The 72,089-nt window shown below is 36.4% G+C and overlaps 5 protein-coding genes across 6 annotated transcripts in view; 3 read left to right on the top strand and 2 right to left on the bottom strand.

The window, feature by feature from the left end:
- Positions 1-15,723: 15,723 nt before the first annotated feature.
- On the top strand, positions 15,724-19,462 carry LOC132186622 (ethylene-responsive transcription factor RAP2-12). 2 transcript variants are annotated; one of them, XM_059600608.2, is made up of 3 exons: positions 15,724-16,138; positions 18,049-18,986; positions 19,100-19,462. In XM_059600608.2, exons 1-2 carry the CDS (start codon positions 15,883-15,885, stop codon positions 18,936-18,938), a joined length of 1,146 nt encoding a protein of 381 aa, XP_059456591.2. In that variant the 5' UTR covers positions 15,724-15,882; the 3' UTR covers positions 18,939-18,986; positions 19,100-19,462. The 2 variants fall into 2 exon arrangements, with proteins under 2 accessions (XP_059456591.2, XP_059456590.2); XM_059600607.2 differs by having other exon boundaries at positions 15,725-16,138; positions 18,049-18,982.
- Positions 19,463-21,805: 2,343 nt separating this feature from the next.
- On the top strand, positions 21,806-23,524 carry LOC148584871 (uncharacterized). Its single transcript, XM_088517954.1, has 3 exons — positions 21,806-22,354; positions 23,131-23,220; positions 23,303-23,524. The coding sequence occupies exons 1-3, from the start codon at positions 21,809-21,811 to the stop codon at positions 23,363-23,365; spliced, it is 699 nt and encodes a 232-aa protein (XP_088374080.1). The 5' UTR covers positions 21,806-21,808; the 3' UTR covers positions 23,366-23,524.
- Positions 23,525-25,496: 1,972 nt separating this feature from the next.
- LOC132187871 (uncharacterized) lies at positions 25,497-26,809 on the bottom strand. Its single transcript, XM_088517545.1, has 6 exons — positions 26,689-26,809; positions 26,320-26,558; positions 25,953-26,183; positions 25,781-25,852; positions 25,571-25,663; positions 25,497-25,502 (listed from the first exon to the last, which is right to left on the bottom strand). Exons 1-6 carry the CDS (start codon positions 26,807-26,809, stop codon positions 25,497-25,499), a joined length of 762 nt encoding a protein of 253 aa, XP_088373671.1.
- Positions 26,810-27,589: 780 nt separating this feature from the next.
- LOC148584870 (uncharacterized) lies at positions 27,590-30,670 on the bottom strand. Its single transcript, XM_088517544.1, has 8 exons — positions 30,447-30,670; positions 30,169-30,311; positions 29,902-30,063; positions 29,732-29,811; positions 29,390-29,534; positions 28,662-28,827; positions 28,453-28,567; positions 27,590-28,012 (listed from the first exon to the last, which is right to left on the bottom strand). Exons 1-8 carry the CDS (start codon positions 30,668-30,670, stop codon positions 27,590-27,592), a joined length of 1,458 nt encoding a protein of 485 aa, XP_088373670.1.
- Positions 30,671-71,462: 40,792 nt separating this feature from the next.
- The window catches only part of LOC132186946 (GDSL esterase/lipase 5), a 4,996-nt gene continuing 4,369 nt past the window's right edge, over positions 71,463-72,089 (top strand). The window contains exon 1 of the mRNA XM_059601072.2: positions 71,463-72,070. Within this exon, the coding sequence (XP_059457055.2) occupies positions 71,782-72,070 (289 nt within the window). The 5' untranslated portion in view covers positions 71,463-71,781. The remainder of the gene's footprint in view (positions 72,071-72,089) is intronic.

Here is a 72,089-nt window from a genome sequence, read left to right as displayed (position 1 = left end):
CGAACGCTACCCCCAAACTTACATATTAGTAGTCCCTTAGCAATACGAAACTAAAAACTAAATGGAAAAAAAAAAAATCTATATTTCGTGGGATGTAAGATTACATTTAACGTATACAACACGCCTTTTAAACCTCTAGGCGTTCCCTAGAGGACGAGTGAAGTCTCGTGAGGGTTTTCAAGAAATGTTACCCACAAACATTATGCAAAAGTCATGTTATCCAAAATTCAAGTGTCACAAAAAACCATGATTTTCATTCATTGACAAGTTTAAAAAGGCAAACTCTATCTTCACAATGAATTAGAATTTTTTCAAAAAAAAGGCAGGCTAAGCCATCACAAATTTGAAATAATGTAAAGTGAACTAGCACAAAAATATGAAACTTCCAAGTAATTCCAAGGTGCAATGTCTCAATATCTAAAAGTTCATTGAAATTCCCATCAGAATGAACAGCAATGGCATTTTTTTTTTTTTTTGTCAGGCTGTGCAATATTTGGTTCCCTTAAGCTTTCTAATTGATCCATGTAGCGAGTATTAGGCCAATGACTCCTAAACCAAATGGTTTTAGGGCATTAGGTGTAAAGATACCCCTAAGGACTTACTAACTCGAGTTAAAAAATCTACGAAACCAAACTAACCATGATATTAACCAAATCAAAATTCTTCACCTTTTGATGTGAACACTTAATGTTTAATGAGGCAAGATGTCCAATTACTTAGTGAAAAGCTTATCAATGATCATTTTTCTTCTTCTTTTATTAATGAGGCAAGAGGTCCAAGAACTCCTAGAATGATTCGATGGGAAGAGATTGATCTTCCCAACGATTGGCTCTTGGATCAAAACAGTAGAGCTACCAGAATTCTTAATAATAGCCTGAGGATTTAGATTGGTTTTCAACAATTTATAATAAAATCGGTAGATGATAGCAAGAGGTCTGCTACCTTCTTCCATATCATAACCAGAGGTTAGTACATTCAAAGTTAGTGCTTTAAGAATATGAATATCATTCAAAGCAAGAGTTAAGTTACTCAAGTCTCTCGATGACAGCTCCAGTTCTGATGAAGATAAAAAATCTGATGAAGACAAAAATCTGATGCATCTTCTAAGGCTACATTTAACCCCATGCGAGAATGGTATGGGAATTCTGGTTTTCCCCATGACAGTCCCAATAATTATTATCCAGGAATTGAAGATTTATAGTTCATTTGCCCTCCTCAATGGCACCGTTTACAGTTCATTTGCCCTCCGTAGCACCGTTCGTTCAAATCATTTGCCCTCTGTGGTACTGTTCAAATCATTTGCCCTCCGTGACACCGTTGACATTTGCCAGTTATAGTTCATTTGCCCTCCGTGGCACCATTTACAATTCATTTGCCCTTCGTGGCACCGTTTATCGTTCATTACAGTGATTGCTACAGTTACACTACAGTGCATGCCGACACTACAGTATTTACTTTTACTGTTAAATTTTTTGATGTAATTTTATTTACCCGTTGGACTCTGTCTATAAAAGGACAAGTCCCCTTCATTGTAAGGCAGAAGCTTTCAGCCTAAACACCTGAAATCCCTCTGCAACCATCCTACTGCTTGTAATCTTTTCTGCTTTTGAGTAACCTCACTACTTCCAGTTATTAGATGATATATATATATATATATATATATATATATATATATATATATATATATCATCTAATAAGTCATCCAATTTTTACCCAAGACATCAAAACATACATATCAGACTTTCATATCATACCCCACAAATTATGTGCTAAAGTGCTTGTGTAAGATCAGATCAAACATGTGAATTCTCAACTGCTTAAAGCAAATAACCAAACTGAAAAACTCTATCAACAGATCATGTGTTCAAAATTTTAAGCTCACTAATGAAATTAAATCATAATTTTTCCGGATCAATCAAAATTTTAAGACAAACATGAACATGAACATTTTTCAAAAATGGGATAAAATGTGTGTAAAGTGTCTCCCATATCCCCAAACTTAAATTATACATTGTCTCCAATGTGTGTATAAAATGGAAATATCTTACCTGGGAGATGGATGAACTGTTTGGAATAGCTTGGCTCATATCACACCCCCAAACTTGAACTAAAGCACACTTGTCCCTGCAAAACAAAACACTAAAGTAACAAAGGAAAACAAAAAGAAAATAACAGTAAAAGTAAAATAAAAATGAAATAAAAACAAACAAAGAAATAAAAAGGATATGCTTTGGGGTGTCTCTCATGAGCGCTAAGTTTAACATTTTTAGCCAGACTGTTGCCTTCCTCTTAAACTTGAAGCACCAATCTTTTCTTCTCTTGCACCACAGAGAATGAATTTTTCCTCTAGCAGGGGGATCCCAATTGTCTGTAGATCGGAGTGGACCACTCTGAGTTTTCTTAAATAGTTTCTCATCCGGTGGGGAATCATGAGTTGGAATAAAATAAGAAGAAAGCTCAAGGAGCTTTTCTATCTTGATGTCCTCAATTTGCTCACTTGGCAGCTCTGACAGACTTCTCTCATGGCCTCTTGGTGTTTCAGGGAGAAGAGCTAATGTTGAAGAATATTCAGTGCTCTCTTCTTTTTCCCGATGTGGTTCTTGTGGAACCTCAAATTGCTCCTCCTTCCCGTCTTGCTCTTTACTTTCAACCATTTTTCGCTCCTCAATGTGACAGCTTGCTCTTGATAGTAGGTGCACTCATCCTCCATGTAGTTTCCACTATAATTGGCCACCAATTGATTTTGGAGCGCTTTTTCTTTGAGGATTTTTGATATTTGCTTGAAGTGAACCTCTGTCTTGGCCATTGTGGATTGCAGCAGCTGAATCTAGGCCTTACTGTGGCAATGAAAAGCTGACATCTCTTCTTTATAGGCAGTATGCTCCTTTTTTAAGGCAGCATACACTTTTCTAAGGCAAAACTCTTTAAAGGAGGTGGTTATTTTTGGTATTGCTGATGTGGAGAGGAATATGAATAATCATATATGGGAGATGACACCTCTTCTTGAGCTTCTATCTTAAAAATGGATTGCTTCAGACTAGGGCTAAGACCAGAATATGATTGACCATAGAACTGTGGAGATGGCTCCTCTTCTTGGTAGTGTGGAGGCCAATAGGTGGAAGATGGCTCCTCTTGGTATGCTTATTCTTCTTCTTTGAGAATATCACCTTTCTGTTTGCGATGGGCCTTTATCTCCTCAATGTCTTGTCGTGTTCTCTTAGTCATTTGTTCTGTACTTTTGATCAACACTCTAATATTCTCTAGCAACTCTTCAAAGACCTAGGAGGAGGTGGTTTAGCCTGATATTGCTATTGTGGCTAATATAGACGAATATGAATGATCATAGAACTGCGAATATGATTGATGTTGCAGTCCATGAAATTGTGAAGCATGAATTCCAGGAGCTTGAGCTTGTCACGAGAGATTGAACTATTGGCTCCATGACGGGTTACAGGAATCAAAATAGCTGCCATTCCCCGGTCTAGAGAATGATGTGTTCATATGCCCATAAGAATAGTTAGAAAATTGTCTTGTTGAAGGACATTCTCTAACATGGTGATAAGGATCATGGCAAAATGAACATAGTCCATGGGGTGTCGAAATGTCTCCCTACATGCGTGAAAACAAAAATAAAACAAAAAGAAGTTAAAATTAAAAGGGAAATAAAAACAAAATTAAAAATAAAAGTTATGAAGATGCAGACTCTAATGACCTTGCATGAAAGGAAATGAAAAAAAAAAATCAGATGGGTAATTAAAACAGTTGAAGTGCTGCTATCCGGATGTGCGATCGATCGCACTTGTTAATGCCCTCGATTGCACTGGTGCGCTCGATCGCCCTGGAATGGGAGCTCGAGTTTACCTCCGTAAGTAGAACAGGAACTATGGAAAAACAAAAAAAATAGAAAACTAAATTAAAACAAAAATAGACTAAGGAAAAAAAAAATTCCATTCCTCGGCAATGACGCCAAAAACTACTTGTGTCAAATCTTACCTAAATTAATAGATAATATTTGCTACGTTTTAACTCGCAAGTGCACACGGTCAAAATAGTAGTATAGGGTTCAAGTACGAGATCGTTCTCATGAGGATTGTTGATTTTGCTTAGAATTTATTAAAATATCAACTTTGTCATGAAATTAATATTGATATATTGAAAGGAAATAAAGATAAATAAAAGGTGGGGCTTTGATATCCACCACTAATCATGCTCAAATAATATAACAATATGTTAGTACTTTAATCATATTATGAATACTTAAAGTTTGCCAACTTATAGGTATGCGTGTCTACTTCTTAAGCTATTGATTTTTCTAAGTAACAAATTAGGCATGTGTGTCTACTTTAATTCCTTTTTTTTTTTTTTTCTTAAAGGATTTAGCATGGGTGTCTAATAAGTTATTCTTTAAGAAAGCATAAATCTGTGAAAATCGACAAACACATGAGACCTAGGGCATAGGTGTCTACTCCCGGTTCCCCATGTTGATTAATCTAAGAACCCGTGAGGAATTCTCTTATCACTCTATTAAGCTCAGGACTCGATCATCCAAATTGACTTAAATAACTAATCCATACCATATGCATATAATGGCCAATCACACACATACGAGGAATTCAATAAAACATGATTTAATCAAGTTAAGCATCACAATATGATTATCACAAATGCGCCAATACTGAAATATTAAATAAAAATAATTAGGGCTTCAATCTAACCCTACTAAAGTATTAGTTACACAAAATTAAAAGAAAACTAAAAAGAAAAGGAAAAGAAGAAACCGAAAACGAGCCTCCAATTCCTCTCCCCAAGGTTGTATATGGAATTGTGTCTCCTAAATTGTATATTAAATTGTGAGGCTTAGAGGTCTATTTATAGGGCTTAGAGGTCTATTTATAGGGCTTAGGAGAACCCGTGACGAATTCTCTTATCACTCTATTAAGCTCAGGACTCGATCATCCAAATTGACTTAAATAACTAATCCATACCATATGCATATAATGGCCAATCACACACATACGAGGAATTCAATAAAACATGAATTAATCAAGTTAAGCATCACAATATGATTATCACAAATGCGCCAATACTGAAATATTAAATAAACATAATTAGGGCTTCAATCTAACCCTACTAAAGTATTAGTTACACAAAATTAAAAGAAAACTAAAAAGAAAAGGAAAAGAAGAAACCGAAAACGAGCCTCCAATTCCTCTCCCCAAGGTTGTATATGGAATTGTGTCTCCTAAATTGTATATTAAATTGTGAGGCTTAGAGGTCTATTTATAGGGCTTAGGAGAGTTCTAGAAGCCCTAGTAATCCTAGAAAATTCGGAGTCCAGCCTCCTAGTCCAATTAGGAAGTAATCCTAGTACAAATCGGAATAGGATTTGTCCAGATTTGTGTTCTTTTATTGCGGGATGATTTTGGCATAGCAGAAGTTCGAATTAGGAAAATGCTATTTCACAATGATTTGTATAATTTTGAGTTATCTTTCCATTGCCTCTAGATTCATCTCAATCAGATACTTGAGTTGGAAGTTATAATCAAAATACCAAGACATATGCAGAATCCAAATTTGACTCAAATTAGAGAAATTTCGATTTAATCATTTCCTTTATTTGATTAAACTTAACCACATCATATATGTCCTCTATTATGATTGGTTAAGCTTAACTATATCTTCTAGGTCTTCTCAATTTGCCTTTTAAGCTCGGAACTTTTCCGAAAACGCTTTATTTTCTTCCAGACCTACAAAAACACAGAAAACACAAAAATGAAATAAAATAGCACAACATAACAAGGCTAAGAAATTAAAAAGTGTAAATTAAGGGATAAAATATGAATATTTTGGTACTTAACAATAGCCATAAGCTAGAACACTTGAAAAGTATCCAGAATGGGTGAAGTAAGGGTTTTTGTGATCTTAAGCTAGTTTGTTGTTTGATAGGGCCTTATATAACTACTCTGATGGGAATACCAATTAACTGGTAATTGACCCCATGGCTCGTCTCCTAACCCTATCCCTTGCGGGATAGAACTCAGAGTTCTTAACCTTTCCTAAACGAGAGAATTTAGTGGAAGACTTTGTTACTTTAGGGAAAAGGAAAGCAGTAACTAAACAACCACAAAATTCATACACCAGAATAATTATAACACCTCATAATATAAATAAGTCACCAAATGTATCGGTCAACAGACACTTCATCAGAATAAACATATTTCAGAACCATAATATAATTGTCTTGCAACAAGATAAAATATCAAATCCTAAGTTTGAGTATTGCCCGAAAGATGATAATCTCTATCATGTCTGTCCGTGTGGTTCATCCATCATCCCACATCGATTTCAGCCATACCAGGTCCAGATCTTGAAACACAATCCTAATCAAATCCTGCACCACCACGCAGGTCCGGTCCGTAGGCATCCTTCTCTAGATTAGCTAGACCGTGCAATTGTATATAATGGAGGGGGAAGACATAAAAATAAAGGGGGTAAGTCCAAGGACTTAGTGAAAGTTAATGCACATAATACCCACGCCATTTTAGTGATGAAATCTGTTTGGTAAAGAATGGGACAGTTTAGTCATGACAGTTATCCAAGTATGATATAAATATAATACATGCTTATAATCATGAGTAACAGTGATAGTTCAATAGTATGGTCTACCCGAGATATTACCCATTCTCAACAGGGTTGGCGCTGTTCCGAGGGACCTGTAATATAATATCGGTGCCCCAGATATTGTATGCTACTGTCCATAACACTAGTAGCCTGACCGAGTCTGACCTCGGGTGGCCCACGCTACTAATGATGTACTTCATGTAATGACCCCCCGTTAAAGCTGTGCTGGTTACGAACAACTATTAGATCCAAGGCCTATATTTCACACACACATTTGACCATGAAGTTAACATGTATAGTAAGTCCATGACCATTATTCTGAACGTACCGGTGTAACATATCATATGATGTAGTTAATCTTGTTTGTATTTTACATGCATGTTTTTACAAGTCTCAATGTCATTACCTTTGTTAAGCAGCATATTTTTGACAAAAAGTTAGAGTTCATGTGCAGCAATGAATATTCTGTGAGAGTTGTAAATATGCATGTTTTGGTACACAAAAATAGTCGTGCAATGCAGGAAAATAAATGGCAAGCATTATATGAGTTAAAACTCACCTGGGTCGTAAAGATTCTCTGAATAATCCTCCAAAAAGTCTCGGGCTCTCCAAATCTGTGAAAAATCCTCTATTAGTCCTAAGTCCAACTAACACGAACCTCAAACACGAAAACAAAGGTTGTTGGGTGCACGGCCAAAAGGGCCTTTTCCTGAACGACCTTGGTTCAGCACTCGATCCTAGGGACGAGCGTTTGGCCAGTGAGGTTCAAGTGAAACCTCATTTGGTCCAAATGCTTCCCGAGCCTTCTAACAGTCTCTTATGCGACGCAAAGGCTTTCTAACACTATTCTAAGCAAAACAACGTTTCTAAATAGCAAGATTAAACCTAAGCAAGAGGAAATGCTAAACAAAATTAAAGCTTACAACTACCTAAAAACGACTAAGCAAAAACCAAGCTAACAACTTAACAAATCTCAAATGTAAAGGGGCAGAGGTTACCTCAACACGCAAGCTCCTTTAAGAAGCAGACCAAAAGAATCTCCCCAAGGGTTCGAAGGCTGAAAAACTCGTATGGGGAATGGGGTATTTATACGAGAAACAGGCTGAGGGCAGAATGAAAATTTTTGGAAAGGTGTGAGTGCTCATGTATTATAGTGTTGAGCGCTCGTGCATTGTAGCTCAAAGGGGTCAGAGTTGCAGGTGGCATGCGCGGGTAAAAATCAGCGGTCTAAAACAGTCAAAGAGCGCTCGTCCTGGTCCCTACACGATCGCTCGTGTATGGCTGCCAGGCGAGCGCTCTTGTATGGTCCCTACACGAGCGTTCGTCTACTATAGCTCCAAAATTTTGAAATACCCAAAATGCCCTTCCAGATGTTCCTAGTGACCCAAAGTCCAATGAATCCCCTAATTAAGCTGTCCTAAGCCTAATTAATAATTTGGGTCACTACACCTTATGTGTTTAAAATAGGTGCCCAAGTGTTGGGCATAACGATAATCTATGTTTCGTTATAGCAGGAGTTTGAAATGTCGTGGGAATCAAGCGAGCATACGAGATAAGTAAATACTTACGATTGCTTTCCTTAAAAACGTGTGATATGTTAGTTGACTGAACATGCCTATGTCATGAACATAATTACTTTTTATGCAACTTAGTAAATGCCCTAATATCTGATTAATGAGATGCATTATATGTCATGGTACATTGGTACGTTCGATATAATGGCCCTAGGCTTACTATATACATGATTCTATGGTCAAATATGTGTGTTATATGGACATTGGATCTAATGGTTGTTTTGTGATCAGTGCAATCATGTTTGATTGGCGGGTCACTACATGACGTACATCATTAGTAGTGTGGGCCACCCGAGGTCGAACTTAGTCGGGCTGCTAGTGTTATGGACGGCAACGTATAATAACCGGACACTGGTAATATATTACAGGTCCCTCAGGATAGCACCAAACTTGCTGAAAATTGATAATATCTTGGGTATGCCACATACGAGGGTTATAACCTAACAAAGCATTAGTTTTTTGCATTAAAACTTAAGGCGATTATCGCTGGGATTACACCTACACATCTTTGAAACCAAAATTATACTTCTATAGTATAATGGTAGATGCAATGTCCCAATTGCTCACCAAAACAAATATTGCACATAAACCAGAGCTCATTTTAGACTCAATTGTGGGATTTATTTACTCTTAGGCTTACATAGTATTTGTGGCTTGTTAGGTTATCTATTTTAAGAGGATTTTTAAAGGAAAGAAGCCTGAAAACTTTGGTAGGTTTGATTAGAATAACTGTATTTCGATTAGTAACTCACAGTCTGTGATTAATGATAGTTCATGCATGCCTTGTGATTTATTTTAGATATATTAGATTTTTCAATTTCACCTTCTGCTACATTTACTCTGAGTATGCTAGACGGACGATCCCTTTAATTAGTTACCAGTTAACTTAATTAGAGGAATTGCCAGTAACCCTACTAGAATGGTCAATGCCAATTTTGGGGGTGTTACAGGTACGACCGAATTTGACCTCATATGACCCACGCTACTAGTAAAGTCGTACAATCTAAGATATTTTATTATTAGTTTCTATACTACTGGAAGAGTACAATCCAACTAAATGCTATTACTAGAAGCTCGCGACCTAGCTAGTGTTCCAATGTTGAAGGCCTAAGAAACAACTGATATGTTATAGGCACAGTGATGCATCTTAGGGAAAATTGATGGTAGAGGTGGGCGTAACAGAGCATCTAGCTACTCATTATCTTAAGTTTGATTAATCTGTCTCTCTCTCTCTCTTTGGTATTTTAGTCCATTAATGCTCACTATCAAGTCTAAATTACCATTTCAATCCATTATTAGAAAGTAAGACCAAAAGGGAGTAGCCACACGGTATTATCACTTTAAGCAAACATGTCTTTTCTCACCTACGTATTGTGCGGTTCACTACCCAAGAGTGGGAGGTGATGTCACATAATCTTATTTGCCCTATTGCTAGAAGAGCAATTGACTTGCCTATACCCCAAAAATAAATTAGGGTTAAGTACACTCTAATTATGATGCTAGGGTTGGTTCTTATTTGGTAAAGTGTAAGACCTTGGACTTTTTAAGAATTTACTGTTGCACCGAACATTCAGCAGAGGTACCGAATGTTCGATGCCTATAGTACTAAAGAATCAGCTTATACATGATAACAATGGGTATGTGATTAATTACGGTATGAAGGTTAAGGAATAATTCCTAAAGGACGAGAAAGCATTGGAAACACCATCGTAAGAGGGAAATCATAGATTTTTGAATCCCAAGAAGGCACTCAAAAATATTTAAATAAATACCACGACGTTCGTCTTCGAAAGAGCTTCCAAAATGGGGTCGCACGTACAATTCCGAGACTCGTAACAAAAGTTATGATCGTTTATTGAACATTGCACTTGGACCAAACATTCACTGAAGTACCAAACGGTTGCTAACAGTCTGTCAGTAAGGTACATACAAGATTTGCAGGCGTAAGTCCAAAAGTACACCGAACTTTCGATGGGGTACCACTTGAACATTCGTTGAACAGTTTTTAGACCATTGGATATTGACTGAACGCCCGACAAAAGTTGTGCACCGTACCCGAACGTTTGCCCATATGTATCAAATGTTTGGTGACGTGCTGAACTATCACAATAGCGCACACAGCTTTTTCAGCTCTATAAATACCCCTCTCCACTCAACCCTCAAGCCTCATTCCGCCCCTGTTGCCCTCTAAAACCTCTGTTTGAGTGATTTTGTGAGTTGTGTGAGTTCTTGAAGGAGAATGACAGATTTCTTGGTGGTTTTGGTTTAAGGAGGTAATCTTCTAAGCCTAACTTGTTTCTTAGTTAGGGTTAGTTTGGTTCGCAAAATGCGTATTCCATTAGAAAATGGAATCGTTATTACTGGGAATAAAAGAGAATGGTTACCAATCTGGGGGTGGTTGCACCACCCCCAGATGCTTCGAGGCGTCTGGGGGTGGTGCGACCACCCACTTTATTTTCATTTTTTATTTTTTGTTTTTTGTTTTTAAGTTTAAAATAAAATAAAAATATAATATGAGTGTTTCTGGAAAATCTATTCAATTCCTTAAGGAATAACTACTCATCTCATTTTTTAGAGGAACAACTATTCCTATGTAGATGGAATTAGTCATTCCCACGGGAATAACTATTCCCAAGAATAGACCCTACCAAACAAGAGAATAATTCTTTCATACGAATAGCTATTCCATTCTAGTGATCTAGTCCGCAAACCAAATGGGCCCTTAGTTGTTATGTTGTTTAAATGTTTTTCATAGTTAGCTTAGTTGATAGTTTTGAGCTTCTAGTTATGTTATTGCCCTTAATCTTAGTTTAAGCTTGAGTTGGCGTTTCATTCTTATTAGACGTATATTTTATTATACACAGAGATATTATTTTGGGCTAGGAATATATTAGAAACCTTATGACTCATTTGGTTCGTGGATTGAATATTTAGTTAGGAAAATGAATAGCTATTACAAGGAATAGAGGAAAGTGGAATGAAATAATTATTCATATTTCTTAGTTTGGTAACAATATATGTATTGTAATTGGAGTTAAACCAAAATTACCAAAAACCCCACAATTCTTTTTTTAAAAAAAGGGAAAATCTAGAATTGCATGGGTGGCCGACAACCCCATTGGTGTGGCTGGCCACCCCTAGCAGAACCTGGGGGTGGTCGCACCACCCCTGGATCACCCTGGGGTGGACCCCTGAGGTGCCCCAATGGTGGCGCAACCACTGGGGGGGTCCACCCGAAGGTGGTGCGACCACCCCCAGGTCTTGCTAGTGGGTGCTCGGCGACCCAATGTGGTCGCTGGCCACGCCTTAAATTCTAGGTTTTCCTCTTCTTTTTTTTTTTTTTTTTAAATAAAAAACAAATTTTAGGGTTAAAATAAACATTTTGAAAAAAATTAGTTTTTTTTTTTTTTTTTTTTTGGGTAAAATGTTGTCAATTCCTTCAAGAATAGTTATTCCTCTAATTTTTTTAAAGGAATAGTTATTCTTGTGTGTATGAGATTAATGATTTCCACGGGTATAAATATTTCTAGGAATATGCCCTTACTAAATAAAAAAATGTATTACATAGGAATAGCCAATTTATTTTAGAGGTCTATTTTGCAAACCAAACGAACCCTTATTGTGTCCTTATAACTTGTTTAGAAATGATTAAAAAACTATTTAGTTCGAAATGAGTTTACTGCCTCAGTAAAAAATGTTCACATTGAAATCATTATCCCTGCATCATAATCTCTCTAATACATGGCTTTGTTTATGAAAATGTTGTCATTAGTTGTGTCATTGCTATTGTTACTGCTTAAGTCGTCATTTATATCCTTACCGAACCCTTTAGTAAATTGTCATTACCTGCGGCGCTTTCTTGTCGGCTTTGCAAGATTAACTGCATCAAAGACTTTTCCCAGTTCTACGTGCACGTTGAATGCTTTGCTAAATGTTTGAAATGTGGTCCATTTGACACATCTTTGCTTTCGTCAGCAATTCAGAACCAGCATTTCCAGAAGGTTAATTATTATGCAGAGGGAAGACTTTTGTGCCCAAGCGTGCAAAAATAGAGTCCACAACTCTTACTTTGCTTTGTACCCGACGTGTATTTTCTGTGCATTTCTAATTAAAAATTTATTTTCATTCCCATGTAAAATTAGTTCCCATGAGGTGAAATGGAAATTCGTGTCGAATTCAAATTGTAAAAAGATATATGTATAAGATTAAAAGGGTTAACTATAACTCGATCAATTTAAATAAACGGGTCAAATTAGGGACGAAAATACGATTTGAAGTGTGGGTGGATAACATTTTTTTTTTATTTGCTGTGGAGATGGACCGACTTATATAAATACAAAATCATATAGATACATATAATCCTTTTATATATGTTTGTGCGTGTTTATATAAAATAAAGCATAGAAGTCTTATGTTTAATCTTATGTTATCGCAAATACACAATAGTATAAACAACTAACAAATTAATAGTTTTTTTTTTTAAAAAAAAAAGTACAGCAAAATAGACTAAACACAATCTATAGGGTTTAAGAAAAATGTATCTTTGAGTGTGAACTTTTTTTCATAATAATTACCCGGAGCCCCAAATAGCAACAATCACCCGGAGCCCCAAACAATTTTGCAATTATAAAATTATTAAACCATTTAACTTGTGATGTTCAAACAAACATTGTAAACCTAAATGACTCAAAATAACCACTCAAAAAATTGATTGAGGTTAGAAGCCACTCAAAGAACCAAAAACCAATTAACTTTTTCTTTCACATATTCAATGAGAGCCCAAACCCAAATTAAGTTTTTGATTAGAAGTGAATTACAATATAAAGGAAAACTAAATGAATTGGTTATTTTATGTGTTTTTATGTTGAAAGAGGGGGCAAAATTAAAATAATAATAATAATGATAATAAATTAAAAAATTTAAAAGGGGACACAAGCAATTATTTTTTTCCGGGGGTGGGGGGGCAAAAAAGAATTAAAAAGGGACACAATATTTTGGGGGGACAAATTTATAATATTGATATATTTGAAGGACATTTATGAAAATTTGTAAAATTTTGGGGCGACATTCGTCCCCCCAACCCCAAGCATGGGTCAGCTCCTGGGTCAAACCCCTCAAACCTAATCTTCTAATTTTGTATTGAGTTTGTGTTGAGTTCGCGTGTTATGTAAAAAATTGTCAGCTATTATGTCGTGTATTAGGTTTGGGTCGTGTCAAGGCTATACAAGTTAACCTTATCTCGACCCATTTAATTAAACGGGTCAGACTCCTCAACCCTAACTCTTTAATTTCATATTGGGTTTGTGTCGAGTTAACGCGTTGTCTAAAAAATTGTGAGTCCTAATAAGATGACAGCGTTCTATGTTTCGCAATCATTTTCCCTTTTTTCTTCCCTTATTTCACTTATTTCATAAAAAAAAAAAAAAACTTTTAAAATTACTTTTCTCACTTTTCTCCCACAAGTCATTTATTCTGCCCCCCCCCCCCCCCCCCCCCTCATATATATATTCGTAAGTCTATCAAAACTCAACCTAATAGTATCATCTAAGTATTGTTGTAAACAATTTAAATCAAATGCTGTATTTTTTGTTTTTGTTGGAATGTTTTCATTTCCTAATAATCATTCTGATGGAAGTTCTACTTCAGACCAAACTACTGATTTTTGTACTCTTAACATTTGTATCACTAGAATGTGTCTGTATAAGTAAAGTTTTATCTTTGAGACTTTTAATAAGAGCATGCACATTAAGATTTGTTTTCATTGATTTATAATAAAATCTGTAAATTAATGCTAAAGATTGGCTTTCTTCTAACATATATATATATATATATATATATTACATTAATAATTTTTTATTACTATTAAAAAAAACTTAAAAAAAAAAAAAAAAAAACCAAACACTAGTAGTTTTGAGCTGCTGCAAAACCAGTTAGGGAAACCGCAGTTTGAAATGGTAAGAAATGAGGCATTGACTGTGTGGGCCTTGTGAATTCAAAGGGAGTTAGGTGATTCAACACACTTTTCTTTGGTCGAATCAAATGAAACAAGTCCTCTAAAATTAGGTATGCCAGTTTTGAAGAGTGTTTGGGGAACATCAAGGGTCACATGCGAAACATTTTAAGAAAAAAAAAAATAATAAAAAAATTCCAGCCCTAATTAAATAATTAAAAATTTCATTAGTTAGGTTTGGCCTTCAATTAAATAATTAAAAATTTCAAAAGTGTTTTAAACTTTTCATGAACCCTATAGCTAATTTGCCAAATAAATACCCCAAAAGTCAACAAAATTTGATTGGGCATAATTCGATAACCAATGGCAATGGCTCTGCTTTTCATCCAATTTTGATAATATAATATCCTGGCTCTGATAGTGCTTGGATTGCTACTGCACGAGCAGTCAAATACTTTTCATAATCCGGGTGTTACTGTGTTATTTGAAGATACAATTATTTTTTTATTTTTAATTAAAAACCGAGTTGGTTCTAGGTTCTTGATATATTATTTTAATGAGAAATATTGGTAGGTTTTTGAAGATTTATTTATTTATTTAAATTTTAGTTTCTTACCATCTCATGTGATCTATTGTTTTTTGTAAATAAATACATACAGTAAAGAGATAGTGACACATCAATTTATAACTAAAATTTTGAAAAAAATATTGAAAAGCCTAGCATTTTTCTTATTTTCTGCTCCCAAAAAAAATTATTGTACAATTCTTTGAATAAATTATTAAATTTACCTCTTTATATCAGTTTAAACTTTTAGGACAAATGATGATTTAATATGATATGAGAGTATTGATCATTTAGAATAAGTTATGGTCTAACATGGTATCAGAACCAGAAATTCTGAGTTTGAATTCAGTTTCAGTCAATATTTTTTTTTGATATGTACGCACAAGGGGATGGATATGGGAGATGGGATTCGAACGGGTGACTTTCGCATCATGAGGTGTGATTCCTAACCGATTGAATTACTCCTTGAGGATCTATGTTAGTCAATTCACCCATAATTTAAGTTAAATATTTTAATATCAGAGTGAATTTTTGAGTTCAATTCTTATCATTATTTATTTTTTATTTAAATTAAATATTTCATGTGTTGGGTTAAATGGTTAAATTTTGTGAGAGAAGTTAAAAATGTTGTTTGGCATTATGTAATTTCAAATAAATGTATCCCTAGAAGCACCATTGGTAACAGTAATGCACGTATAATAAACGTATCTCATCAATCTTTTTTAAGGAAAAAAACAAAAACAAAAAGCAAAATTTAGTCAAATACAGCAATACTTGATGAATAATTCTCTGACGCATGATTGTTACGTGTTTCCCAAACGCACTTCTTCACAGTACAAGGCTACAACTGTAAAATTTAACTCCCAAACAAGGCTACTTTCGTGAATCAATATCCTAACTAAGGGCATTGACGTCAAATGACCCTCCAATCGCCTACCCTCACCCATTTGCTACCAAATTTTATAAAAGGATCCCCTCCAATTTATATAAACCTCTCTCAGTTCGTCTTCTACGCCTTTCAACTCTCGCAAATATAATTTCTCTCTCTCTCTCTCTCTCTCTCAAACAAAACTCCAAACCCAAAAAACCTACAAATCCTACCTTTCCCCACATTTGCCAAAAACCTTTTCACTTTCGCCCTTCTGAGAACAAAGGAAGAAAGAAACACCACCATGTGTGGAGGAGCTATAATCTCCGACTTTATCCCGCCGAGCAGGTCGGGAAGGGTCACTGCAGATTACTTGTGGCCCAATCTCAAGAAATCCATCTCCGGGAGGCGATTCTCGAAGCCTCTGGTCGACGACAACATCGACGAATTCGAGGCCGATTTTCAGGATTTCAAGGACGATGTATCAGATGTCGAGGACGAGGAGGAGGTCGTCGTGGCCGATGTCAAGCCCTACGCTTTCTCTGCTACTCGCATCCCTGGTACCATCCTTACACTGCTTGTTTACTGGTTTGTGATTTAACTGATCAAGTGTGATTTAATTCTTTATTCAATTTGTAATTTCTTTCTTATAGTTGTTGATTTGTTTTATACGTTATTTGGAAGTTACTATTTTGGTTATTTTTGTTTGATATCAGTTTTTGGTTTATGATCAAATTTTGAACTTGTTTAGTGTTTTGTTTTTTTTCTTGTGTTAACATTATATGTGGATGAAGTAAAATTTTCTGGATGAATATTGGATTTGATATTCTGCTGGTCATCTTTTAGCATATATATATATATATATATTAACCATAGGTTTTAGTATATTGCTTGTGTCATTTGTCGATTTAGGTTTATAGATTCGGTGATTGAAGTATATTTTCTGGGTATTTTTGATTGATGTAGAAGGGTTCATGTTTACATATTGTTTTCCAGACCATTTTTCAATTCCCTTTTTGATAAATATTTTGATGCTTTATCTTGGTGGGATAGAGAATTTCTGATCTATAAATCTTTGGTATTTTTTCTTAATAACACAATTGAGTATCAAATATGTGATTTTTATTTTTTTATATTGGGAATCAGTGCTCAACTGTACAGAAAGTTTTATCCTTTTGAGTTGTCAATTATTCTCTCCGCCCCCACTCTCTGAGCTGCTATATTTTGTCTCGGCTGTGGAAATTAACCTCGATTTTTGTCAGTGATAATTTACATTTTACGCTCGAAAGTCTTGCAGATTTTAGTTATATGAAAGTATATTGTGCTCTTGGTTGCTAAGAAACTCAGGGAGAACCAAAATAAGTTGCAAAATATAAGATCTTTTTATATTTAAACATTTGGAGTTGAAAACCTTACAACTTTTATTCAAAGGAGTTGAATTCTTCTATTTGCTTTGTTGATCCTATCAGAGATGATCTGTTGGATTCTGTTTAGTGTCATTTCTTTTTTTTCTTTTGGGATATGGCGATTTTTATTTCATGAGACGTTTTGTATCAAGTCTCAAATACTCAATTTTGTAGAAAGTTAATGCTCTTTATAGTTTTATGATTATCAATCAATGAATCAAGTTCATATGCATTCTAAAATTTTATTCAATAGTTACCAATTTCCCTTGCTCCTGTTTTGGCTGCTTACTGTGAATCATGTTTATTTTATTTTTAGAAGAGTGAAACCTTTTTACCTTTTTTGATAATTTATTTAAATCGGAGAAATGGAAATTGAGGCTTTATTATCTAATTGGATCACAACTTATCAACTATTGAATCATGGATGGTTGTCTCTCAATTTATTTTTCTCTTAGCCTCTGACTGCTTAAAATGATTTAGGATCTATTGGTGATTAGGAAATTGAACGAAAACGGAAGTTTTGAAAATATCGATTCAAATTCCACTGATCGGTTAATTTTCCTTTTGCATGTTGGTTTTTTTTCTACTAATGCTTGATTATCTTTGTTGAATTGCTTTATATTTGTTAGTGAAGTTAAAAAGCTGTTGAGCTTCTCTCTCTGAATGATATGAGTAGATTTTTTCTGATTTGTACTTATTCAATTTGATGACGTCTTCCTTGGTTGGTCCATGCTTTTGTACACTTATTAAATCTGTGGAAGTCTCTGGGCAATCTGAACGATCATCCTTGCATGTCTGTCTATTATCTCAATCGAGCAATGCTACACCCCCATCCCCGCCAATGCTTATGTGGTGTGGTCCCCCATAACATTTGGTGCATGGGGTTTGGTTTTTTGGTTGGGGGATAGAAGGGATATGGGGGGTGATAAATAGAATCACTCTATCTCAATCTGTAGTAGTGAATTATAGAATTGTTCCTGCCTGGCTTTTTAATTTTTACCATGTTGTCTTTATATTCTGATTTTGACTGGATTTTGCATCTGTTTCTTCTGTTGTTATGAAAGGATCTAAGGCAGTAAAATCTGTGGAATTCAATGGGCAAGCTGAGAAATCTGCTAAGAGAAAAAGGAAGAATCAGTATCGGGGAATCCGGCAGCGCCCATGGGGTAAGTGGGCTGCTGAGATTCGAGATCCAAGGAAAGGTGTTCGTGTCTGGCTTGGAACTTTTAACACTGCAGAAGAAGCTGCAAGAGCTTATGATGCTGAGGCACGGAGAATTCGTGGAAAGAAAGCTAAGGTGAATTTCCCTGATGAGACTCCCTGTGCTTCTCCAAAGCGCTCAGTTAGGGTAAATCTGCAGAAGCCACTTCCCAAGGCAAAACTAAATTCTGTCCAGCCCAACCTGAACCAAAATTTCAATTTCATGAACAACTCTGATCAGGAGTATTCCATGGGTTTGATGGACGAGAAACCTTTTACCAATGAGTACGGCTATATGGACTCCATCCCTGTCAATGGAAATGTTGGACTCAATTCCTTTGTTTCCTCTGATGCTACCCCCATGTACTTTAATTCCGATCAGGGTAGTAATTCATTTGATTGTTCTGACTTTGGATGGGGAGAACAGGGCCCTAAGACCCCGGAAATCTCGTCTGTTCTTTCAGCTACTCTAGAAGGGGATGAATCTAAGTTTTTGGAGGATGCTAACCCAAAGAAGAAACTGAAGTCTGAGTCTGGGAATGCAGTGCCTGTTGAAAATAACACTGCAAATACACTGTCTGAGGAGCTCTCTGCTTTTGAGTCCCAGATGAACTTTCAGATGCCATATCTCGACGGAAGTTGGGATGCTTCAATTGAGACATTGTTTAGTGGACAGACAACTCAGGATGGTGGAAACCCAATGGATCTTTGGAGCTTTGATGACCTACCTTCCATGGTTGGGGGAGTTTACTGAGCAAACTTTTCCCATGCTTGCTAGTTATGTAAATAAGGCTACATGTTAGTGAGTTTCACCCTTTTGTCAGCTTCTTTATTGTCTTGATTTCTTGTTTCCTCTTAATTTTTTTTTCCTGGCCTCTGAAAAGAAATATTACACCTCATTTTTACTGCTTACAGGAATGGTTGTCGTATGTGATGGAGATTGACAAATTGAGCATGCGTTGAGGCTTTTCATGGATGATGTGTTGAAGTAGCTACTGTTGTATGAGGAGTATATAGGTATTTAGGTTACCTTTTTACCTTGAAGACCTTGAATTTGAAATTATGGATTTAATCTTTGTACTGATGATGGTGTGTGATCTGTGATAAAAATACTAGAACCTGATGAATGTAAACTTTGGTATTTGTTTGCATCTTGGTTCTTTCACAAGAGGCCATCCATTTTTGGATTGTTCATTTGTTCTGATTGGTATATGCTGTAGATTTCCTACTGCTTTGAATGGTCCACAGCAATACAACAATTTCTTTGCTTCTGCTCTAGATAGTCTTTTAAAACTCTTTCCTGCTATCCTTCCCAATTTTCTCTTGTTTGTTCGGCTGCCATGAAAAGTACCTTCGGTTTATCTAGTGTCTACAACAACAATACCGTTCTTTCGTGCTTGACTTGAACAAATTTATAAAAGGAGTATTTTTTTTTTCCCGTGAAAAAGACTTGTAAAAGAGACAACCTGGTATTGGATCTTGATTTTCTTTCTTCCCCATTTATTACTAATTTTATCTTCTTGCACATGAGACAAACCTCGCCATCATCATTTTGCATGCAGCATTAACATACCTACAGCCGTCTGCTGTACGTCATCCTACATTTACTAAGCAAAACGGAAGGTCGGACGTGGCGGACACTGAGGGGTTGGTATCGAAAATCTTCTCCAATGGTGTGTTATTCCCTCCCCCATCTTCCCCCAAGCTCCAAAATTGAGATGGTGGGGCCATATATATATAATATATACAGAGGGATCTTTGGGGATCACAAATTGATGATACCTAGGAAGATGGACCCCTACGCCCTCCCTGTAGACCAGTGGTTGGCACCACGGGTGGCGACCTCGGGGTTTACCCAATTCCCAATCACATGTATTCTGTGCAAAAAGTTTAAAGCTACTGACCCAGGAGGGGGACCAAATAGAGTCTACCCATGCTGTCGACATGTTGTGCTTTCCGACCCTAATAATTTGGCACGAAGACCTTTTGTAACTTTGTTGATGTCCCAGAAACAAAAAGAAAAAAGAAAAAAAAGAAAAAAAAAAGGGAGGTTTTGTTGATGGAGTGCATGTGAGAAATATCTTCACCTAATCAACCTATTGCCGATGTGGACCATTAAGTACTTGAAGCAGCATGACGTTGAGTTTTACCTAACTCTCTGCCTTTGCTTTCAGCGTTGATAAAGGAATAAATGGATAGACACTTGATACCTCAAGATGTTGGTGGGTTTGGTGGCCAAAAGGGTAAAGGCTACCGGAAATGATGGTTTATATGAAGTACCTCATTACCATGGAAATTAGAACCTGCCTACTCCACATCTTTTGCGATCCTCGACTTAACCCGAGGATGCAATTTTGACACATATACATGCAATGAATGAGCGCATATATGTGAAATCAGATTTATCATTGTTCAATTTTTGGTAGGGAAAGAATGTTCAATTTTGGCTGTTTGCGAATTCCAACCCAGGTTGGTCGGAATCGGAAAGCCGTCACAAACCCCAAAGGTGGAATTCTCTGAATTTTTGTTCGGGATCAAAAATCTAAGTTAACTCAGAATCCGGTTTACTGTTGAGCTGAGCTCGATCTATTACCTTGCAATGAGGGGCTTCATGCGGCGGAGTTGATGAGCCCCAACTCTATTGGTCTAGGCCGATCTAAGTTCTCTATGTGCACAACAACCATTAGAAGTGGTAGATGTACAACCTCTATAGCAAGGAGGGGGTTTAAGCGGCGTAGTTCGTGAATGCTAACTCTGCTGAGGGGTCGTCAAGGTTTAAGTACAATTATCGGGATGCCGACAACATCTTCGTAGAGTTCTTCAGTAGGAGTGACAACAGTAGTTGGTTTAGGAATGAGTATGATGTAAAGAAGATTGACTTAAGGTTTTTATTTTTTTATTTTATTTTATTTTAAAAGTATGTGTATATATATGAAGTATTTTTATTAGCTTATTATTATTTTTTTTTTTAAAAAAAGAATTTTAAATTCCAATCCAACCTGATAGAAATTCAAAAACCGTAACCGATTTCAAGTCAAAGCTTGTAAATATATAGTGGACCAGGTGGCTCTGTGCATTTAAATTAATATTTTAACATTTTTTCTCACATGTACGAACAAAACTTGACAAAAAACAAAAAACAAAAAAAAAAATAAAAAGAAAAAAACGATGACCACATATTATAAAATAATCAGTTACAACTTGCTTCTTCATCTGATTGCACGAAATTTCCTTGCTATGGAAAAAAAAGAGCGTTTATTTTACTACTAACCAAAGTTGGCAAATTGGCAATGACGTAGGAGCTATGAGAGAATGCGTAAGAGAACTATTATTCTCTTTACAAGATTGATTCAACAAACAAGCAAGAGATGCCAGTCTAAGTTATGTTTGGCTGATCCCATATTTCATACCACAAATACATTTGCTTCCAGCAAAAGTTGCTGTTCAAAGGGTTTTGGAATCACTCTAGAAACGAATAATACAATTCTAGCCAAAAGAAAGACATCATATTCCTCCTTCTTGTTGAAGCATTACCACTTAAACAATTAGAAATTAATTCACATTGCTGTTTAAGTTAATTAATCACCCAAAACTCCCTCATGATGACCTGCCAATGTGCCATGCATGGATGGTCCAAGCCAAAATTCTGATTATTGCTTCTGTTATCAACAACTCTGGCATGGATGTTCTTTCAAGAGATGCAGCTTCTTTCTTCTCATCTTCCTTCTCTTCATACTTCTGGCTTTATTGATTGTCATCTTCCTTTTGAAGCCTGAAAAACCCTTTTTCTCCTTCCAAACAATCAGGTTGGATTGGTACAAGATAGATGTTTATTCTGGCTCATTCCTGTTTGTTTCATCTGTTATCACACTGACCCTGAATGCACAAAACCCTAACAAGGTTGGCCTAAGGTATAGTCCTTCAAGGCTTAATGTGTATTATGAAGGTGTGCCAATAGGGGAGATTCAAGTTCCAGGCTTCTTTCAGCCTGCTCACAGCAACAATGTCAGCGTGAGAGCCAGAGTTTTGTTTCATTGTGTTAATGTCAGCCAACTTGTTGAAGGGGCTTCATTGCAAGATGGGTCAAGGAAAGACATAATTCAGATGAATATTTTAGGTGATGTTAGAGCTCAGCTGTGGGTGTTTCATATGACTCTGTTAAAAATCAAGGTTTGTATAGTAGGGCATCTCATTTTGCCAAAATATATAAAGCTTTATTAATTTTTATCATTCTGGCAATCATATTAACTCCAACAATCATTCATGTTGCCAAGCTAGATGATGTCTTAAATCATTTTTGTAAGGATGGACTTTTGAAGGAGTTGATATTCTTTTTAGGACTCCCATACAAACAAGCGTAGCAGGGATTTTATTTTAGAGAAATACTATACGAACTCCCTCTTTTATACTTCCAAGGTTTCTAACGCGATAGTTGCGGAAAGAGAGCGAGTAAATGAGACTAAAAATACATTGTAGTGGAAAGCTAGCATGATAACTGCCACATTAGAGAGTAAGCACTTTAGAATGTAAAAGAGGAAGTTCGTGTAGCATTTCTCTTTATTTTATGATTTTTCGTTAGGCATCATTTATTTATTAGAGGAAAATGCAGATACTGTTTCAAAATAGAAGAAAGTTCTTCGCCATATTAGTCGAACGAGAAATATTAGGGGTACTAAATTTTTTTACTAAAAGATGAGTACTAAGATGATTTGAAGCTTATTCATTGGAGATGATCAAAACAGTTAAAAAAAAAAGTTACGGGTACCAATGAATAAACTCCACATCATCTTAGTACCAACCTCTTAGTAAAATATTTAGTACCTCTAGCATTCTTTAGTCGAATATATGGGGTCATAAGAAGAATATGCTTTGCATAATAACATTCCTTTCTGGACCTCAAATTATTTTACCTTTCTCTTTGATATAGTTACTGCTATTTCTGGTAGGTTGCCCTAGATTGTGACATAAATATTGACTACAGAGAAATTGGTCTTGAAAATGAAGTTCATATCACAAGGGTTGTTCAAAAACACTTGGTACGTATTACTTTCCTCATATCTCTCTTTCCTTCCATTTTAGGCAGATGCATGAACTTCAACATAAACGTTTACTTTTCAGGCTTCTTTCCCAGCCAACTCAAAATTTATCTTCATCAAGTGCGCCTTGGCTTTCTACGCATAAAGATATCCCTAAGTGAGTTGAGGGGTCACTTTTGATACACAATGTAATCATGGTTCCTAAAGTTTTCAATTGTCAAATCCAACTATGGACATTACAAAAAACTTACGAATTTGTAATGACACTTTAGTAACGTGTCAATAGGGTTGACACGTTACTAAATGTTAGTAACGTGTATTTAGTAACATGTGCGGCGTGTTAATAATTTGGGTATTACTAGTAACATGTCAATTTTGACACGTTACTAAAGTTTAGTAACGTGTTAAGATTGACACGTTAGGAAAATCTTAGTAATATGTCAATTTTGGCACGTTACTAAACTTTAGTAACGTGTCAATTTTGGCACGTTACTAAACTTTAGTAACGTGCCAAAATTGACACGTTAAGAAAATCTTAGTAACGTGTCCATTTTGGCACGTTACTAAACTTTAGTAATGTGTCACTTTTGGCACGTTACTAATCCATGCAGATTTAATTTTTTTAATTTTTAAATTTCTCCGAAATTTATTTTTGCGTACACCTGATAACAATAGCTATCAATTGTTATTGTTATCAACATCAACATACATCATTTCTCAACATACATCCATATCCGAGACATCCATTTCTCAACATCAATAACTATCAACATACATCATTTCTTAAGTCGTATCCGAATTATCAATCAAGATGATGTCCACAAAACATACATATATACATCATTATACATCAACAAATAAATCCAACTATATATATATATATATATATATATATATATATATATATATATATATATATATATATAAACAAAACATAAGAAATACAATTTAAGTGATTCGTAAATACATTACGTACAAACACCCCAACAAAAAACCGAGTGAACACCATCATGATGGGTCGACTTCTTCGCACTCATTGCAAATGATTAAACAACAATCAATCAGCAAACAAACACTCGAACAATCAATCAGGAATCATCAAGTCCTAAGCGATAAGCAACGTCAAAGTATACGAAGGTCATACTCAACAGTATTCAGGTTTAGTGACATGTATAAATGTTAGATAAACAATTTCAACGTTATATCTACACTGCCAACACACACCTCAGAGGGTATATACATAGTTTCAATGATAATCCATTCAAAATGTGAAAATGATCTGAAATTACGAAGCATATATATGATCTACGTGTATCCAGCATTTCTACAATTACAACACATATTAATTAGTATTCCTAATTTTCAAGTATTTTGAGTTAAGTATATAAGCTATTTATCAATATTCGATAATAACTTCTTATTAAGTCATATGTATGCGTATGGGCTTGCTAAACCAGTGGTACATTGTCTTGATAAGCGAGACTTTTGTCTAGTCGGGGTCTGTTGTGGGTTTTCATTTTGATCACCGTCCTCAGCGTCTATCCTTATGTCATCTACACATATTACGGTGTAAATGTGTTATACGCATGCATGTGTTCAAAAAACATACGAACAAAGTTTGATTACCAAACAAAATTACTAACTGTTAAAATGATAGTCATTTTAGAAGACGATCGTATTACTTAAAGAGGAACAAAAACTAATATAGGTTTACTTGATCGGCTATCTACTGAGGACCTCACAATGTGTCGGACTGGGGACTCTACGTCGTGTGGAGCCCTAACATTAGTCACCTTCGGCTCGGAGTTGACATGTCTCGAGCCCTCAAGCACATGAACTCGGGCCTCATACGCCGCCATCTGCTCAGCAATCTGTGCAGCCATCTGTGCGGTAACCAGCTGGGTCACCTCTGCAATAATCTCAGCCCTTTGCTGGGCCAACTTTGCAGCCATATGTATCCTGTGCTACTCCCTTTCAGCTTCGAGTGCTCTTTCAATCATTTGCGAGACATTCGAGCTACCGGGGTTCTGTGAACGTGATTGGGATGGTGTATAATAAGAGTGGATGTAGCCGTGTGCAGGGAGAATATTCTTACCAAGCCCCCGAACACGACCCGCATATTTAGGCTTAGAGCCGTGCACCTGGGCGTATGCATCGTTCGATGCCCACTGAATAGTCTCAGGGGGCCTGTCTACCATGGCCGCAGGATCGTTTTCCAATAGCTCCTCCATCCTTACTCGTATGTTACATTACACCCAATCATTGTCATTTATGTGTTAATCCTAAATAAGTTTAAATATACGCAAATAAAAATGAAAGATAAAGGGTGTAAACAACATACAACTCTCACCTGGACCTTCCGATTTGGGTAGCTACCATCTTTCTTTCGGTGGGTCTTGATGTATGCCTGCGCTCGTATAGGAGCCCTGCCCACAGTAATTAGCTGCAATTAAAAACCGACAACACAAACATATGTTAGTATGTATATTAAATTAATGATGACATATATATTTATATAAATGGTAAATGACAAACATATCTCCTCATTTGATAATCTTGCCAAGCTCTTCGAGCCAGTGCAGTGTGGTGTGTTATTCAATGCTTGTATTTCTCTCATATGCTGAGCATAGTCCTACACGTATACAACATATATATGTTATTAATATGTGAGCCATCTTCATAATATTTACAATTACTGAAACTGCACAATTGAAATTAACTTAGTGACCTACTTGATAGGATGGATCGCACCACTTCTCCAACAATATATCCACGTCTGCGTTGTTGTACCCTCCAAGGAACTCGCACATCCTCCGCTTCACTGTCGCAAGAGTCTCACCGCGCTGAATACGAAGTTTCTTTTTCAAGTCATGTCTCCAACATCTCAGCTTCTCGCCCATGTCATGTAATGTGTCATTCTTGATTGCCTCAATGTCCAAGCCAGGCGGGATATAGAACCGCGTCTGCATAAGCTAAAAATTGAGAAATTATGAACCCTACATTATACTTTCAGCATCAAATAATTGTTTCACAAAATTAGTAAAATAGTTGCTATGTACATATGATTGTAAATTAAGAATATCGTAACATTTTACATACCATCAATGAGCTCCATAAATCGTCCTTTGTGTTGACGGGTACCTTCGTCCAGTCATCGGATATCCTGAGGAAAGCCTCGCTCCTAACAGTCTTGCCCATTACCTGTCTAAATTTCGACCCGCTTTGACCTATTTGCTGCCACGATCCATTATACTCCATCACGATCCTTTTCCCAAGGGGGATGTCCCACAACTTGCACAACTCATTTATGTACAACATTTCAATTTTTTCTTGTGAAGCTGCATTGATATTGAACACACACAAAAATGAGTACCAACATTAATTGGAAGTGAATGCTTACAACTACATATATAGAAGAATATGCATAAACAAATACATATATATTTCAACCTTGACTAGCATACATACATATCGTCCGAACCTCTTTGACACCCAACACTTGCCCAACAAGTCCAGTGAGTTGGTGGTCCAATGGGTCATCTACCTCATCCTCCATGTCGTCATCAGCCTGCTTATCACTATCATTCATGTGTGGGTTGTTGTGTGGCGACCGATCAAAATAGCTGTGCGGCAACACACCCAGCTGGGTCAATGACGGCGGCGGGGATGGCAAACGCGGGGATTTGCCCGAGTTGCGAGGACTAGGCTCATATCAATATCTGAATTGGGTAAGGCCTATCGAACGGGATGGGTCAAGCATAGCCGGGTCTATTTGACTCAAGGAGCTGGGAATATCTTCAATGTTGAAGACATAATTATGTGTTGTAGAGGTCTGCCCTTCCACATGCTCTAGAAGTATCGGTCGATACCCTAACTGTTGCCTCAGGAGCATAGCAACGTCCTGTGCCTCACTATCATCAGGGTCGTACAGTCTCGACCCATGTCCACTTGTAGTCTATCGTGTAGAAGACTATGTCCTCCATCCTCTTGTCGTCCTCCCTCGAGTACTCATATTACCCTGCGAAATAAAGCACGTTACAAATTAGTTATCTGTACAATGTAGCAAATATGCAATCAATGTTTAAATATATGCCATCAAACCAATGAATGACAATCAAAGTATAAATAGATAACAAAGCTTTACATGTACACAATATTCAAATATAATATGATCACACGTTTCGATTGGTGCTAAATCTGGTCAAATGTATTTGACGTCATCATGCGGATCATTTGGATTTCTGTTTAATAGTTGTGGCTCACTCTCGTGGTAGTTGACATGATCATCATGAGGCCTTTGACCCTAACCAATGTCGTATACGTTTCTAGGTTTAGTTCTTACCGCGCAAGCCCAATCTGGGTTCCTTTCTTATTCAACGTAAAAAACTTGTTCCACTTGGGAAGTCAGCACATACGACTCATCAGTAATCAACTGTCCCCTATGGACAAGGTTTTTGAAGTTCACAAATGTTAAGCCATACTCATCCACCTTGTATCTCCTGTCCAATGTGTTGTCTGCCCAATCACACTTTAACAGAACATACTTCGTCCTGTCGTAATACTCTATCTCAAGTATTTGGGTTAGCTTCCTGAAGTATATTTCGCCATCAACAGTCGGCACACACACGCCACTGTTCTGCGATTTCTTTCCCACATCATGTGCAAAAGTGCAAAACAACTTGCCGTTGACAACATAGCCATTATATTGGACTGTTGAGATCATCGGCCTTCTACAATGCATTACTAGTTTGTGCCCCATTTCATTCCCGTGTCGATTGTCTAAACAATCGACCTGTGAGTATAATACAATGAAAGATGCATTATTAGTGTGGTGAGGGAATAGAAGTAAGAAGCAAATGCTTTGAAGTTAGTAGGTACACATGACATTAATCTTACGTAGTCACGGTACCAGTGGCAAAATTGCTCAACATGTTAGGTTTCCAACTGATCGTCCATTAGTCGCCCCCTAGTTCTTGGTTCCCTAAGCGTATCCATGTGCATCCTACAATTTCAAATTAAATCAAGAAATTATAATCCACAACTAAGGGTGTAAGAAAAATGAACATGATATGCTATTAACCTGACTCACATACATAATTGGAGAAACTCGTCCGACTTAAACATAATATAACAGTGGATCTGAGTCAATGTGCGTTTGTCGAGGTCGACTCGTGTCCTTGCCCCTTTAAACCCATCCGGGTTTATTTGCAGCCTATTGTGAAATGTCGGTACCTTATCTAAATAATGAGGGAAAAACGTCACCAACTCTATTGCAGTGTAGCCCTCCGCAATGCAGCCCTCTAGAGCAGCTTTATTGCGCACATTAGATTTGAAACCCCCAAGGCTCCTACATATCAAATCTGTCAATCATTGCATTTAGTCATTGTTTTTAAATAAATGAAGGGCAAAAAAATGTAAGTTTTATGTCAAATTCACTTTACCTCTCTCCCGAATATATCCACCTATATTGTACAAGTTCACTGAGGCGGCATTCACGGACAAGATGCACGACAAGATAAACCATGCACGTGAAAAACTCGAGTGGGAATACCTGTTCCATCTTGCACAAAGTGATACAGACATCACCCTCAACATGGTTCATATCCTCTGCATTCAATGCAGTCGAACAAATGCCTCTAAAGATTGCAGACATCTTAACAAGAGGTCTAACCACTTTATCTTGCAGTGACGCGCAATGCAATAGGGAGAAGCTGTTGCATCAGTACGTGACTGTCATGGCTCTTCATACTTGAAATCGACCGGTTGTCAAGTCGTATAGACTTGGAAATGTTCGAGGCATATCCGTCAGGCACCCTTACATTTCGAAAAACTTTTAGGAAACTAGTTTTATCTTCATTAGACATTGTGTGACAAGTTGGGGGCATATAGATTATTCCATCTTTTGTGAACGGATGAAGTGTAGGTCTCAAACCCATTTCTTGCAAGTCTTTACGTGCTTCGAGGTTGTCTTTCATTTTTCCTTTGATGCCCAGTAATGTACCTATTATGTTGTCGATCATATTTTTCTCTATGTGCATAACATCAAGATTGTGCCGTACTAAATTATCTTTCCAGTATGGCAACCTTAAGAAAATACTTTTCTTCTTCCACACTACATTATCATTAGGAGTCCTCTTCCTCTTTGATTTATCAGTGGGCTTTGACTTACCGGCACTTTCATCCCCAAATACCATCAATTCTAACTGTTTCAGGATATCATCTACACCTGGCATATCGGGGGTACATTCTAGTTCTTGGTTACTATCAAATGTTCTTTTGTTCCGCCTCCACAAATGACCTTGGGCAAGTATAGCCTATGGCCCATTAAGTAAAATTTATTCCTGTGTTTTAACCGTCTAGACTTTGTTGCATGCATACAGCAAGGGCATGCCTTTCCACCCCCAGTAGGCCACCCGGACAAGTCTCCGTATACGGGGAAGTCATTAATTGTCCACATCAACTGTGCTCTGAGCATAAAATTCTTTTTCAGGTAGACATCAAATGTTCTCACCCCTACATTCAATGGTTCCTGTAATTCATCAATTAAAGGTTGTAGGTAAACATCTATATCCATTCTAGGAGAACTTGAACCTGGAATAATCAAGGATAATATAAAAGAAGTTTATTTCATTCACATCCAAGGAGGCAGGTTGTATGGTACTAGCATTATAGGCTAAGTACTGTGGGATGTGCTCATGTTCCCAGAAGGATTTAACCCATCTGAGGTGAGGCCAAGCCTTACATTCCTGTTGTCCATTGAAAAACCTGGATATAAATTATCAAACGACTTCCATGCTTCACCGTCGGCTGGATGCCTCAATACACCATCTTTTGTGCGGCCGTCTGCATGTCATCTCATATAGGGCGCGATATACTGCGACATAAACAGCCTCTATAGCTGTGGTATGATTGGAAACCACCGCAACACCTTCACCGGACGTCGCTTACTCGACGTTATGGGGTGGCCATCCTCGTCTAAATGGATTTCATCCTTCCATTTAGATTCTCCACATTTAACACATAAATCTAAGTGCTTATTGCCTTTCCAAAACAACATACAGTTATTACGACAAGCCGATATCTTCTCATACCTGAGTCACATGTCCCCTAAAAACCTTTTGGCCTCATATGTATTAACTAGCAAAGCCCCATCATCTATAGGTAGCAACTGATTGATGAACTCTGGGAAAGCCGAAAATATCGTATTACTAACTCAACCCACACACTTCAAGTTATACAAATGTACAGTAGCACTCAGTTTGCTGTGTTTGGTCATCTCATGAAGCAGCTTGTCTGCCTTTTTAAGTAAGTATTCGTACTTTCGTACATCACATTCATCGGCTTCATCATGCACAATGTGTTCTTCCTCACCCTGCACCTCAACCTTACGCTCACAATTGTCTTCCCAGACTTTGTGCATGCCAAATAAATCACGCAATAGGTTGTACATATTTCCACCTTGTTCTGCGCTTTCACCTGCATCTGCGGTCAGACGGTTCAAATGAATGCCTTCACCTAGAGCTCGTACAGGCCTCTCGTCGTGATAAATTCATTGTTCGTATTGTGGCCACATTCCTTTCCCCTCTGTCAAGTGCTCATATACCAACCCTGGCGAGTGTTTTCTATTCGTCCAACACGTCTTACAAGGGCACACAATAAGTCCATCTGGAGTTCTATAATTCCAAACTGTGAAGCTTACAAATGATCTACACCCGTCTCTGTATTTCTTTGTACCCCTAGACTTCGTCATCCAACTCTTGTCCATAGCATTACTACGTACATTAATTAAGTCAAGGTTAGTTTTGGAATAACCATATCAAAATTATTGGCCACTAATTAATTTAACTACATTTGTTATGGGGACCCTAAACAAAAGTAATAAATTAAAAATAAAAAAATGAATAGACGTGGAAGGAAATACACTAGCCTCAACCATTCAAGTAACTTTTATTGAAAGCAATTGAAGGTATAGCCTATAGGTCTACATCCACCACGGGTCGGTGGAAGAGAGGAAAAAAAATTAATGGATCACATGCATGTTATGAAAATTAGATTTGACCCATTAGTGTGTTTTGTTTTGTTTTTAATAAAAATTACACAAATTAATATAATGTTAATAACCTAAGCAAAATTATTGGTAACCAATCAATTTAACTACATTTGTTATAGGGACTCTAAACAAAATAAATCTAGGCTAGTTTGTTTGTTTGTTTGTTTGCTTTTTTTTTTTTTTTTTTAATTTAATTTAATTTTTTTATTATTAAAAATTACACAAATTAATCTATTATTAATAAGCTAAGCAAAGTTATTGGCCACTAATTAATTTACATACATTTGTTATGGGGACCCTAAACAAAATTAATCTAAGTAATTATTTCTTTTCTTTTTAACATTTACACAATATTAGACTTCTAGTTTGTCTTTCGTTTTTAAAATCAATTAATCATATTCACAATAATCATATATACCCTCTACAAAACTTAAGCAAAATCTCTTTTAATCATTCACCATAAAAATTTATCTCACAATTAATATAAAAACACAACATTAAAGCCTCCAATCGGTAGTCACCCAAAATCCAAACACCATACATGGATTTTCAATCAACCCTCTAAAAAAAATGTAAATCATCTCAAAGCTCAAACCAGAATTTGTCAAAAACACAACTACAAACAGAAATTTCTCAACATCAAAATCATCTGTAATGAAATACCCACAACCATATGACAATAAATTGTAAACATATAAAAAAATTGAAAAAAACGTAATTACAATTTTTACAATATATATAAATAATTATATATATATATATATATATATATATATATATATATATATATATATATATATCCCTCCCGGTGGCGGTCTCTGTCACTCTGGCGGCGTCGACCCGGGCTCATTCTCTGACACACTCTCTCTCTCCAACAACGTACTGCAGGTATATATATATATATTTATAAATATATATATATATACCTGCAGTACGTTGTTGGAGAGAGAGAGTGTGTCAGAGAATGAGCCCGGGTCGACGCCGCCAGAGTGACAGAGACCGCCACCGGGAGGGAGATAAGGCCGGCCGGAGTAGAAGAGAGAAAAACGAGAAAGGGAGAAAGGACTGGGCGTACGTGCATGCGGGATGAGCTAGAAGAAAGATTTTGTGCCGGAGAGTGAGGAACGCCGAAGAGTGAGGTGTTGCTGGCCAGACTAGAAGAGAGAAAACGGAGAGAGGGAGAGTGGCAAGCGGGTGGAGAAGAAAAAGAAGGAAGGGGAAAAAGAAGAAGGAAACACGCGTGATCCCGATGCGTTTTAGTAACGTGTCCAAACGTGGCACGTTACTAATTAGTAACGTGCCACACGCGGCACGTTACCAATTAGTAACGTGCCACATGTTTACCAATTTTTGTAAATTGAATTTTTACTATATATATATATAGTTTTCTCTTTTTGGACAAGGATTTTTTTTTTTAAAACAAAATTGGGTCGGAAAAACTTCTTCCAACTAGATATATAAAATTGTCATATACTTGTGAGAAACATGCCCTCTTTTAATAGCACGTGAGAATCACATTTTTTTTCAAATAAAATTTTCTCCACATATATATATGCCTCTTACAAACTAATTGGTTTTTTTATTTTTTATTTTTTTATTTTTTTTATTTTTTATTTTTAAATATATACTTATGATTAGGAAAACACAATGTTATTTTTTAATAAAATTGGGAGTAAGTCGATCGATCGCTAGCTAGTTCAGAATTGTTATATTAATTTGAATAGTTTAACTATCAATACAATATGATAAATATATCAACTGGTTTACCATTAATTAAAAAATTTATAACGCTAATCATCATTTCATCAGAGATATATATGATTCAAGCCACAACGTCGTGCATTGTATATATATATCTGATAGCCATTATATGAATTGGTATGATTTATAGGATTAAATCATATTAAACTAATATATTTTTTATTAGATTATATATATGTACGTTTTTCCTTCGATAATGTTAAATATTGTTTTTTGTAAGGTCAAAGTAATTACCAGTATGTCCAGTGTAGCAATGTGTGATGAAATTTGCTATACTGGCTGCCATATTTATAGTAGTCTTACGTTGTAGTATAGTAGTCACATATAAATTCGACAGATATGCGAGATGCTCATACAAGCCTAAGCAGATCCTCTCACGGTGGAAGGATTTGATTTGTGAGTTACGTACGTACTTAATTATTTAATTAAAAATGAATAAAACTCAGTTCCAAGAAATTATAACTTCCACCAAGATATTCAATGAGGAAGCGGAAGCCCTTTTCAAATTAAGAAGCTATTCAATAACAAATGGAAAGCATTATATACTTCAGTAACATGAATAATTTATACTTGAGCAACAATTAGAACTCTTCCTACTTTAGTATATATTATTATGAAATATAACAAAATTATTATGAAAACTAAATAAATCATTTTAGTATATATAGTATAAATAGTATTAATGGAATTACTATGAAAATAAGGACAAAAAATTAGTAACGTGTCAAACTGGCACGTTACAAATTGGTAACGTGTCTAACTGACATGTTACCAAGTTTGTAGCGTGACAGTTAGACACGTTACCAATTAGTAACGTGTCCAAATTGGTAACGTGGCAGTTTGGCACGTTACCAATTGGTAATGTGTTACATTTAACACGTTACTAAAATATTTAGTAACGTGTCACAAATTGACATGTTACTAAATGTTAACGTGTCAAAAAGTAATGAACAATGGACACGTTACAAATTGGTAAGTTTTTTGTAGTGGGATACAACTTTCCTCCTCTTCTTATGCTTTCCATATCAATTCTTTTCTTATTTTATTTTAGTTTTTTAAATTTATTCTTAAGCAACATAAATTTCATTAAAACAAGCAATAAACGGTATACAAATTAAGAAGAGGAACGAAGGAATAGACTCCCCTCCATTTTATTTGAAATTGAGAGGCAATTAAGTAAAAAAGTATTAAATTGTTCCTCTCCATTTCATTGAAGCCCCAACAATGATCTTAGTAAAGTCAATACACTGCTAAATATATTATACTAAAAAGGAAAATGGGCCAACGAATTGTCTTGGTTCAATAGCTCTTTGACCCGCAGCAGGCTAATAAAAAGGCTACCGAAAATGCAATTTTTGAAGTAGTTCAAAAGTTGGATTGCTTGGAATTATACCTACAAGGTTTAGGATCCTCTTCATTTTAAATGAAATGGAGAGTATCAATTTAGTATAAAAGGAAGGATAATATTGTCTTATCATTAAATTTGAATGACCAAATTTACAATAGTACCTTTCTTTTTACACTAAATGGATACTCTCCATTTCATTTGAAATGGAGAGGATCCTAATCCCACCTACAAAGGCTGCAAAGGAATTTGGAAACCACAACAATGAAGAGCGCATTGAAATAAGGCAATAAGTTGGACTAGAGCCACCGGAGTAGGCTACCTTTACCCACAATGATACTCGCCAAAGAAGGTGGTGCCCAGGCTTAGACATTGTGATGCCATGGGTATTTCAAAACCCAAAATGCATTTTTTTTGAAGCAATAATCACTTTTATAATGCAAGAATTTCCTAAAGAATTATTTTAATAATAATAATAAAAAAACTTTTTTTATTTGAAAAGCAACACAAAATGCCGAACTGTTAGTTTCTGGCCAAATGTTTGATCCTGGACCACCAAAATTCCATCTTAACCCTAGCAAGAACATTCGAGCCTGGACGACATGAATGTTCTACCTGCAACCCTAGAACCATTTGGTAATAGTACGCCGAAAGTTAGGTTGTGGTGAGCGTTCTACCTGAACTCACACCAAACGTTCGATCTTAACCCTAGTATGAACGTTTAGCTGGAACGTTTGAGAGTGGACCACACGTACGTTCGATGCTAGACTGAAAAGCAATTTTAACCTATTACCCACCTTTTCAGCATTTTGCACACTCCTCCCATTATAAATACCACCCTCTTCCGCCCTTCAGCCATCATCCCTCACCCCCACACCCTGTCAACCTTAAAACTAGAGAGAGAGAAATTGTAGAGAAAGGAGGAGATTTTGAGGTCTTTTTACCATCTCCAAGAAAACCTTTGATACACCCAGCTTGATTTCATGTTGTTCATAAGTTTAAAAAAATGCCATGATGAGTGTATTCCATTATTGCCCTTAAAAAGAAAAAGTTATTTTTTTTTCCCCAAACATTTTAAAACGCCTCTTGTTTTCTTATGATTATCATGTTGTTATGATTATTATGTCTTTATGTACCTATTAGAAGCCTATGATGAGATTCACTACATGTTGATTAAGAAATAGGAACATTTCATGCATTCTGACCAAATGTTTGCTACACCCTAACCGAATGTTTGACTTTGAGTCTGAACGTTTGACCGTGAGCCCGAACATTTGGACAGTGTACTAAATGGGTAATTAGGATTTTGTGTGACATTCTATCTAGTTTGCCTCTCAGTTAGGACTCTACGTGTTTACAATAGATTCTCTACTACTGTATGTACTGCTAGAGTATGTTTCAAAATAGCAGGAATCCAAGATGTCTTAGGATTTGAGCAAGTGGATGATGTAAGTATATGCTTATGATTGCTTTCCATAAAAACGTGTGACATGTCAGCTGACTAATCATGTGTATGTTATGAGCATGTTTACTATTTATGAAATTCGGTAAATGCTTAGCTAAATGGTTAGTGAGATGCATCGTATTACATGGTACACAGGTATGAGCGGTATAATGCCCATGGGCTTACTATATGGGCTTGTTTCTATGGCCAAAATGTGTGTGTTTATAAGAGCCTTGGATCCAATGGTTGTTCGAGACCGGCAAAGCCATGTTTGATTGGTAGGTCACTACAAGATGTACATCATTAGTAGCGTGGGTCACTCGAGGTCGGAATTGGTTGGGCTACTAGTGTTATGGAAGGTAGCGTGTAATATCCAGGGAACCAATATTGTATTACAGGTCCCTCAAAACAGTTCTAACCCTACTGAGAAGGGGTAATATCCCGGTTAGACCATATAAGATAGATATGACCTAAACACTGCATTAGCTTTCCCTAGCTACATTAAAATATATTGGTAATTGTCACTGAGATTACATCCGCACTTCTCAAAACAAAACTACATTTTCATGATGTAATGATAGAGGCAATACCTAACATAATTGTGAAAACACACATTTATTTCAGTACTTATAATATAAGCTCATTTCATACTCAACTGTGAGATTTACTTAGTAAGTATTTGACTTGCGCAGTATATTGCAATTTAGCAGGTTGGCGACTTTTAGTGTAAGCTAGTTTGCTAGGATGAAAATGCCAGACGAATATTTAGTAGTACTAGGTTTGCCTGATAATTTTTATTAGGAGCTTCGAGCTTATGATTGATGGTAGTATTTGTGCACCCTATGGTTTTTGAAATTATCAGATCTTATATTTTACTTTTTGCTTATAAATTACTTTGAATTGTTCTTAGGCGATCCCCTCAGTTAATACGAGTTAATTGCATTGAACAAATTGTCAATAACCCTACCAAGATGGTTCAGTCCATTTTTGGGGGTGTTATAGACATCTACTCGTGGGCTTCATAAAACCTCTAAGAAAACTTTTGATAAAGGTAATTTCTAGGCGAACTCCAACTTTAAAAAGTTGGTTGGAAGTGTGGCGTCCCACATTTTCTCAGCGGGAAAGGGGATGTGCTTATATAGGACCATATTCTTTTTAAATGGTATAAGGCCTTTTAGGGTAAACCCAATAATAAAATAGTGCAGTTGAAGCCCAAAGCGGACAATATCATACCACTTGGAGTAGGTTGTTACTGTTGGGTATGACTTGTCACCCATCAATTATTCTTGCTATCTCATGGTTGAAGAATTGAACATCTTAATTGCACATGGGTAGTTGAGAGGCTCATGGTTTAGAGTTGGGTATCTTAATTGCACATGGGTAGTTGAGAGGCTCATGGTTGAGAGTTGGGCATCTTAATTACGCATGGGTAGTTGAGGGGCTCATGGGCATTTAAGAAGGGTTGGTGGAGCTTGCCTATATAAAGGAATGAGAGCTGATTTGTGGATCATCCCATTCTAAGAGAGCTAGAGAATAGTGAGAGAAAGAATATCCAAAGCTCAAGTGAGCCATTGGAGAGAGTGAGAGGATTCTCTTTGTAGAAACACTATCAAGTGTTGTTTTGGGTGTGCTTGGGTTTTTGGGTGTGAGCCACTGTTTGTATCTCCCTTGTTTTTCCATAATAAAAGATCTTGATCTGTCTTCTCTAGTGGACATAGGCCAAGTCAAGGCCGAACCACTTAAATCCTTGTGTCTATTTTGGTAGTTTTGTTTCTTGTTTCTTACTTCTCAATTTATTTTGGTGCCTTTGTTTCAATAGTAACATATGGTATTAAAGCTACCTTAGCTTGAGATGGAGGGTGTGCACAAGCCCATGATGGTCGCTAGTGAGGATGTTGGGTCCCAAGATGGGGTAATTATAGCATCCCACATTGCCTTGGTGTAGGAAATGGGATGTGCTTATATTAGAGCATGCTCATTCTAAATGGTGTGAGGCATTTTGGGGTAAACCCAGTAACAAAACCATCGGGGTTAAGGCCCAGAGCGGATAATACACTACAAAAAAATGAGGGTTTAGTGATGTGTACATAGTACACGTAATTTTAAAATGTCACTATTCACAGTCACTAATTGGTGACGTGTGAGAGAGTAACATGTGACAAAATAAAAAATAATACAAAAAATGAAAAAAAAAAAATTAAAATAAACAATTTAATGATGTGTTAATGTTCACATGTCACTAATTGGTGACGTGTGAACTTTAATACATCACCTTATCAAAGAGTAAAAATGTATATATTCTTTCGGAAAAAAAAAATGCAAATTTAATGACGTGTTTGTCTAACACGTCACCAATTGGGTGAAGTATTAATATGACACGTCACCATATGGTGACGTGTTACTGTGACAAGAACCATGTCACAGTAAGTTTTAACACGTCCTCCATTGGTAGAGGCGACATGTTAAAACTTACACGTCACCATTGGGTTTTTGCATTAGGAAGGAGCGCGCACAGATCTCCTTCTTTCTCTTATTCTTTCCTTCTTTCTCTTGCATGCACAAAGCCCTCTTTGGAATTTCCTCTCCTTTTCTTCTCTTTTTTTCTCTCTCCATTAGTCTCTCCCCACCATTTCCAGCGACCCTAGCTCCGGCCGTAACTCTCTATCAGTCTCCCAGTCCCTCTCTGTCACTCTCTCTCCCTCTCCGGCGGTCTCTTTCCCCCTCCAGCAGTCTTGCTACAGTTGCGACCGTGATGGCGTCGACGCAAAACATTGACCAGTATGATCCCGTGGACTTCTAACACGAGTTAGGGAAATGGTGTACTCCCGACGAGAAAGTATGTCACAAGTTTTATTAAATTTGTGTAGTTTTATTAATTGCAATCGTATTAAAGATCACATATTAATAATGTAAATTGTGTAGAAAAAGCAGAGCGTATGAGAGCTATATGATCGAAGAATACCATGCCACACTCAACCGGTTGGAATGGTTTCGCCAAGGCGGCGCATGAGACGGAATGACACCCTATATATATATATATATATATATATATATATAAACATTTGTTTATGTTGTTTGTTTTTGTAGGAGATAAGTGAGGGCACGACTCCTATGCGAGCGTAGAGTTACACCAAGACCAACACAACGAAAGACGGTGCCTATGCAAATCAAGATACTTAGGAGAGAGTTGTATGCTACTTACACTGTATCTTGATTATTATTTGTGTATTAACTTACTTAAGATTAACACTGTGATATATTACAACTTTTTATGTATACTACAAGAGAGAATGTGGGAGCTTGATGTACAAATTTAATTGTACTCGCAAGCGCACGAGTTGTGTGCAATATAGCGTGTGTGCAAGTGCGAGGTCGATCCATAGGGAATTGTGTTTGTGAAATTTAATTTATATCTGAATCAATTATATCTTAACCTAGTTCCTAATGATTTTGATTTTGAAAATAAACAAACATAAACTAAATAAAAGAAAAATAATCAAAAGATAAACAATTAAGGTTTTAGAATTCACCTCACCAAATCAAAGCATACATTCTCATGTTTTCATTCATGCATCCGACAAACAATTAAACCCTATATATGTTCTATTGTTTTTTATAAACCAATTGAATCATTCGATGAATTCATCTCTATTACAAATCACAACGAATATCCAATTGAGATCAAATCATCCACTGTATCCGTAAATCACAATGGATATAAGTCTCAATCAAATCATTCGATGTATCCGTTGGATGAAACACAACAAATATCCAACATTTTCACGATTTATAAACAACAATCAATCACAATTTTGTCACACAATTGAATTGAAACGAACATACATTACATTAAACAACGGATTTGTACGAACAAAACATAAAAATTTAAAACTAATCAATGGCGAGGCTTCATCTTCAACCTTAGTTGAAGATTTAGCCTCTCATGACAAAAAAAAATCATAAAGAAACTAAATTACTTCATTAAAATTAAAAACTTACAAAAGAAATCGTGTTCCAAGCTACAAAAACCCAGAAAACACGAAAACGACCAAGAACAGCACCCCCAGCGCATCTCCGTACGTTTATAATGAAAAAGAATGATATTTATAAGCTAATTTTAGGGTTTTAGCACTGCCAGGTCAGCCGAGTGCACTCGATCGCACTCTTGCAACATGTATTTTGCTGCGCAGGGCGCGAATGCGCTCGATTGCACTAAACATGCGCTCGAGCACGCTTCCTGTCAGACTTCGCCTACTCTTGTGAAACATGACTTTGTAGATATTTGAGTTAGCTTTCCAATGACACCAAGATCACCTCAATCCGAGCTCTACAACTCTAGATATGATATTTTTAGTGGGACTCGTCGAGTGCGAATCATCGCTCGATCCCAATTTGCTGTTAATGCTTCATAAAGTGTCTTAAGCCCTAGAATTAATGGAATGAGTTGCAAATATCACCTTAAAGCTGCATTTTCCTCTTAACGACCTGCAAATCACTAAAACACCAAAACTAACCAAAACATCAGAAAATAATAAAGCTAAAGGCTTAGCAAATGCCAATTAAGGGGGTCCAAATATGCAATATTTGGCAGTCATCAGAGTTGATGCCCACCAACACTACAGCAAGCTCAAGCGTCAGCTAGGGGATGAAACTGTGGGCACCGGACGATGCGTATGCCAAGGCTATGAAAAATAAGCCAGAATATGCTGGTAGGGTTCGAGGAGTTGGACCTGGGATTCTACTAGTTTGTGGCACCTTCCATTCATATTATAGGTTTTCTGGAGCACACTCATAGAACCCTCGACGTGTGGTGGTGGAACAACTGATTGAAAAAACTCTAGAAGTTGAAAGGGAAGAACACATGGCACATATAGCTGCACAAAAAGAATAGATGCTTGTTCAACGAGAACAGTTGGCTGCACAAGAAGAATGGATGGCACAAATAGCTACACAGCAAGAGCAGATGACTACACATATGGCTGCACAACGGGATGAATATGAGGCCCATTTTCGTATGCTTGAGTCTTTGGTGCAGGCGAGCTCCGAGTTTAGTCAACTTAAGGTTGTGCCAGAGACTGAGTCCCCAGGCCATCCGAGGGTGAGATCCTCAGTTGGGAGTTGAGCATGTAACGCTAATACTTTTTGTTTTTGTTTTTTTTTTTTTAACAACAAAATCATCTTCCATGTCGATCATTTTAACGGTTAGGGAAAATTACACTTTATCCCCTCAAAGTTGGCAGCATTTTTCAATTCGACCTCCAAATTTTTAATTTTTGCAATCCACCCCCCAAAGTTTCAATTTTTCTCAATTCAGCCATTTCGTCAGTCAAAGCCGCTATGACTGACGGAATAGTGATCCCGTACGATGCACGTAATCACTTAAGGCATTTTAGTATCGAAAGTACCCCCTTCCCAACTCAAAAACGACGTCATCAAGGCCTTCCCTTTTGCTAAATCACTCAGGTTGACTCCCTCCGCCGCCGATTAGCTGTTTTCAGTTTCAGAAAACATTATCAACACAGTTTTTGAAAATGGAGGAGCAGAATTGCATCAGCGCAGAGGAGACGTGCAAAATCTTCTCGGATGAGCAATCTTTAACCCTTCCATAGTGCTGTCCTGATCAGTGGACCTAAAGGAATGAAGGAAGCAAGAATATTGTAAAGAGTAAAAGCGGGTTGTGTAATTTTTAGCTTTGCTCTAGTTCTCCATTCTGCAAAGTGAAAGTTGGAGAGAAGGGGTTGGTTGGTTGGATGAAGAAGATGAGACAACCACATTAAGCAATGGATTTATTCAAGAAAAAAATGGAAAAAGAAGTTGGAGCAATAGAAACAGAGGAGAGAAAGACAGAGAAAGAGAGGAAGAGAGAGAGGATTTTACGGATGGGTTGGTGACTACAATCATGTGCGACAGTATATCCTGCATGGGTGCTCCGATTTCCATGGCAGCCTTCTTGTCCCCAATAATCATCCTCAACTCCCTGTAGATCCCCTCTACTGCTTTGTTTGCTTTATAAAATATCGTTCGTGGGATATTCATAGGAATCAAATGCATCCCCAGCGTAATGTCATTGAATTTGCTCATAAGGCGAGCGATACGTTCTGGATCATCGGTGCCCAAGAAAAATTTGCCAACCAGAGTCAATGTGAGCGATTCAGCAAAAGGGAAGGCCTTGACGACGTCATTTCTGAGTTGGGATTGGGGTATTTTCAGTACTACAACGCCTTGAGTGATCATGTGTGTTGCATGTGATCACTGTTCCGTCAATCATAGCGGCTTTGACTGACAGAATGGCTGAATTGAAAAAAATTGAAACTTTGTTCGGGGGGGGGGGGGGGAGGTGAATTGCAAAAATTAAAACTTTAGAGGTTGAATTCAAAAATGCTACCAACTTTGGGGGGGGGGGGGGTAAAGTGTAATTTTCCCTAACGGTTAATAATTGTTTGATAATCACACATTGTGCATATCGTTCGACCACATATGCATGTATATACACATTTGCAATGTAATATGTATAGAAGAGGTAACATTATAAACAGAGGACGAAGATCACATTGTAATCGAACCCGTGATATAGGCTTCAAAACTGTCCCGTTGATCAGCACATTTTTCCTGTGGTTCAGCATAACCGTAAATATATGTACACCACTATATTTATGTAATCATACGACTATAACTGAAAAACTACATTTTCTAATGCATCATGTTTGGTATGGTTATAGTTTTTGAACTATAGTTTATATTATACGTGTTGGTAGTGTAGGTAGGTTAAAGTTGTGGTTTAGGTGCTGTTTATAGACCTGAAGTTGTTGATTATGATGGCCTTCGTATACTTTAATGTTGCTCAATGATTAGTGACCTAGACTTGATAAGATGCTATCATGTTTGCTGATTGTTTGTTTTATTATTTGCAGTTGTTGCAGAGAAGTCGGTCATGCTGGTGTTGTATATATATATTTTTAAGTGTTTTGATGTTGTATTAGTGCACTTGTATATTTTCGTTGATTTGTTGATGGACAGTGACATTGTTGAAGTATAGTTGGATTTATTTGGGATAATGGAATAGTGGTGATAATGGATAGTTGTGATAATGGATTATTTGTTGTAATGGATTATTTGTGATAGTTGGTGGATAGATGTAAATGGTGAATGGATAGTTGTAATTGATGGATAGATGGATAGTTGATGTAATTGTAGTAGATGTGTAACTCATATATCAGGTGATGCAACTTCGAAACTTGGGTAAAACGCCTTAAAAAATTTTGAAAAATAAATATGAGGAGGAATTTTGTTTTGTTTTTTTTTTTTCCCGAAATTACACAATTTAATGACGTGTCAATTTGTTGACATGTCACCAATTAGTGACGTGTTTTAAATTGTCATGTCACTTTTTTTTTTTTTAAGTGATTTGACATGTCACCAATTGGTGATGTGTCAAAATTAGCACGTCACGAAAAGAAGGTGACATGCCAATCTTGACATGTCACCAATTGGTGACGTGCCAAGATTGGCACGTCGGGTTTAGGAGGGTGATGTGTGTAATTTCACACGTCACCAATTAGTGATGTGTGATCAAATCCACATGTCACTAATTCCTGGTGTAGACTACAGCTTTTTTGATGTGTCATCCACATTGCTATTGACACGTCCCCACACTAGTAGTGACGTTTTTTGGCCTAAAAACGTCACTACTAGTAAGTCATTAAAATACAACATTTTTGTAGTGCGAGATAGTGGAGTTCAAATATGGTGCTTATCAAAACCCAATTTGGAGCTGAAGGAGTGAATGAGTAAAGTTAAAAGAAGTCAAATTTATCTCTTTGGATTAAAACAATTGTTCACGTGTTAGCTCATGCATAAAAAAAAAAAAAAAAAAAGAATTTGCTGTATAAAAACTTATGACATCTCTAGAAGGCCATAATTGGGAATAGAAAAGCAAAAGCAGTCATGTGTGCCAGTTTAAGAGGCTTCAATAAAGTTTGCAGGCGTAAATAAAAATGTGGTGGTAATTCAAGGTGCAAAAGTATATTTTTTTTCCTTATTCTAATCTGCCATTATCCTTGTAGAGTGAAGATTTGAAAACCGTTGTGTACATATAAATAGTGTTCCATCCAATGTTGTTTGTAAGACACCTTTAAAATTATGGAATGAATGGAAACTAAGTTTAAATCATTATGGGAGTCTTGTGGAAGTGACAATTTACAATCCATATTTAAAGAAATTGGATCCTAGGACAACCAATAAATTTTTTATTGGCTATGCACTAAACTCTAAAGAGTTTAGGTTTTATTGTCCTTCATATAATCCAAACATTGTTAAGTGTAGAAATAATTTCTAAAGGATGTTCAACCTGGTGCGATTACTTATCCTCAAAAGATAAATGAATGACTTTGATTGTTCACCCTTAAATTTTTGAAATCAGGCCTAAAGATGATTCAAAATTATTTTCACAAGCCATGAGTGGAGATAACTCCACATTTTGGTTCAATTGCATGAATGAAGAGATGGAATCCATGACTAAAAGTCACATCTAGGATCTTGGTGACTTACCAATGAGTTTACAAAACAAAAAATGATACTTTTAGTAACATTGAACAATATAAAACTAAGCTTGTAACTATGGGTTTTACTCAGAAGGTATGCATTGATTATCATGAAACCTTCTCTTAAGTGTCAAGAAATATTCATTTTGGATAATCATGGTGTTAGTAGCTTATTTTGATATAGAACTACATCAAATGAATTAAAAACAACTTTACTAAATGAGGATCTTAAAGAGTTGGTTTACATGATACATTGTAATGGTTTAGATGATAATAGTTAGAAGACTTGAAAATTAAGGAAATCTATTTATAGGCAAAAATATATAAAATTTCACAAGGTTACTAACTCATATGATGTTTTTTTTTTGGTCAAAAGCCAATTAAATGACATAAATTACCTGGCGTTTTTGATAATTGCCAAGTTAAAAAGTTTTTTTTGGCATAAAAAATTTACACCACAGAAAATAGTCTAAAAAAGTTACGTGACCTTTCTTTCAAATGCCAAGTTAAAATATCTTTTTTGGCGTGTATATTGTACACACCAATAAGTCTGGGACAATCAAATCTCCTGTTACTCATCAGATACTTTCGCACAAATAAATTGGCTGGGTAAATAAGTTCTTTAACCGATTAAAAATAAATTGGCTGGGTAAATGGAATTCGTGCAAATAATCTCTTTCGGAACCTTTTCAGTTTCCTATAGCAATCCACACAATGCATATACGAAGAAATTACGCTCAGCCATCTATCTATATATGAATAAAGCTCCAACCCACCTGTTCAGTTTCCTATATCTAGCACTCGACACATTCAAGCACTCTTGATCGAACATGGTGTGTTTTTTTTTTTCACTCTCTCTCTCTCCCTCTCTCTCTCTCTCTCATCCTCCACCATGTATGTGGATGATTTTATCTTTGATTGAATGTGGTGAAATTTGATTTAGGCTTTAATTTTGGGGAGGAATACCTACTTTGTAAAAAACCCCAAAATTTCCACGAAGAATACCTAAATTTCTCATTGATTGTGACATAGCTGTATTAGGCTTAGTTTTTGAGGTTGTGTGTGGGTAAATCTAACTCATCGTTTTCTTGCCCGAATCTTTGATGGTGTAATCTTTGCTTTACGAGTTTAGCGAAAGCCCTAGTGAAGAGATAACTGATGTGGTCGTTTTGTGTGCAAAAATATCAATAATAAAAATGTATTTTGCAATGATTTGTAGTATTTTAAGTTAGCTTTCCACAGTCACTGGTGCACAATATTAGGGAAGATGAAGGTGAGTCTTAAATGGGCGTCGAAGATAGAGTTGGACGCCAAGATGAAGAAGCTCCTACTGAGGATGCCCAAAATGCGATGGTTGTATGTTGTTTTGGAAGGACAAAAAGAAGTTAGAACGTTGTACAAAATGTGATGCGTCAAAGTGGAAGCAACCTAAGGGTGGGGATGGTGATTCATCTCAAATCATCAAGAAATCAAAAAGAAAACCGGCGAAGGTATAGTGGTGGTTTCTTTTGAAATCAAGATTGCAAAGGTTAAGCTTCCTCGCACATGGGCATGCGCCAGCAAGACTGCAACTTCACAGCGCATGAGCATGTGCCATTAAAGTTTCAATTTACCTACCGCATGAGTATGTGCCATTAAAGTTTCAATTTCCTTGGTGCATGAACATGTGCCATTAAAGTTTTAACATTCGTGGCAAATGGGCATGTGCCATTAAAGTTTGAAATTCTAGAGCATGAGCATTTACAATTAAAGTTTCAATTTTCCTGGCGCAAGATCATGTGTCATTAAAGTTTCAAATTTTGCTAGCGCAAGAGCATACGCTAGGAAGAACTTAATGGAAACAAAAAAATCTGCCAACTAAAATTCCTTGGCACTAGGTTGCTAACACAAAAATAGGCTAGGAAATAAAACCCACCATAATTTTTCCTGGTGTTTATTATGTGATTAGTGACATTTAAAAAACTTTCTTAAAACATCTTTTTATTTTTTTTACTTTTCTTTCATTTTTTAAATTTTTATAGTGTATTCATGTCACATAAGAACATTTCACACGTGAAGTGGCACTTTGATAACCACACAAAGGATGCGGTGCTAAGGCGTCCTGCCGTTGGACTAGCATGGAAGGAATTTGATGAGTGGTACCTAGAATTTACCTCAAATCCACGCAATATCAGTCTTGATTTATCGTGAGGTGGATTTAATCCTTTAGGCAACGGGAAGTTCTATGGAGCCAAACAAATGAACCTAGAAAATTTTTCAAACTGATGTGGCAGACCGTGAGTGGCAGACAAAGGAGAGAGAATTGCATTTTTTTTTTTTAATTTAAAAACCCTTGCCAGGTTAGTTTGGAAATTTTTCTGGGTTCACTTGTTTGGCTCCCTAGCACTTCTCTTCGGCAACATAAGCTTTACTCACAGTACTTGGCCTGTAATGTTGGTACTGTACAATTTGCTTAATTGGATGAGCATGAAACAACCATTTTGAATGTTATCCCTGACTATTTCAAGCCCAATTTCACTTGGAATGAAGATAGATGTATACCTAAAGCTTTTAATAAGCACACAAAGGATGTCTGACTCACGCAATATCAATCTTGATTTATCGTCAGATGGATTTAATACTTTCTGCAACACAACCTCTATTCACAGTATTTGGCAGGTAATGTTGGTACTATACAATTTGCCTAACTGGATGAGCATGAAACAACCATATTGAATGTTATCCCTGACTATTTCAGGCCCAATTTCACTTGGAATGAAGATAGATATATACCTAAAGCTTTTAATATTAGCATTGAAAGAGTTATAGGATGTCAGAGTACCAACATATGATGCATCCTCCAAATGTAACTTCCTTTTGTGTGCGGTGTTGACGTCGACAATAAATGGTTTTCCTACATATGGTGATTCGATCGTCATCAAAATGTTGTTGGATTTGGATATAAAATGAGGCGAATGATGAGATCTATTAGAGATCATCTTCGCAAGCTGCATAGGTCCTTCATGTATTCTTCGGATATTTTAGATAGAGTTTTTATCCAACTGTCATATTTTACGTTTAGTTTTGCCTATGATCCAATATGTACTGTACAAGTCAATGACCCAATCGCCTACTGGAACTAATTAATTTGCACCTTCCTCTCCCCCATCGATTTCCAAATATTACTTTCAATACAAAAAGATTCCTTCATGCTACAATGGTCGAAGGACTTCAGTCTAGGATATGAGAAAATTTCATCATGTCGCAACGGTTGTATGCTGTTTTGAAAGGACAACGGGAAGTTAGAAAGCTATACAAAATGCGATGCGTCAAAGTGGAAGTAGCCTATGGGTGGGGATGATGATTTGTCTCAAAAATTGAAAAAAAAAATCGGCAAAGGTATTGCAGTAGTTTCCTTTGAAATCAATATTGCAAAGGTTAAGCTTTCTAGCACATGCGAATGTGCCACCAAGTGTGGTGCTACACAGTGCATGAGCATGTTCCATTAAAATTTCAATTTTCCTAGCGCATAAGTTTGTGCAATAAAAGTTTCAATTTCTTGGGGCATGAACTTGTGCCATTAAAGTTTTAATGTTCGTTTGGCATGGGCATGTGCCAATAAAGTTTGAAATTCTAGCGCATAAGCATGTAACAGTCAAGTTTCAATTTTTCTAAAGCTTGAGCATGTGTGATTAAAGTTTCAAATTTTTCAGGCCCATGAGCAAGCACATGGAAGGAGTTGAAGGCAACAAAAATATCAGCGAGCTAAAATTCTTTGGCAGTACGTTGCTAACATAAAAAATAGGCGAGGAAATAAACCTCAAGATCATATTTCCTAGCATTTATTATGTGATTAGCGATATTTAAAAAATGCAACAAAATTTTGTTTTTTTTTTAGAATTGTGGTCATGTCAAATAAGATTGTTTCACACATGAACTGGCATGCTGATAAGCGCACAAAGGATGTGATACTAAGGTATCAGAACGATCCACTAGCATGGACGGAATTTGATGAGTGGTACCTGGTTTTGCCTCTAACCCATGCAATATCATTCTTGGTTTATCGTTAGATGGGTTTAATACTTTCAGCAACATAAACTTTACTACCAGTATTTGGCCAGGAATGTTGGTATGGTACAATTTGCCTCATTGGATGAGCATGAAACAACCTTTTTGAATGTTATCCCTAATTATTTTAGGCCCAAATACACCTGTAATGAAGATAAATGTTTACCTAAAGCCTTTAATCTCAGCATTGAATGAGTGATGGGATGTCGGAGTACCAACTTATGATGCATCCTCCAAGTGTAACTTCATATTGCGTACAACGTTGATGTCGACAATAAATGATTTTCCTGCATACAGTGATTTGACCGTCATTAAAATGTTGTTGGATTTGGATATAAAATGAGGGGAATGATGAGATCTATCGGAGATCATCTTCGCTACCTGTATAAGTCCTTCATGTATCATTTGGATCTTCTAAATAAAGTTTTTATCCTACTGTCATATTTTACGGTTAGTTTTCCTTATGATCCAATATGTACTGTACAAGTCAATGACTTAGTCGCCTATCTTACTTGGGGTATTGTTGATAATACCTATCACTTGCGTTCAGTGGTGTCATTCCTTCTTAGGCCCACAGCGGAACTAATTAATATGCACCTTTCTCTCCCCCATCGATTTCCAATTGTTATTTTCGATACAAGAAGATTCCTTCATACCACAATGGTCGAAGGACTTTGGGTTGGGATACGAGAATATTCCACCATGTCGCAATGTTTGTATGCTGTTTTGGAAGGACAACGAGCAGTTAGAAAGTTGTACAAAATGCAATGTGTCAAAATGGAAGAAGCCTATGGGTGGGGATGATTATTCGTCTCGAAAATTGAAAAGAAAATTGGCAAAGGTATTGTGGTGGTTTCCTTCGAAATCTATATTTCAAAGGTTGAGTTTTTTGGCACCTGCGCAGGTGCCAACAAGAGTATTGCTACACACGTGAGCATGTTGCATTAAAGTTTAAATTTTCTTAGCGTATGGGTATGTACAATTAGAGTTTCAATTTTCTTGGCACATTAACATGTACCATTCAAGTTTCAATTAACGCATGAGCATTTGTCATTAAAGTTTCAAATTTTTCTGGCGCATGAGCATAAGGCTGGAAGAACTTAAAGGCAACAAGAAATACAGCGAGCTAAAATTTCTTGGCAATAGGTTGCTAACACAACAAATAGGCTAAGAAATAAACCTTAAGATCATATTTCCTAGCGTTTATTATGTGATTAGCGACTTTTAAAAAACGCTACTAATTTTTTTTTTGTTAGTTTGTTGAATTGGGTGTTCATGTCATATAAGACTTTCACACATGAAGTGGCACACTGATAAGTGCACAAAGGATGTGGTACTAATTAATGTATCCTAACGATCCATTAGCATGGAAGGAATTTGATGAGTGGTATTTGGAATTTGCCTTTGACCCACGCAATTTTATTCTTGGTTTATCGTCAGATGGATTTAATACTTTTGGTAACATGACCTCTACTAACTGTATATGCCAGGAATGTTGGTACTATACAATTTACCTCATTGGATAAGCGAGAAACAAATATGCCCCTCACTAATCTCCTTTTATTATTTTTTTCTATTTTTGTTGTCGAGAAAATTGTTGGATTGAGTCCCAAGTCCTCTCCCCATCTAATTTCAATTAATATTTCTGTTCAATGCATTAGCATATTCTATTAAAGTTTCAATTTTCCTAGCGCATGAGTATGCGCAATTAAAGCTTCAATTTTCTTGGCATATGAACATGTGCATTAAAGTTTTAACATTCATGGGGCATGGGCATGTTCCATAATTTTTTGGCTCATGGGCATGTTCCTTTAAAGTTGAAAATTCTAACGCATGAGCATGTATCAATCAATTTTCAATTTTCCTAACGCATGAGCATATGTCATTAAAGTTTTCAATTTTGCTGACGCATTAGCATACGCCAGGCAGAACTTAAAGGCAATAAAAAAATCAGACCTAAAATTCGTTGGCACTAGGTTTTTAACACAAAACATAGGGTAGGAAGGAAACCTAAAGATCATATTTCTAGCGTTTATTATGTGATTAGCGACATTTAAAAAATGCTACTAATTTTTTTGTTGTTTTTGGAATTGTGTGTTCACGTCATATAGAACCGTTTCACATATGAAGTGAGATGCCGATAAGCGAACAAAGGATGTGGTACTAAGTTCTCCTAACTATCCACTAGCATAGAAGGAATTTGATGAGAGGTACCAGGAATTTGTCTCTGACCCATGCAATATAAGTCTTGATTTATTGTCAGATGGATTTAATACTTTCTGCAATATGACCTCTATTCACAGTATTTGGCCGGTAATGTTGTTATTGTACAATTTGCCTCATTGGATGAGCTTGGAACAACCTTTTTGTATGTTATTCCTGATTAATTCAGGCCAAATTTCACCTGGAATGAAGATAAATGTCTACCTAGAGCCTTTAGTAACAACATTGAAGGAGTTATGTGATGTTGGAGTACCAACTTATGATGCATTCTCCAAATGTAACTTCATTTTGCGTGTGGTGTTGATGTCGACAATAAATGATTTTCCTGCATATGGTGATTCGACCATCATGAAAATGTTGTTGGTGTTTGGATGTAAAATGAGGTGAATGATGAAATCTATCGGTGATCATCTTCGCGAGCTGCATAGGTCCTTCATGTATTATTTGGATATTTTAAATAGAGTTTTTATCAATCTGCCATATTTTACATTTAGTTTTCCCTATGATCCAATATGTATTGTAAAAGTCAATGACCCAATCGCCTATCTCATTTAGGGTATTGCTGATAATACCTATCAATTCCGTTCAATGGTGTCATTTCTTCTTAGTTCAACACCAGAACTAATTAATTTACACCTTCCTTTCCCCCATCGATTTCCAATTATTATTTTTGATACAAGAAAATTCCTTCATGCCATAATGGTCGAAGGACTTCGGGTTGGGATACGAGAAGATTTCGTCGTGGTGGAATGGTTGTATGCTGTTTTGGAAGGACAATGGGAAGTTAGAAAGCTGTACAAAATGCGATGCGTCAAATTGGAAACAGCCTGTGGGTGGAACCAGTCTCAGAAAATGAAAGAAAACTGACAAAGGTATTGCAGTGGTTTCCTTCGAAATCAATATTGCAAAGGTTAAGCTTTCTAGCACATTTGCATGTGCCTAGAAGTGTGGTGGTACACAGTGCGTGAGCATGTTTGATTAAAGTTTCAAATCTTCCGAGCGCATGAGTTTGTGCAATTAAAGTTTCAATTTCTTGGCGCATGAACTTGTGCCATTAAAGTTTTAATGTTCGTTGGGCATGGGCATGTGACACAATTTTTCTAGCGCATGGGCATGTGCCATTAAACTTTCAAATTTGCTGGCACTTGAGCATATGCCAAGAAAAATTTAAAGGCAAAAAAAAAATCAGCAAGCTAAAATTCGTTGGCAATAGGTTGCTAACACAAAAAATAGGCTAGGAAATAAACCTGAATAACATATTTCCTAGCGTCTATTATGTGATTAGTCACATTTAAAAAACGCTACTATTTTTTTTTTGAATAGTGTGTTCACGTCATATAAGACCGTTTCACATATGAAGTGGCACGCTGATAAGCACACAAGAATGTAGTACTAAGTTATCCTAACAATCCACTACCATGGAAGGAATTTGATGAGCTATACCAGGAATTTGTCTTTGACCCTCGCAATATCTGTCTTGGTTTATCATCAGATGGATTTAATACTTTATGCAACATGACCTCTACTCACAGTATTTGGCTGGTAATGTTGGTACTGTATAATTTGCCTCATTCAATGGGCCTTAAACAACCTTTTTGAATATTATCCTTGACTATTTCATGCCCAATTTCACCTGCAATGAAGATAAATGTCTACCGAGAGCCTTTAATATCACCATTGAAGGAGTTTTGGGATGTAAATATACCAACTTATGATGCATCCCCTAAGTGTAACTTCATATTGCATGCAGCGTTGATGTTGACAATAAATGATTTTCCTACATATGGTGATTCGACCGTCATCAAAATGTTGTTGGAATTGGATATAAAACGAGGTGAATGATGAGATCTATCAGAGATCATTTTCGTGAGCTGCATAGGTCCTTTATGTATTATTCGGATCTTCTAAATATAGTTTTTATCCAACTACCATATTTTATGGTTAGTTTTTCCTATGATCCAATATGTATTGTACAAGTCAACGACCTAGTCGCCTACCTTCCTTAGGGTATTGCTGATAATACCTATCAATTTCGTTCAATGGTGTCATTCCTTCTTTGGTCCACACCAAAACTAATTAATCTGCACCTTCCTCTCCCCCATCAATTTTCAATTATTATTTTCGATACGAGAAGATTCCTTCATGGCACAATCGTTGAAGGACTTCGGGCTGGGATACAAGAAGATTCCGTCATGTCGCAATAGTTGTACGCTGTTTTGGTAGGACAACGAGAAGTTAGAAAGCTATACAAAATGTAATGTGTCAAAGTGAAAGAAGCCTATTGGTGAGGATGATGATTCGTCTCAAAAAGTGAAAAGAAAACTGGCAAAAGTATTGCAGTGGCTTCTTTCGAAATCGATATTTCAAAGGTTAAGCTTTCTAGTACATGCACTTGTGCCACCGAGTGTGGTGCTACACAACGAGTGAGCATATTCCATTAAAGTTTCAATTTTTCAAGTGCATGAGTATGTGCAATTATAGTTTCAATTTTATTGGCGCATGAACTTGTGCCATTAAAGTTTTAATGTTCGTGGGGATGGGCATGGGCCATAATTTTTTTGGCGCATGGGCACGTGCCATTAAAGTTTAAAATTTTAGCTTATGAGCATGTACCATTCAAGTTTTGTTTAACCCATGAGCATGTGACATTAAACTTTCAAATTTTGTTAACGCATGAGCATACGCTAGGAAGAACTTAAAGGCAACAAAAAAAAAATCAACGAGCTAAAATTCGTTGGCACTTCGTTGCTAACACAAAAAATAGGCTAGGAAATAAACCGGAAGATCATATTTTCTAACATTTATTATGTGATTAGCGACATTTAAAAAACACTACTATTTTTTTTTTGAATAGTGTGTTCATGTCATATAGAACCGTTTCACATATGAAGTGAGACGCTAATAAGCGAACAAAGGATGTGGTACTAAGTTATCCTAACTTTCCACTAGCATGAAAGGAATTTGATGAGCAGTACCAGGAATTTGTCTCTGACCCTCGCAATATAAGTCTTGATTTATCGTCAGATGGATTTAATACTTTTTGCAACATGACCTCTATTCAAAGTATTTGGCACGTAATGTTGTTATTGTACAATTTGCCTCATTGGATGAGCTTGGAACAACCTTTTTGAATGTTATTCCTGATTAATTCAGGCCAAATTTCACCTGGAATGAAGATAAATGTCTACCTAGAGCCTTTAATAACAACATTGAAGGAGTTATGTGATGTCGGAGTACCAACTTATGATGCATTCTCCAAATGTATTTTCATTTTGCGTGTGGTGTTGATGTCGACAATAAATGATTTTCCTGCATATGGTGATTCGACCATCATGAAAATGTTGTTGGATTTGGATATAAAATGAGGTGAATGATGAAATCTATCGGAGATCATCTTCGCGTGCTGCATAGGTCCTTCATGTATTCTTCGGATCTTCTAAATAGAGTTTTTATCCAACTGCCATATTTTTTACGGTTAGTTTTCCTTATGATCCAATATGTACTATACAAGTCAACAATCCAGTTGCCTATCTTACTTGGGGTATTGCTGATAATACCTATCAATTATGTTCAATGGTATTATTCCTTTGATGGTCCACACTGGAACTAATTAATCTGCACCTTCCTCTCCTCCATTGATTTCCAATTGTTATTTTCGATATGAGAAGATTCATTCATGCTGCAATGGTCTAAGGACTTCGGACTGGGATACAAGAATATTTCATCATGCCGCAATGTTTGTATGTTGTTTTGGTAGGACTACGAGAAGTTAGAAAACTGTAGAAAATTCAATGTCTCAAAGTGAAAGAAGCTTGTGGGTTGGGATGATGATTCGTCTTGAAAATTGAAAAGAAAATTGGCAAAGGTATTGCGGTTGTTTCCTTCGAAATCGATATTTCAAAGGTTGAGCTTCCTAGAACATGCGCGTGTACCAGCAAGAGTGCAGCTTCATAGCACATGAGCATGTGTCATGAAAGTATCAATTTTCCTAGCGCATGAATATTTGCTATTAAAGTTTTACTTTTCCTGGTGCATGAACATGTGCCATTAAAGTTTTAATATTCGTAATGCATGGGCATGTGCCATAATTTTTCTGGTGGATGGGCATTTGCCATTAATGTTCAAAATTTTGGCGCCTTAGCTTGTGCCATTAAAGTTTCAATTTTCCTAGCGCATAAGAATGTGTCAATAAAGTTTCAAATTTTTCTAGCGCATTAGCATACGCTAGAAAGAACATAAAGGCAACAAAAAAATCAGCGAGCTAAAATTCCTTTAGGTTGCAAACACAAAATATAGGCTAGGATATAAACCTCAAGATCATATTCTCTAGTGTTTATTATATGCTTAGCGACATTGAAAAAAACACTACTAAAATATATTTTTTTAATTTTTTTTTTTGTGGGTGTGTTCACGTCATATAAGACCATTTCACACATGAAGTGGCACGCTGATAAGCACACAAAGGATGGGGTACTAAGGTATCTTGGCGATGGACTAGCAAGGAAGGAATTTGATGAGCGATACCCGAAATTTGCCTCTAAGCCATGCTATATTAGTTTTGGTTTATCGTCAGATGAATTTAATACTTTCGGCAACATGACCTCTACTCACAGTATTTGGCTTGCAATGTTTGTACAATACAATTTGCCTCATTGGATGTGCATGAAACAACGTTTTTGAATGTTATCCCGGATTATTTCAGGCCCAATTTCACCTAGAATGAAGATAGAAGTCTACCTAGAGCCTTTAATATCAACATTGAAGGAGTTATGAAATGTCAAAGTACTAACTTATGATGCATCGTCCAAATGTAACTTTATAATGCGTGCGGTGTTTATGTGGACAATAAATGATTTTCTTGCATATTGTGATTCGACTATCATCAAAGTGTTGTTGGATTCGGATATAAAACAAGGCAAATGATGAGATCTATTGGAGATCATCTTCGCGAGCTGCATAGGTCCGCCATATATTATTCGGATCTTCTAAATAGAGTATTTACCCAACTTCCATATTTTACGGTTAGCTTTCCTTATGATCCAATATGTACTGTACAAGTCAGCAACCCAGTTGCCTATCTCACTTGGGGTATTGCTGATAAAACCTATCAATTCTGTTCAATGGTGTCATTCCTTCAGAGGTCCACAACAGAACTAATTAATCTATACCAACCTCTCTCCATCAATTTCCAATTGTTATTTTCGATACGAGAGGTTTCCTTCATGCCTTAATGATTAAATGAATTCAGGCTGGGATTGGAGAAGATTTCGTCATGTCGCAATGGTTTTATGTTGTTTTGGAAGGACAATGAGAAATTAGAAAGCTGTACAAAATGCGATGCGTGAAAGTGGAAGCAGCTTAAGGGTGGGGATGATGATTCGTCTTGAAATTTGAAAAGAAAACCAGAAAAGGTATTGTGATGGTTTCCTTCGAAATCAATATTGGAAAGGTTGAGCTTCCTGGCACATGGGCATGTGCTAGAAATAATGCAGCTTCACAGCGCATGATCATGTGCCTTTAAAGTTCCCATTTTTCTAGCGCTTGAGTATGTGTCATTAAGGTTTCAATTTTCCTGGCATATGAATATATGCCATTAAATTTTTATTGTTCACAGTGCATAGGCATGTGCCACAATTTTTCTAGCGCATGGGATGTGCCATTAAAGTTTAAAGTTCTATTGCATGAGCATGTACCATTAAAGTTTCAATTTTCCTAGCGCATGAGTATGTGTCATTAAAGTTTCAAATTTTGCTAGCGCATGAGCATACGCCAGGATGAACTTAATGTCAACAAAAAAACATGCCAGATAAAATTCCTTGGCATTTCGTTGCTAACACAAAAAAATAAGTTAGGAAATAAACCTAGATCATATTTCTTTGCATTTATTATGTGATTAGCGACATTTAAAAAATGCTGTTAAAACATCATTTTTTTTTTTTTATTTTAATTTTTTTATAATGTGTTCATGTCACATAAGACCGCTTCACACTTGAAGTGGCATGCTGATAAGCACACAAAGGATGGTGTGAGGTTTTATTTGGCCTTAGTCAATGATCAAAATATGTGTTTGTATTTTCCCATTCCTTTCCCTTGTGTTAGGGTAAAGATTGGAGGAGTTTTGGGTTTTGTCAATAAATGGCCAAAGGGGGAGATTGTTAGATTTATTGTGGCCTTATTTAATGATCAAGACATTTGTTTGTAATTTCTTATTCTTCCCTATGTGTCGGGGTGAAGATTGGATGTTTGATAGAGTTCTCTGTTTTTCCTGTTGGATGGGGTGTCTAAATGGGCTCATGGCAGGATTATGTGATTTGCTTCTATGATTTATCTTCCCATTGCTCTTAATGGAAAATCATTGGATGTGTCAACGAAAGTGTTCTACAATGTTCCGTAACCCAGACATCACTTGCGCATCACTTGGAAGTGATTGGGTCACTTGGGAATGTTTTTCTCATCACTTGGGCATCATGACTAGACACGTGATGAGAAAACAGTAAGTTGCTACCAAATTCCCGTCATAATGGAGTTGAATTCTCGTTAGGACGCCGCTAGTTTTTGCAAAAAGTTGGCAGCCCTTTTTGACCTAGCAAACGTCTAATTTTGAAGAATCCCTTTAGTGACAAAGATGTAGATCAGGGAAAGTGGTTTCTAGAGACATTGAGTTTGCATCATTTGGAGCTCAGGTGAAAATGTTAGGCTCAAATACGCTGATTAGTTTTTTGTTGTCACTTCCTATTTTCTCGTCAGATGGAGCATCAGGACGAGGCATGTGATGGGGATGAGTCATTTCTGCTTCCGATTCTAAAGGCATTGCTTCCATTAAGATGTGGATTTCTCAGATCTATTATTTTGTTCATCCTGTGTTAATGAGAAATGAGTCTCGTTAGGACATGAAGAGTAAAATGTTTCTCCTATAAAAAGATTTTCCTGTCACTGTTCACTGTAAACTTTTTGGGAAGTATTTTTCTTTGTGTAGTCTCAAAGTTTCTCTTTGGGCACTATGTTTCGGGATTGTTTGATGAAGAGAGGATGTGATAAAGCTTCGGGCTATCCTTTGCTCTTGATTGGCGTGTTGCCTGTTCATTCATCCATACAAAGATTGCTTTGCAGGTTCCTTAAAGGAAGAAGCCTACCGAAAGGGTCTTTTTGGGGCTGTGTCTCAGGAGTGTTTGTTCAAGAGAGGACGTGATAAAGTTTCGGGCTGTCCTTTGCTTTTGCTTGGCGTGTTACCTGTTCGTTCATCCATACAAAGATTGCTTTGTTGGTTGCTTAAAGGAATAAGTCTACCGAAAGGGTCGGTGTGGAAATGCACTCCGTGAAAATGGTCAGGATGGAGACAAGTTGGGAAGCTTGTTGTTCTTACTAAGTCTAAAGACCTTCAACGTTGTGAGTATCGTCTAGTCTGTAACTCTGAATCTTCATTTAGTGATTTCTTGGGTTTGACTGCCCCGGAGTGGTTTTTACCTTTGATGTGTTCAAATTGTTTTCCACTTCAGAAACAATTCTTTGTGTTGTGGTTGTATGGATGTTTCTATATCTATGATTGATTTAATATTGAGCATAACTATTTAATTTGGTTATCTATATTGCTTATGCATTTGTTTTGGGAGTAGAACATGATCCTTGTATTCTATCAATTTGTATCAGAGCGGGTTCACACGTGTTTGGACTAACGTCTTGAGTGTTTTTCTTGACCTCCTTTTGTTATGGGTTTTTCTCGATCTCATTTGTGTCATCTCATGATGATTCCGAAGAGGAGAGGAACTTTAGAGCAGACTACATTAACCTTTTAATTTTTGCTTGGAATTACAAATGTCGAATATTTTGTCTGATAAAATGCTTAAGGAGGCTGAGCATGAAAATGAAACTTAGCTAGTTAAATTTTCTGATTCACATGCTTTGGTTAATGCTTTAAAGTCTGATAATTCAATGCTTCTGGATAAGGTTAAATTTCTTGAGAATGAATTGATAGACTCAATAGAATCCTTAGTTGTTGAATTATTTAATTCACATTTCTTGCATGGGTTCTTAGCTTCTGAGAATTCTAGGTTGAATGAGAATGTTAACTCCCTTGAAAAGAAGCTTGTTGAAATATCACACATTGAGTTGGTTGGGAAGACTAATCTCCAAGAAGCCTATAATCAACTTCTCATGAAGTTGAAGAAGGTTGAGATTGAAAGGGGATCCTTGGTAGTTAAATTGCATGATGTTGATGTTGTTAATGATTCCTTGAAACATGAGAACTCGATGCTTGTAGATAAAGTTAAATCTCTTGAAGATGTTTGCATATATGAATTGTGTAGCTCTTCTAATATTAATTTTGATTGCATCTTGGGTTCCAAGAAAACCTTTGAAAATAAGTGTGAGCTTGATTCTATTAAAATTGCTTCCACTTCGAATGCCACACTTGTCAACAAAGGAAAAATGATTTTTTCTCCTCCTCCATGTGTTGATGACATTTGCCCTCCTGTTGTGAGTAAGGGTAAGAGGGTTGGTATTAACCCTTGTGTGACTAAATCTAAGTCTAGGTATGTCTCTCCTTATAGAAGACAAGCTTATCAAAAGTTTGTTCATACTTGCCATCACTGTGGCAAAATTGGTCATATTTGACCGAATTGTTTCTTGTTGAGGCCCCCTATAGTTTTTAATGGTCCTAGTCCTTGTTCTAGGAAGTTGGATAAAGGGAAGAGAGTCTTAGAGTCGATTGGGCCTAAGGTTGTTGACCAAGGGAAAAAGGGTTGGATTCCCTTGAAGTCTAAGGCTGAGGGTCTTGACCCTGCTAGGAGACAACCTTCACCAAGTTTGTCCCTACGTGCCACCAATGTGACAAAGTGGGTCACATTAGAGTTCATTGTCATTTGCTTAGGTCTAAGACACTTAAGAAAAAGACCATTCCACCTAGGACGGATTTGGAGAGTCTTATCTCCATGATGAGAGATGTTTCTCTTAGGTTGGATAAGTTGGAAGGTGGTTGGACTATTCCTAGGAGGGAAAGGTATAAGTCTATGGAGGTGGAAATCCCTCACCCATTGAGAGGGAGTGATAGAATCCCAACCTAGGGTAGGTGGTTTGAGCATGCCTGGGGTTGAGCTTTATGCTTTTGTTCATGCATCCTAGGACATTCATTTTTATTTTCTTTGCATGCATATATCATTGTCGTTTGAGTTGAGTCTTTTGTTTGCATTGCATTTTTTTGTGTGTTTATTTATTTTTTATTTTTGGAAGAAAATGAGAGAAGACCTTGTTTCTTTAAATGCACATTTAAAGCTTCCCCATTTCCTCTTGTCATTCATTGATTGGTTCACTTATTATGTCATAGTGTGTGCCTTCTTCTTGGAAATTGATGTATATGATGGTTGTGCTTAAATGTGTCTGTATGTAATTGTTCATAATGCCTTGTCTAAGCATTGTCATCTTCTTTGCACACTTTTTTCACAAGCTTGAGATAACTATATATGCTAGTTTGGGTAAACACTCTTATGTAAAAATTTGGTTCACCCTAGTTCAAATTAACCTCGCAAGTCAAACATGAGGCTTAAATTTTCATTGCATCACCTCTTTTAATGACAAACAAAATATGATCGAAGATCAAATGCTTATCAAAATGTTGACTAAACATATACTTAGAAAATTGCTTTTGAAGTCCTTATAGAAAGAGCCGGTGTCAAATCATTGCAGAAAAAGGTGAAACACCTACGGCATTTAAACTGTAAAACTTTCCTTGGACAATTGAAGAGGAATGGGTGTGTGACTTTTTGCTGAAGCCCAAGGAAAAATGTTTGACCTTTGTGGTAAAGGATTATCTTATTTTTTAATGAGATGTGTTTATCTCCTTACTTATGTCAGTTTGTGTCCTTGCTTGTGGGATTTGTCACACATAACACTTGACATGCCTTAGCTTTTCCATTTCTACAATTGCATTGAATCTATTGATAAACCATCGTGTTTGTGGAATTTTGTGTTTTTTGGTACACATTGTGATGATGATTGGTGCTCTTTTTCTTATGATTGTCATAAGTTTGATTTTGAGTATCTTTAAAAGTGGCATGTGCATTTCTTATGGTTGCAAGAAAGTTGTTTTTAGAAACATGTTTGAGATGTGTCTCTCCTCAATTTTGGTCTCTCTGTCACGAAAAGATTTGTTGGTGTTACAAAACCTTTTTGTTGATTATGTGTTTCTTTGTGCATGCATTTAGAGTTGACATCATGTTTTGCATCTCTCTTCATGCTTTTTAGGTTTTAGGTTTGCATTTTTTGGATTTCCTAAGGGTTACAAACTCAATCCTTATGACTTAATGATCTTCGATTCTCTTATTCTTGAGTTTGTATTATTCGGAGCATTGCGTTCTAGGAGTTGCTAGTGTGCATTAGGTTTTCAATTCCATTAACTTAGGTTTTTGGTTTTGTATGTGGTTTATATGTTGAACCTCTTTCAGCCTTCATTCTATTTTAACACATGGTTCATATGCTCTGTGTGAAATTGTTTGTGGTTTTCTTCTATGCTTTGGGAAACTATATGCTTCTGATACACCATTGATACTCATTATAGTACAGACACATGATACTTCAGCTAATCAGCTCAAAGATGATGGTCGAGGACATGGCTTTGTTGGACTTACAGGATCTTCCTTGTTGCTTTTTGTGTTATGTGGACTTTTGGACTTATTACTTTTGTTTGGACTTTGGGAGCTTTTGGACTTAAAGGATCATATTGCTTTTGTTTTGTATAATGCACTATCCCTCATGGAGCTTCTTTCGTTTTCTATAAGCACTAGCACTCATGGAGTTTATGGTGATTATATTGTGATTATAATGATTGTATTTCTGTTTAAAAAAAAAAAGAAAATTGATTATACTGGATTCCAGTATAATCATATTTTTAAAATAGGAAATTACACTTTCTGGCATTTGATCAAACACCAATAAGTTAGTTTCTTCCTGGCACAAAAATATATGCCAGAAAATTCAAGTTTATTGGCACATAAACTATGTGCCAAGAAATTCAAGTTTCATAGCAAATAATTTATGTGCCAGGATAGAATTTTCTGGGTGCCAGGAAAATTCTTTCTTGGCATATAAATTTATGTGCCAAGAAACTTTCTTGCACATAATTTTCCTGCCACAGAAATTAAGTGAGTAAACTTTTCTGGCATGTAGTTTACGTGCCAGGAAATAATTTTCCTAACATTGGGCTACCCGATACAAGCTTCACACCAACAATTAAACCCCAAGATGGTTTTCTTGGCATTTAAAACCTATTCGCTGGCAGTTAAAAAACGACAGGTAGTAATGTTTTTTTTTGTTGTGTATGTAGATGATATTTTGCTTACAAGCAATGCTTTAAGTTTGCTACATGAAATTAAACAATTTATCTCTCAAAATTTGAAATGAAAGATTTGTGTTAAGTCTCTTATATTATTAACACAAAAAATACTCAAAGAGATAAAAAAAAAGGTATATTAAAAATGTGTAAGAAGACTTACAATGAAAAGGTTTTAGAGAGATTTAGAGTGAGGGACTACACATCTTGCATGTCAACTATTATTAGAAGGGACAAATTCAGTAAATAGTAATGTCACCCAAATGCATTGGAACAAGAGCATATGAAAAGTATTCTATATGCATCTGCAGTAGATAACCTAATGTATGCACACATCTAGAAGATGTAAAGAAAGTTATGAGGTATACTAGGTTGATATCAAAGCAACCCAGGTTTTGAACATTGGAGAGTTGTAAAGAAAGTTATGAGGTATTTGCAAGAAGCATAGGACTGCCACTTGACCTATAGACACACTAACAATTTGAAAGTGGTTGGGTCTTCAGATTCATATTTTTGGTAGATGTGTAGATAGCCATAAGTCTATTTCATGATCGATTTTTGGGGTAACTTTATTTTAAATTCTTGAATTACCACGCAATTTGACAAGCCCCACCAAACTTCAAAACCTCCGAACTTTCAATTGCAGCCAATTTGAATCCCTCCGTCAGATTTTAAACGTTAAAAGTGAGGCAATGACGTTTATACCCCTGAATTTTTTTATAAAATTTCAAATTTACCCTTAAATCTATTTTTTTTTTTTTTTTTTTTTTAAAAAAAAAAAAAAGAAAAAAAGAAAATTAGGGATATTTTGGTTTTTTTAGGTATTTTCGTTAGAAATTAACGGATAAATCTGATGGATGGATTCAAATTAACTGCAGTTGAAATTTAAGGGGTTCAAATTGAGAAGTTTTGAAGTTTTTTTTTTTGGGCGGAGGGGGGGTTGTCAAATCGCGTGTTAATTCAGGAGTTTAAAGTGAAGTTATCCCTATATTTTTCTTCTTATTGGAGGGGCTATATCTTACAAAGGTGGCCAACAGACTATAGTTGTCACTTCTACCATTTAGGTAGAATTTATTGCATGCTGTTAATGTAACGACCCACGGAAAAGCGCTAGCCACATCTGCGCTATTACTCCAAAAGGACTAGTCAATTTAGAGTTTCCCTAGAATTCATTATAAAGCCCAGTTTCACCTAGTAACTAGGCAATGTGGGACTTAGCACCCATAACTATCTCTATAAATCATTCACTCTATGTGGGCTTTTTCTCATCTTCCCAATATGGGATCGGAGTGTTACAAACTCCCTCTCTTAAACTCCTGACGTCCTTGTCAGGTCCACGTCATGCAATGCTCTAGTACCACATGAGCTAGCGTTACTAGGTGGCTCTGATACCACTTGTAACGACCCAGGAAAAAGCGCTAGCCACATCTGCGCTATTACTCCAAAAGTACTAGTCAATTTAGAGTTTCCCTAGAATTCATTATAAAGCTCAGTTTCACCTAGTAACTAGGCAATGTGAGACTTAGCACCCATAACTATCTCTATAAATCATCCACTCTATGTGGGCTTTTTCCCATCTTCCCAATATGGGATCGGAGTGTTACAGTTAAACCACTACACATACATTATAACTGAGAAATTTTGTTAGTTGTCTCAAAATTATCAATTCAATAGCAATACCAATCAAGATCATTTTCAATAACTTTGCTAGAATTTTTTTTTTCTTAAAAAAAATAATAATAATAAGAATGGAAGCAGAAATAGGGATATCGACATCAAGTATCTCAGTATTATGAGAGAGAATATTGAGAGGTATGAGGTATATATTCAATATATAAATACCAAATTGATGATTGTGGATCCTACGATTAAAAGTTTACTGATAAAGCAGTTTAAAAGTGATGTGTGTCATATAATACTCATTTACTCATTTTGTACTTAGTTTCTCTCTACTAGTCTATACACATCAAGTAGTTTTGTGCACATGTATTAATTTTATATTTTGGGATATAAATAAAATTAGACCCAAATGGCTTATATCCATTCATAAAGTGCAATTGCTTATGAAGTACTAATTTAGAGAGTATTATATATTGTAATATATGGAGTGGATGACAAATTATGTAATGGTTTTGGAATAAATAAAGTTATGGACATTATTGAAATACGAGAAACCCTAAAGAAATTCATGTGTTATGAGGATCAATTGGAAGAATGTTAGAAATCCCATAATATTCAAAATGTGGCACACTTGGCACATATGATTTTATTCGACACAAATTAAGGTATTCGGTAATATATATATATATATATGGAATCATAACTTGATTGTTATTCCTTAAAGTGAAGAATAATTAAGAAAAGGTTTTAATTGAAGGTCACTGACATAGCCTATAAATACAAAGCTCGTGTATTCCATCTATAAGGCATTATAGGGTAGAGGTTAGAAGACAATTCTATATAAAATTCTCTTAAGGTGTCTGCTACTGAGGGTACATTCAAGAGAGCTTGATCTTTTGTGATGGTTTCTCATAAGCTCTTGAGCCGACATAACTTTCTCAAAAGCAGTTTGTTCCTCGTCAACAAGGATGTGCATAACTAGTTTTAAACGACAAATTTTATACTTTACCCCTCATCCTCCTTTCATCCTCCAATACTATGTGACATGGTCTTCACAACCAAAAAAATCAATTCCCAAGCACCAAATTACTTGTAGGGATAACTTTTGATTGTGAAGCCCACGCTCCATAGGATTGAAAATTAGAAAGAGAATGTTGATTGATTTATAGCATTACTCACTTTTCAGATAATTGACCATAAGGGGTTTCTAATTTTAGGAACATGAGCATTCGCCATGACATTCATCTCTCTAAAGTAATATTTCTTGTTGGGTAATGGATCAGCCACAATGCCAAATAGGCCCCAAACACCATTGCTACTATGCAGGCCCATGAATAAGAGGCCCATATCAAAGTCATACCAGCCCACAAAGGGTAAAAAGGGAAAGTTAGCAGTTAAAGGAAGAGGAAACCACATTCACAATGAACGTGGTCAAGCATATATTGCCAAGTCGAGCCACGTGTAGACACGCCCGAGAATAAAGCAGCAACCCACGTCTACACGAACGTGGTCAAGCCATCAACGCGACCCCACGTCTCCCACTATCCACGACTTTAACATTGCGCACAATGGATCCTCGGGAACATGGGGTCGAGAATTTAGGGGCACTAACTACCCTTCCATGCCTATAAAAGAGAAGCTCCAACCAGGTATTTTGGTTAATCACACTTAACCTATGCTGCTCACTTGATCTTTCTCTAAAATCATCAACCGACTTCGGCATCGGAGCTATCCCCCGCATGCACACCCCGACAAGCTCTTGTCCTATTTGTTCATTTTGCAGGCGATCACATCTCTTGAATTGCTGAGTCACTATCCCTCAGAAAATTGCATCAACATTTCTAAATTAAAAATGAAATAAAATAAAATAAAATAAAAAACCTGCTCAATAGCCTTATCCATAGAACTCTATTTTTTCCCAAGCCCCTCTGGAAAAATAGGACCACTAAAATTAGGGCTGACAGTTTTTGACACGACTCACGAACTCGGTAAGAAATAGGGTTTTGCATAAACAGGTTTGGATCCCTTTCAAAAAAAAAAAAAAAGAAAGTTTGGATCATAAACGAATTGACCCGCTTAACCCGTTTAATAAACGATAATAAATTGGTTGACCCACTTGACCCATTTATGAAATGAAATATATATAAAATAAATACATGTTGGAACAGGTCAAATAGGTTAAACCGGTCACATTTGGATTTAAATGGGTTAACATGTTGACCAATTTGTGACCCATTTATTAAATTGGTCAAGCGGATCGTATCAAGTCATTTGCGAGTCAGTTTTAAATTTAAAGATCTGACCGATTCAACTAAAAAACTTGTGTTCCAATTTATCTTATCGGATTGACGGATAAAGTGAATGGACCCGTTTTAGATCCCTAATTAAAACCATATGGGACAAGAGCTTTGTCATCTTTAAGGGAGAAGGTGAATCGCTGATATCAGATCTCCGTCATATCTCTAGCCAATAATCGCTTTGACAAATAGACAATCTTCTAGTCCAAACCCCTCCTAGTAAATTCATATCAATTTTCGATGAGAGGTCGGACAATGGAGCAACCTTTTGAAGAAACTCATGATTTCATCATTGACCTTCGGAGGAGTTCTCTGGCTTGGTGCCAATCTCTCTGCACGCAAAAAGCACTCAAATTTTGTCACTGAGAACTTTTATAGATTCGAAGAAAAAGATATTATTTTTGTCACTATTGAACTATCTATTCAATTAATTAGTGTTTTCGAGTTAAAAAATAAAAAAATTCAATAAAAAAATAAACAAAAATATTACCGGCCCTAAGATATGCGTAACGTATGATGTCAACATTATAAGTACATATAAAAGCATATTAAAAAATCTGTCACATCCATAATTGCCGTTCCTACAGTAGCAATAAGATAGAATTAGAGTAATTTGAAGCTTTGCGGACAAAAAATCATATCTGACTACTTAATTTACTTTTAGGAGAACACGAAATCTTTAGAATCTTGAGATTCGACAAACATCTAACTAGTTGTTCATCTGAATTATGGTTTTTAAACATGTTTGAAATGTTTATTTGATGCATTAAAGTAAAAATAAAATCCACGCATTATATCAAATTAGTAGAGTGAATATATATTAGGAAAAAATACAAAATTAGTCCACGTAGTTTACCTAATTTACAATTTACTTCATGTAGTATCAAAACGAACTCAGAGGTCCCAGTAGTATGGATTTTTTTTTTAAAAAAAAAACAATTTAGTACCTACAGTTAAATTCCATCCATTGACTTAATGGATTCTGTTAGTGTGCCATGTTACATCCAAAAAAATTATGACACATGTCATGTTTTATTTATGACTTTTAAAATGTACACTTGGATTTTCCACATCATATTATTATGCAAACTAATACTCCCACCTCAGCTTTTTTCATGTTAAACACATTAGGTAAAATATTTTTAAGGAAAATTATATCAAAACATCTTTGGTAAGCACCCCAAAATTTTTTTACCCTTAAGTTTTCTTTTTCGACAATTTATTCCCAGGGTCAATCAAAATGCTAAAAAAATCCCTACCGTCAAATTTTTTTAACTACCGTTAGATTGGTTGAAACACATCGTTTTGCCATGTCAGCATAGTAATTTTTTATTAATTTAATTTACAAATTAAATAAAATTAAAAAATAATAATAATAATAGCAGGGAGGGTCGGAAGCCACCCTTGGCCACCCCTAAGGGCAAGGAGTGGCCTGCGGGCCACCCCAAAGCACTAGGGGTGGCTCGTGAGCCACCCCATGGGTGGTTAAGGGTGGACCATAGGCTACCCCTAAACCCAAGGGGTGGCTCGCGAGCCACCCCATGGGTGGTTAAGGGTGGACCGTAGGCCACCCCTAAACCCAAGGGGTGGCTCGCGGCCACTCCTTGGGTGGTTAGGGGTGGGCAGGCCACCCAAAACCACCCCTGGGGTGGCCTACGGGCCATCGGGCTATTAGGGGCGGCCTGTGACCCTTGGGGTGGCTAGCGGCCACCCCTTGGGTGGTTAGGGGTGACTTGCGGGCCACCCAAAACCACCCTGGGGGTGGCTTGCGGCTACCCCTTGGGTGGTTTGGGGTGGCCCGCAGCCACCCCTTGGTTTTAAGGGTGTCCTATGAGCCACCCAAAACCACCCCGGGGGTGGCTCGCGGCCAACCCTTGGGTGGTTTGGGATGGCCCGCAACGACCCATTGGGTTAAGGGGTGGCCTACGGGCCACCCCTTGGGTGGTTTGGGGTGGCCGCAAGCCACCCCTAAGGTTTAGAGGTGGCCTGCAGGCCACCTCTAACAGCCCTTGGGGTGGCTCGCGGTCGGGCCACCCTTGGGGTAGCTCGTGAGCCACCCCTAGGTGGTTCGGGGTGGCCAAGGGTGGCTTCCGGCCACCCCTTCTATTTTTTTTAATTTTAATTTTTTTTAAGTTAAATTAATAAAAAATTATTATGCTTACGTGGTAAAGCGATGCGTTTCCACCAATCAAACGACAGTTAAAAACATTTGACGGTTGGGATTTTCTTCGCATTTTAATTGACGAAGTAAATTGTCGAAAAAAAAACTTAAGGACAAAAAAATTTTGGCATGCTTACCGAATGTGTTTTGATATAATTTCCCTATTTTAAAAAACCTAATTCTACCATAATATTGATCTACCGTCATCTTCTTTTTATTCTTCACAGACATCGTGCTTCTTCAGCTTCTTCACCCAAGTTCATGCCTCCACTTGTGTTAAGTGCCAAAATATCCATATTTTAGCCCTTAAACTTATGTGTGTTAATTCCTTAATATTGTTAATTTGTGTTTTCCATGCTTTTGTAGGCTTTTAGAAGAAAATGAAGAAAATCTGGAAAATTTGGGATCAAGGAGAGAAATTGGGAAAAGTTGGAGCTCCTGTCAGTGCGATCGAAGGCAGGTTTCCTGCGATCGAGCGCACTACCAGAGAAAACAAAGCATGAAGCGGCCATGTGCGATCGAGTGCACACGGGTTGCAATCGATCGCACCCGTGCGCAGGTTACACATTAGAGGTGGCCAAAATGCTAGTCTTTCTATATTAGGATTTTTCGAGTCCCACTTATAATAGGAATAGAACCCTACGAATTTCCTAGGTTTACTAGTGTAACAAGGACTTCTAAAGCCTATAAATAGACCTCTTAGTCTCTAGGAATAGGTGTGGAGAAAAGGTATAAGCTCTGAAAAGGAACTGAAGGCTAGATCAAAAGGAGTTTGGGTTTTCTTCTCTTCCACCTTTTATTTTCATTATGTAGTTTATATTTTTAATTAGGGCTAAATTGAAGCCCTAGTTATGTCTTTTTAAGATTGCAATATTGGTGCCTTTGCTACAATTATATTTTTGTATATTTAACTTGATTAATACCTGTTATCTTGTATTCCTCATGTGTGTTTGTCTGGCCAACATATGGATGTGATATGGACTAGTTAGTTAAATCAATTTGGATGACCGAGTCTTGAGTTTAATAAGAGTAACAAAAGATATCCATGTCGGATTCATGGGTTAATCAACATGGGGAACCGGGAGTAGACACCCATGCCCTAGGCCTTGTGTGTTCGTCGATTTTCACAAATTTATGCTTTCTTAAAGAACAACTTAGTAAACACCCATGCTAAATCTTTGAAGAAAGAAAAGAATTAGAGTAGACACCCATGCCTAATTCGTTGCTTTGGAAAATCAATAGCTTAAGGAGTAGACACCCATACCCTTAGGTTGACAAATATTGGATATACCGGAATAATTAGCGCATTGGCATATTGTTATCTTAATTAGTCTGATTAGTGGTGGATATCAAAACCCTAATTCTTTTTAGTTTTAGTTTATCTTTTATTTTATTTCTTTATATTAAATTCAATCATGACAATTGAATTTTATTTGATAGGAAATTATTTTTAAACATAATTTACTAATCCTCGTGGAAATGCTCTCGTATTTGTCTGCTATATTATCGTTTGATCTTGTACACTTGCGAGTAAAACGTACCAAATATTTGCCTATTAGTTTAGGTGGATATTTGGCACAACAACTTGCAGGCATGAAAGGCAAATCGTGACGTCGCCTCGTACCGCAAAACTTCTTTGCCGACAACCCTGATCAAGATATAGAAATTTAATTTCCAGACTATCACCATAGTTTGTATATATTCTCACGTCCTTTGTTACTTCTCACAACATCTTTAACAATTTAAAATAATTGATTTCCAAAAAGTTTACAGAGTTTTTATAAATTAATTTATCTATGGACAACGAAAGCAATTTTTATTTACAACAATTAAATCTCAAAATAAGAATTTTTCTAACCCAAACTCCATTGAAAAGAATTCACTAGTTTCGTCAAAACAGAAAAGAAAAACGAATTGAATAAATCAAAACAGCAATTTGAAGTTTTTGTTGGTTTTCCGATTGCTGTTTTGATTTATAGTTCACATCGGAAAACCAACAGAAACTTCAAATTGCTGTTTTGATTTATTCAATTTGTTTTTCTTTTCTTTTTTTGACGGAATTAGTGATTTTGGAAATTAAATTTCTATATCTTGATCAGGGTTGTTGGCAAAGAAGTTTTGCGGTACAGGTCGGCGTCACGATTTGCCTTCCACGCCTGCTAGTGGAGGCATGAACTTGGGTGAAGAAGCTGAAAAAGCACGACATTCGTGAAGAAGAAGAAGAAGATGACGACAGATCAATAACTTGGTAGAATTAGGTTTTTTAAAAATATTTTACCTAATGTGTTTAACGTGAAAAAAAGCTAAGGTGGGAGTATTAGTTGGCATAATAATATGACGTGGAAAATCCAAGTGTGCATTTTAAAAGTCATAAATATAACATGACATGTGTCATAATTTTATTGGATGTGACGTGGCACGCTAACGGAATCGGTTAAGTTAATAAATGGAATTTAACTGTATGGACTTAATTGTTTTTTTTTTTTTTTTTTTTTTTCATACCACATGGACTTCTGAGTTCGTTTTGATACCACAAGGAGTAAATTGTAAATCAAGTAAACCACAATGATTAATTTTGCATTTTTCTTTATGTATTATTCATATTCTGCATTGCAACTCCAGAGGCAATGAAGAAACTGATATTGATAAATTAAAATGAAAAATGCTAGAGGTAATAAATTGTTTACCAAGAGATAGATGCTAAAATGATGTAGAGCATATTCACTGGAGACGATCAAAATAGTTAATAAAGAACAATGTTACCGTACCAATCAATAAGCTTCACATCATTTTGATAATCATCTTAGTAAAAGACTTGGTACCCATAACATTTCTAAATTAAAAAAGCCCTAAGACATTTATCGCCTTCAGTTTTCAATGATGTTGTCGAATTTATAAGAGACATAGTTTTTTTTTTTAAATTTTTTTTTTTCTTTTAAATAAAAAATAAAAAAGATCAATTGCATGCGGTTATTTTACTTGCGTGTGACTATAGTAGCACTTATTCGATAAAAACTACATATGAATGACATATATAGTAAGAACGACGTGCGTTTCCTATAAGTCCGACTAAAACATAGGCTAACTTATTTCTACCGGAACATCAATAAAAACGAAAGTGAAACAAATAGTTGCTCATGTTTTCTTTCACCATCCTCCATCATGTCAATAAAGAACTCAAAAGTCAATAAGTCCGTGGCTCTTGCATGTTCAAACAATAATGATTTTCTGAAAGGGGATTCATTACCTAAAAGTCCAATAGCTTGGTGCAACATTTGATATATATATATATATATATATATTTGGTATACGAATTATACAAAATAATTAGAAATAGATCCTTATAGGCAATACCTGCCCAAACTAGCTCTTTAGGCGGGGCCGTGACTCACTCATCACGCGTTTCAAAATCAGCCGACAGCCATCGTCTGAACTGGAAAAAAAAAAAAACCACCATTTTCATGTATTTTAGTTCGTGTCTTTCTAACTGAAATTTTTATTATTGCCGTCTTCCAATTACTAAGACAGGCGTTGAATTTTGAGGCAAAGCTATCGGCAACCTGACGTCGACTTTGAATAATTCCTTAAATTAATCACTTGACTTACTGTCCTGTTCATTAAGAAACGCACGTTTTTATCCGGGCATCACGTTAGATCTTGAATCGCGCTGACTTGATCCTGCACAGGAAACATTAGTTTTTACGAGGGTTGGTTTTGTTTCAGAAACATATTGTAGGCTGGAAAAATGAAAGTATGGTGAGGAATATGTCTTCGACGGCCATGGCAAGAACAAGAAGCCGAAGCTTTGTCTTCCTTGTTCTGTTTCTTCATCTACTACTCCTCCTCTCAACGGGATCCGTGCATTCGAGAAAACAACATGTTGCCTTGTTCATATTCGGCGACTCTTTCTTAGACGCCGGCAACAACAATTACATCAACACCACAACCCTCGACCAAGCAAATTTCTGGCCCTACGGGGAAACCTATTTCAAGTTCCCAACTGGGCGGTTTTCTGATGGCCGATTGGTGTCAGATTTTATTGGTAAGATTTCAAATCTGTT

This window comes from Corylus avellana, chromosome 6 (genome assembly GCF_965113065.1).
Source record: "Corylus avellana chromosome 6, dhCorAvel1.hap1.2, whole genome shotgun sequence".
NCBI lineage: Eukaryota > Viridiplantae > Streptophyta > Magnoliopsida > Fagales > Betulaceae > Corylus > Corylus avellana.
The sequence above is the reverse complement of the archived record's forward strand: the minus strand, read 5'-3'. Positions and strand labels throughout refer to the sequence as shown.

Excerpts from the sequence above, each read along its gene's own strand:
- LOC148584870 (XM_088517544.1), bottom strand. The coding sequence starts at position 30,670 with ATGTACAACCTATTGCGTGATTTATTTGGCATGCACAAAGTCTGGGAA. Across the intron at positions 28,568-28,661 it reads TGGATATATTCGGGAGAGAG|GAGCCTTGGGGGTTTCAAAT; the intron begins GTAAAGTGAATT and ends TTTGATATGTAG. Across the intron at positions 28,013-28,452 it reads TCCCTCATTATTTAGATAAG|GTCGATTGTTTAGACAATCG; the intron begins GTACCGACATTT and ends TTATACTCACAG.
- LOC148584871 (XM_088517954.1), top strand. The coding sequence starts at position 21,809 with ATGGATGGTCCAAGCCAAAATTCTGATTATTGCTTCTGTTATCAACAA. Across the intron at positions 22,355-23,130 it reads TGACTCTGTTAAAAATCAAG|GTTGCCCTAGATTGTGACAT; the intron begins GTTTGTATAGTA and ends TATTTCTGGTAG. Across the intron at positions 23,221-23,302 it reads GGGTTGTTCAAAAACACTTG|GCTTCTTTCCCAGCCAACTC; the intron begins GTACGTATTACT and ends TTTACTTTTCAG.
- LOC132187871 (XM_088517545.1), bottom strand. The coding sequence starts at position 26,809 with ATGAATGATAGTGATAAGCAGGCTGATGACGACATGGAGGATGAGGTA. Across the intron at positions 26,559-26,688 it reads CAAAGAGGTTCGGACGATAT|CTTCACAAGAAAAAATTGAA; the intron begins GTATGTATGCTA and ends ATATCAATGCAG. Across the intron at positions 26,184-26,319 it reads ATTTATGGAGCTCATTGATG|ACGCGGTTCTATATCCCGCC; the intron begins GTATGTAAAATG and ends TAGCTTATGCAG.
- LOC132186622 (XM_059600608.2), top strand. The coding sequence starts at position 15,883 with ATGTGTGGAGGAGCTATAATCTCCGACTTTATCCCGCCGAGCAGGTCG. Across the intron at positions 16,139-18,048 it reads CTCTGCTACTCGCATCCCTG|GATCTAAGGCAGTAAAATCT; the intron begins GTACCATCCTTA and ends TTGTTATGAAAG.